This window comes from Lygodium microphyllum, unplaced genomic scaffold, assembly GCF_053477565.2.
Source record: "Lygodium microphyllum isolate KBCC unplaced genomic scaffold, Lygodium_microphyllum_v1.1.10 scaffold_194, whole genome shotgun sequence".
NCBI classification, from domain to species: Eukaryota; Viridiplantae; Streptophyta; class Polypodiopsida; order Schizaeales; family Lygodiaceae; genus Lygodium; species Lygodium microphyllum.
This window is the reverse complement of record NW_028229677.1, coordinates 87529-159617: the sequence shown is the minus strand read 5'-3', so window position 1 is coordinate 159617 and position 72089 is coordinate 87529. Positions and strand designations below refer to the sequence as shown.

General features: G+C 40.7%; 2 protein-coding genes across 2 annotated transcripts in view; both read left to right on the top strand.

The window, feature by feature from the left end:
• The window catches only part of LOC148008307 (uncharacterized), a 4111-nt gene extending 358 nt beyond the window's left edge, over positions 1 to 3753 (top strand). The window contains exons 1-4 of the mRNA XM_087674323.1: positions 1 to 758; positions 2220 to 2351; positions 2484 to 3055; positions 3338 to 3753. The exon at positions 1 to 758 is cut by the window's left edge and continues 358 nt beyond it. Of these exons, the coding sequence (XP_087530449.1) occupies positions 1 to 758; positions 2220 to 2351; positions 2484 to 3055; positions 3338 to 3630 (1755 nt within the window). The 3' untranslated portion in view covers positions 3631 to 3753. The remainder of the gene's footprint in view (positions 759 to 2219; positions 2352 to 2483; positions 3056 to 3337) is intronic.
• Positions 3754 to 46938: 43185 nt separating this feature from the next.
• Positions 46939 to 56964, top strand: LOC148008306 (uncharacterized). Its single transcript, XM_087674324.1, has 3 exons — positions 46939 to 47371; positions 56214 to 56402; positions 56487 to 56964. The coding sequence occupies exons 1-3, from the start codon at positions 47093 to 47095 to the stop codon at positions 56580 to 56582; spliced, it is 564 nt and encodes a 187-aa protein (XP_087530450.1). The 5' UTR covers positions 46939 to 47092; the 3' UTR covers positions 56583 to 56964.
• Positions 56965 to 72089: the final 15125 nt, after the last annotated feature.

The window sequence follows — 72089 nt, the reverse complement described above, 5'->3', positions numbered from 1 at the left end:
CGAAGACTGAGAGATCAGCTGGGGCAGGGCATCAGGTTCGCCAAAGAGGTAGAAAAGCAGCTTCATGAATCGACTCATGAGGAACTGCGTATTATGGAATCAGGTGCCATTAGGGCCAGCTTGACTACGGCCTCGTTAGAGGTCATTTCTCACTTCACAGAAGCGCTGAAGCTTCTAGTGTCATCGAGTACTTCCACAGCTAGGGCTGGATATGCTATCGATCGCCCGTTAACATTTATCTCGTCAGCTGATCCAGTAGCTGGGGTAGCTGCTCTCTCTGGCGCATCGGCTCATGATGCAGCTAGGAGGACGATAATCAGTACGACTCTATCGCAGAAGAGGGCGTTGGAATTAGGGAATCAGTATGATGAATCTGCGCAAAGGGCCGATGCGATGATGAATTATACAAGCAGCAAGAAGAGCACTATTATAAGTAGCAGTGCGGCGCAGGCCGACAAATTACATAGTGTTAATCAGGCAGCCGCTGCAGCTAGTAAGCAATCGAGTGCTGCTAGTCAGCTGATTAATGTAAGCCCTCCTCACGGCAGCAACATAAACAGCCCAACGTCCATCAGTGACGGCCAGATGTCGGAAGGGTCTCCGACTGCCAAATTGGCGGCCCTCGATCTTCTCGATGTTCAGCCGGCTACTACAGTTAGCACTACCGACCATACGGCCCCAGCTCCTCATGCTGCAGCCGCAACAAGCGAAGCCCCTGCGTCTGCTGCCACGACTCCACGTGAGACTCAAAGGAAAAGGTACCTGTTAATTTATCCCCGCCGCCAACCCCCACCCCCCCCCCCCCCCCCCCCCCCCCTTTCTCTCTCTTTCTCTTGAATTGTGGGAAATACGTTAAAGGTCACTTTGGATTGTTATTACCCCACAAAAACTTCTCTCTCTCTCTCTCTCTCAAACATACACATACATACATGTGTGTGTATGTATAGACTCATCGATCCTAAGTCTAGAATGTACCTTGGTAGTTTGTCACATTTCTCTTAGAGTCACACCTTGCTCAAGTCGATTCACTTGAGCATTCTACATTGTCAAGTTAACATCTTGTGGACACACGTAAGGCAAGACCATAAGGTTAGTGAAGAGAGAGAGGTGACAGTCCATCGTTAGATATGGATTACGAAGCCTTAACTATGTGACAATAACAAATAGATAGTTGCTACAATGTTGTAGACTCTCTATAGTAGATGGAGTACCTCCATTCTTAGAGGCACTCCATTGGTTGGGCTTAGTACCACTAAACACACTAACAATTGGCCGTCACGATCCTACACGTAGTCAACATCATGAACACACATGCTAAACTGGTCACTTGGCAGACTTGGTGTGACCAATAAATTTGGGCATGCCTTGGCTCTTAGGCTCACTTGTCCCAGTTTGTAGTGTAAATTTCCTTGTTGAAAATGAAACATCTTGATTACAATTGATTTGTCTTCCATGCAATTTTAGGGTCTTTATTTAAACATTTTAGTTCTAAATCCTAGCAAGTAGTTTGGATTTCTAGATAAGCATCAATTGTTTAATTTGCTCACCCTCCAACTAATAAGTTTGTTTTCTTGAGCACTGCTCACACATGGTATTAGTTGCATACATATCACATTTGGTCCCCTCCATCATAAATTTAGGAACGAGCCTTTGTTCTCTCTCTCTCTCTCTCTCTCTCTCTCTCTCTCTCTCTCTCTCTCTCTCTCTCTCAAACATATCTTGTCAATGTTGCTTAAATTCCATTGTCCACCTACGATCTCTAGATTTTGGGTTCTCCATAAGAATAAATGATCAATGAAAGTCTATATAGGTTCATTAGCTAGCAAAATTGTAATCTTGAGTCTTCCTTCTCATTTCCTCAAATTTACATAGTGTGAACTTGATGGGATTAATTTAATTTAAAGAATCGTTTTCATATGATGAGTGAATAATTTGACATTTGGAACTTTGATTTTATCTATTTGAAGTACATAGTAATCTTTTGGATTCACATCACTTTGAAATTTGGAACTTTGATTTTTCTATTTGAAGTACATGGTTATCTTTTGGCTTCAGACTACTTTGAAATTGTACATTGATGTAACGATTGAAAAACTAGTCATTCATCATTTGAAAAACTCATATCTTCCTTTCTTTTATCTCCATTGACATGACCTATAATATATAGCTTGACTTATATATAATTGATTCTAATCAATATACTACTCCAATTTGAATAGGAAACTCTTACCCAAAATTACATTAAAACTTCCAAGTAACAATCTACAACAAGGTGTAGACCTCCCCCCAGACGATGGACATGCATGGCGGAAGTATGGTCAAAAGGACATTTTAGGAACACAATATCCCAGGTAGACCTTCTTATCTTTCACATTGGAGTAATGGAATTAGATTCTCTATTTTCTAATTTTATAAGTCAATTATGAATTCAAATTTACAATATTGAATTATATTATTGATATCTTCTTCTAAATGTTTGGTAGGAACTACTATAGATGCACCCATAAAAATGATTTGGGTTGCCAAGCCATCAAGCAAGTGCAAAGATGTGATGAAGATCCCTCTATGTTCTCTGTCACTTATAAAGGACATCACACATGTCGATCTCAAGAGTTTGATAACCAAGCATGGCCTTTTGGGTTTCCTTACTCCTTTCCCTTCATAGCTAAAGTGGGAAACACATTCACCATTATGTCATCTGGCTCCCCTACAAGCTCTTCCTTGTTATCATCATCACCATCATCATCATCTCTTAATCAACCAAGCTTTCCCAACTTGCCTCCATTTTCTTCCTGCTCTGATCCTTCTCTTCATGTTGATAATCCTGGGAGCTCACATCAAGCATTATTTAATCAACTTAATATACACTTAGACCCTATCCCCAATCTTCCCCAAGTTAAAGAAGAGCCTATCTATCATCATGTCGAATTTAGCTACACCATTGATGATCCACTTCCACAAGTGCCAACAAAAATATGCAAGGACAACATTGACACCCAAAGCCTACCTTTTGGATTTGAAATTGCTACACCTCAATCACGACCTCCCACACTAGGTAAGTTGTTGATTTTGTATCTTAACCTCAATTATGAATCTCAATGTGCACATCATGTAGTTTAATTAGTGTAAACCAAATTGCATCTAAGTAACAAGTTCCCTAAGAATTAACTTAATATGTTCTGTAACTTGTAATTGTTTTTTATTGTACTTTGCACCTATGGTTTTCATAACTAGGTTAGGCATATTATGCTAAGTTCTACCCTACAAATATAATGACATTACCTAAACACCCATGTTTGGCTATATACTTAATTCTCCTAGCTTCTTGTGTGTGTAGGTACACAATTTCAACCTCAAGCTAGCATTAGAATAGATACATTGGATGATGCAAGCACCTCACGACAACATTCAAAGAAAAGTCGGCCATGTGTTTTGCCAACGACTTGGCCCCTTATTAGAGAAAGAGAGTGTAGTATGACGTCTTTATCTAGATCAGTAAATGAGGTGGATACTACATTATCCTCAAATAAACCAACAATTGAAGTAGAGTTACCCCAAAATGAAATTCCAACGTCTTCACCATTTGATCACTTGGATATCATGCATTTATTGGACAATATGGATTCTTGACCTATGCTAACAGTAAACTACACCAATTAAGACAAAGTGGAAGATAACAAATACACTCAAATCTCAAGAATCCATGCCTCACCCCCTCTCTCAAATCCATTGGTTTGCTACATCCCCCCCTCCTCTCTCTCTCTCTCTCTCTCTCTCTCTCTCTCTCTCTCTCTCTCTCTCTCTCTCTCTCTCTCTCTCTCTCTCTCTCTCTCTCTCTCTCTCTCTCTCTCTCTCTCTCTCTCTCTCTCTCTCTCTCTCTCTCTCTCTCTCTCTCTATGTGCATCCATTTAGATGCTAGCTTCCTTAGATTAGGAGATCTTAACAAGCCCTAAATGTATGCTTATATAACCATACTAATGTGATTAGTTGTTAGTAGAGAGATTGTATTGGCATGCCCAAAATGTGCAACCGAGTGCTATTGTAATGTGCAAACTAATCCCACATTATTCTTAGAATCATTCAACAGTCTAAAGCCAATTAAGGCCATAAATTTTTCTTATGATCTATCCCTTCGGAGCCCAATTTAAATACTACTTTCTCTCTTTAAAGCTCTTATAAACCTCGTTTTGGAGCTTTCACAGAAATTTATTTACAATTTGGTAATTGAAAGTTGAAAAATGGAGTTTGGCCCCAAGACTTGGGAATAATTAGGTCCTTTAAAGTGTTTCTCTAAGCCATTGTAGTAATCCTTTTATAAACATTATAAATGGAGACATAATGAAATTTTTGAGCCATTCATATGATTTTTTTGAACCATTGGAGGAATATCAATGAATTCTTTTATGTTTTTGTGTATAACACAATACTCCTAACTTAAGTAATTAGTTTTTGGGTGCTTCTTTGATGAACAATGGTCACAGAGCATCCACATCCTTTTCTAGAAAAGTTCAAAATTTGACATGTTGGTAGTCTATCAGCGCGTACAAAATTGAGCTAGTGACCTTGAGACCTTACTTGGAGCAATGAGATGCATGCCCGTTGTATAGGACACATCACACCATACTAGGGATCCCCCCTTTAAGTGACTACAACCACCCCTTAGAAGATAAGCTCGGCACCCCCCTTGGACTACCTACTATGAGCACTACACCTTTCCAATTATAGGTAGATAAGCATGCAAGCAGCTACTTTTCAAAGGACTCGAGGAGCCCCTCCACTTGAGGAAACCCTTCTCACCCGATTACCCCCATCTTAGGGCTACCCCCCACCCTTCTTTCTAGGTGGTTGCCTACACTATGTATGCACTAGTTTAAACAAACTAAGGACAAATATACTATGATTTGATCACCGTTTGTTGTATTGGGCTTCTAGTTCAAAGGAGCTCATTGGAGAGGACATCATGCCACCACTTTATAGCACCAACAGCCACTCCTTTGAAAGCACACAAAGTTGAAGAAATGGGTGCTACTTTATAATTGCTAAGCACATCCCAAACCCAAGCATTAGAAGCGGCTTGGGCTTGCCCAATTGTTAATGATTACAATAGCATTTATTTGGTTACTTTTGGTTCTTTTTTTCTTCCTTATTATTATATGGTAGGTATGAATGCGTACAAGATTATGGTCTAATTACTATGTGAGTGCACGTGTTTACATAGGATGTTACATAGTTAGAAGATAAGATTATGGTTTCTTCTTGTTACCACATGATGATGTAAGGTACCAATTGATGGGTAAAGAATGGGAAGTAGTGTTATTACTTAGGAATAGGAAAGTTGAGGGGGAATCGTAAAGAGAACCTTAAGCTATTTTGAGTAGTTGGGATTTGAGTTCATGGGTTCAACCGATGAGGTTCTTTTATGAGGCATCACTTAGTAGAGACTACAATGCTAAACAAGACTACAACACTAGGTAATTCTTGATTACCCTAGTTTTGATATTGTTGTAGTGGTAGTGAGAGATTTGGAAAGAAATAAACAAAGTTGTGCCGATGACTTAGGGAGACATGCCTAACCATGAGCCATGACTCCCTAGATATGTCCTACCCTTGATATGCCATGATTTTTCATGAAGGAATAGGAAGCGAGGCTAGGGGTTTAGGGATAGAGACAATTGATCAAGGCAACTAGGCATACCTAACTTGCAAACCCCTAATGCTACTTGTGGAGCATTCAAGTTCGAAGTCGTTGTATCATCATGTTCATTCTTAGAGAATTATTTGACTTGTTCCATCAGAGTACAGTTTGAATATGTTATGTATTATTATGTGGCCTGATTGTCCTCAATATGTCTAATGAGGTCCTTTAAAGTCCTAAGGTCTTTATTTTCCTATGTTTGGGTGTGGGATTCTTGTGTTCTTGAATGTTTTTCCCAAATATGTTTGTTTGATTGGCTCGAACTTCTTTTGAGTTTCACTTAAGCTATGGGGCTCCATTCTCAATTCTCTTGCTTCCTAGTGGGTCCTTGGGATCTCTATAACCTTGGCTTGTTTTTCCCTTGATTTTTTTTAATGATCTGTTGGATCCACATGTGACTATGTACATTTCAGTGTGGTTTCATTGTTTTCTCACTAGTGATTCACAATGTGATCCTTGTTTCTCTTGCCTGCTTTACTACTTATTGCCACACATTATTTTCTTTATTCATCTTTTCTTTCAACCTCTGTGTCAAATGGGTTCTCTTATAAGATTAGTAGTGTGTCTACTTCTCCTAGAGTTTTGTGACAAATGAGGGTGTACACAAACATACTTTTTATTTTCTTATACAATGTGTTCAATCATTATTCAAGTGCCCTAAGTGCAAATTTTTCTCATCGAGCTCTCCACTTTCCAATCAATAGTGTAGTGTGCAAAAAACGTTTTTAACACAATGTGTTTTGGTCTCATTCATCAATTCTAGGCCTCTATTTGAGTAGGGTCTCCTAAGTTCCTTTTGTCATATTAGGTTAGTCCTAAGTGCAATGAATGTAATATCTTTAATGCCTAGTGGATCTAGTAAAGATGATGGAATGTAATTAAGTATGATGCTAAAGATACAAATGTCGCCAAGGGTTTGGTGGTTGTATGTTTGGCATGTGACTAACTACAGGGATCCAAGCAAGCTTACCCAAGGAACTATGGCTCCAAAGTGAAGCTTTTTTAATAAATTCACTGAATAAATACATGATATACACAAGCTTCTCTTTGTAATTTCACATTAGGGGAGATTTGGACTCAAGTTTGGGCCTTGTAGCTTAGAGAGATAAAGCCTCTCAACCAATAGAGAGAGAACTACCATTATGGTAAAAAAGGGGTTTTTCAACTTTGAAGTCTTTTATCTTATTCTTAAATATTTTTAAAATAAAGCATGTTTAGGTATTTTTGGGACACACATTTATGGAGACACAAAGAATAAGAGTTATTTGTGTAATTTAAGACATGAAATAGAGACGTTTCTTGTTAATGCTACACAATCTTGAAGTCTCTTTGTCATTTCTCTTAAAATTCTTGAATCATATACAACCAAATGCTTTCCTACCATTGTAGATATTGTATCTTTTTCCCAATTCCTCCCTCAATTTTGCATAGGTTTTGCTATTCTCTCGTTTCATTCAAAATCTTATTTTGCTTCATATTCTATTTCAATGGAGCTTTATGTGCCTAGTATCCTTCCTCTTATATTAAAGCAATCACAATATAGACAACCAAAAGTCAATTCCTATCCCACCATCTCTATTGGTACTTAGATTATGTTACATACAAAGAAGCGTTGAAGACATGGCAATGTATTCATTGTCACTTTTAAGGCTACTTAATTATAATTTTTGCTTTTCTTGTCAATTTCAATAAGAAAAACGTGCAAAAAGTTGACATTTCTTGTTGCACACTTTACTCTTGATGTGTTTGTAGAATCTATGTGGTGTGAAATCTCTAAGAATGAGTAATTGCAATGCTAGTTCCTCAATTATTGATCCATCCATAATTTTAAGTAGGATGATTTCAAAAATGCCAAACTTTATTGGAATACGACAAAACTTCACACATGCACCTATTAGGTCGCCAAGAGTCTTTTTTTTTTGTTTAAAAAATCTGAGTAAGGCCCTAGTCTGAAGTTTAACATCTAGAGTCGATGCATATGTGGAGCTTTATCACATTCCAATAGGTTATGGATTTATAATAACATGATGAAGTATGTGTATGAATTTCATTTACCCAATTTAGGATTTAAATGGATTAAAAGTTCATTCTTCTTCACATTTTTACATATTTCTTTCATTATTTCTTCCATTCTCACATCCCCATTTTTTGTCTCTCCTCCATCCCACACTCCTAGAGCTTGCATGGCATACATCAAGCAAGTCACTTTCCATTTTCTGACAAAGTCTATGCACATGGTCTCCCTTAGAGCAGAAGGTGGAGCCTTCTCTCTAGGGTATCAAAAGGTACTCCCCCTAGAGCACAAAGAGCATCACAAAAATAGAGGAGATGGAGACCAATTACTATTTTCCTATGTGAGATAAGGTGTATTCAATGTGGCTATGATATTCTTGCCTCAAAATCATCCTTTCAAAAGGTGGTTTGGAAAATTTTACAAGACATGTGGTTGACCAAGCTAGGAAGGTACTGGGTGTGAGTAGTTGACTATCCATTACCATGCAAGTGGACTATTGTAACCATGGAGGCCTTACAAATAGCTACCGAGGGGTTTATCCTCGACTTGTTCAATGATATATAGTTGGTTGCCATCCATGCATAGCATGTCACAATCACCAAAAAGGTATGGACTTCATTATTTGACTTCGACAAGGCAAGGATGTTCCCCATAGGATTCTAACACTTATGATATAAGGTCTTACCATGTATGCTACAACATAACAAGTTGGAAAGCCAAAACATAATGGAATGTATCCCAAATGTATATTCATACGTTGTCTCATGTGATGTACTTAATTCTAATAATTTTGAGTAAGGTTGTTTGTTTTGTTTGTTGAAATGCATGGATGTTAACTTATGTTTAATGTATGCATGCATTTTAAATAATAATAGATATACATATTGTGTATGATGTGCCACACATGTATTGTACAAATATGAGCTATATTATTATATACACACAATTGCATGTGTATATACCACATGTTTATGTAGTTAAATTAAATTTATCAATATATCCAAATGCATCGTATGTTATCACAATGTAAACACACAACACATCAAAGGATGTTCACATATCACACATTATTGTTACATTTACATGAAGCATTAATTTACTTAATACATTTACATTTATCGAGACAAAGCAAAATGACTTGTATTCATTAAGAAAAATGCATGGGTTAGTTGATTTAGAAATGACTAATAAAAAGGCTAGATACAACAACATGTAAATAAGGAGTCTCATTCATTCCTTGGCTTTTTTAATGGTGGAAAATGGGCCTTTACATGCACAAAGGAGTTCCTTCTTTGCTTTAAAAATGGCACGCTCAAACTTAGTCAATGCCCAAATTTTCATGATTATCTCCTCCCCACTTGGTAATGAATATTTCTCGTGGAAGACCACAAATCAACAAGGTTGCTAATGTACTATTTTCTCCTTGCCTTCTATATACAATATATCTTGAACTGCATAGTAAAATTTGATTAGTAACTAACCCCAACTTATCAAAATGTGAGACAGGTCGAACTCTAAGCAAGCTGAGAGTATTGTCCTGCACTTGAGGACCCAAACTGTGTATGTATTATGGTGCAGATATTATGTGAATGCTCATGCATACTTAGATATTACATAGTTAGAAGACCGCGGGCTGGGTTCTCATAACGATGTGTGGATGAAGCAAAGTTGTCCATGTTAAGAAGAAGTACACGTGAAGATGTATGTGACATCCTTTGCATTGTGACTGCATGACGTAACATAATTGAACACAGGGACACTGCACTATCGATAGGTAGCTGGTAGCTATTGGACTTGTGTGATGAGGACATTGTACTTTTTATGGCCATTTGTGTAGTGCTTACCACAATTGATTGCAATGGTATTAAGCCAGAGTACAAGAGGGAATCGTGTGAATGGGTCAAGGTGACAGGTCTAACCATAGGCGAGACAAGCTCCCTAGGTATGTCCTGCCCTTGATGTGCCCTGAACTATTGTGGGTGATGCTAGGGGGCTAGGGGACTAGGGACGGAGCCAGCCAACCAAGGTCACTGGACGCACCTAATTTGAGGACCCCTAGGTGCTGTGCTGTGATCATGGGTGCTTCTTATCTTTTCGTTTTTTTTTTCTTTTTTGTTTCTTTTTCTTATGCTTTTTTCTTTCTTGCTTTTTTTTTTGACTTGCCTAAGTACAACCATTGCAATATGTTGAGGCTATCAATTTTTCAATGGGCTGGGAAATGTCAAGCTTCGAAGGCTCAGGAAATGGATATTATAGTGATGATTGTGCCCTAGCCTCATTGTTAGAGAAGCAGTCATTGAGATGGGGAGCTACACTTGAGATACTGCAAACCTCTTTGCGACATGCGATGTTGGTACAATTGAGATAACAACCGTCGTGAGCTCACTATAGAGCTTGACCCAGGAAGAGAGTGTAGCCCATGATTATGCTTTGGTTCGTGTGATGTGGACACTCGCAAGGGTGATTTTTTGCATTCGGCAGCGTGTCTTTGTCGCGATTCTTTGTGAGGTTGGTGGTCTTGCGGTGACTTGGGCATTGAACACGTTTGCACAAAGATCTGTGTCATCCTACATCCACTTATCACTTCATGAGAGTTTTGCATTCGGCAGCGTGGCTTTGTCGCGGTTCTTTGTGAGGTTGGTGGTCTTGCGGTGACTTGGGCATTGAACACGTTTGCACGAAGATCTGTGTCATCCTACATCCACTTATCACTTCATGAGAGTATATGTAAGTCGCATGTGTCAAGTACAACGAACAAATGCACTCATGTCAAGATATAAATTTTTCAAAATCCTATGATGCTGATTGCGATGCCTATTCCAGTGCTTGTTAAAGACGTGGCATATATTAGCAATAGGTAAGGGAAGTGTGTACAAGTGGGGAGCCTGCCCCTTTAACCATCAAAAGACAAAAATTTATGGCAAGATGGCTTGTTAAGTTGCATGTATATCATAGGGGCTACTCAATTTGCACGAGGCGGGGTGAGTCCGGGTGGCCAGGCGACTGAGGCTCTGTTGGTGAGGGGCTCCTGTGAAGTTGGGCAGGGAAGATGTCGGCCGAGACCTGAATGGTGTAGTCTCTGGCCGCAATCGTTTCCAAAATGCTTTTGAACAATGCATCGAATTCTTCCTTGTCTCGAGATGCCCTCTCCGCTTTCGAGCACCTGGTGCCCGAGCGTCTGTTGGGGGCCCGCACATCTGGTGTTGCCACATCTTGTGTGCTCCCTTGAGCTTCTATTCCCCTGGCCTGGGGATTTTTTGGCCTATGTTCGGGGCCGTGTCGCTTGGGACCTCGTTTCTTTGCATACCTTTTGAGGCTAGGCACGTAGCACACTGGTGAAGGAGCTTGTGCTGGATGTTCCCTTCGAGGCAGAGAGCGTCTTTGTAAGCCAACTTCCCTGGGTGCTCCATGTCTTCCACATAGGGGGACCTGCGAAATGCAAACCAAGGATTAGGCCTTGATACAGGATAAAACCATTCGCATGGAAGGGATTATAGTGTGGGTTATCAAGCACATATGACAAGGAGAGAAGAGGTGAGGCATGTAGTGGTTGTAGTAGAGGGATGGCCCCTGTGATGATGTTCGTTTGGCCTCCAGCCATTAGCAGATCTTGGCTTATGCTAAGTTGTGTGGATTGGTTGTCAGGGAGCGGGGCAGGGCTCATCCTCGGAAGGATAGACCATAAAGGGGAAAGGTGTATAGGAAGGGATGATACCCTGTCCACATCCTCAGAGATGTTGGTCAGAGCTTCCTATGGTGGTGATGAGGGTTGCATGCCCTCCATTGGGAGGCGGGAATAATCACACAACTTCTAAATGTGTGGTGAGAGGAGGACCTGAGGAGCTTAGCTTGTTGAACCCAACTCTTCTCCTTGCGCTTGACTATCATTGCTTGTGTGTGTTGACATTGTCTATACAGGGTCACAAAAGTCATTGTTTATTTATATACATATCTACGAATCCATGCCACTTTACAAGGATAAAAGCCAATTGTAGAACTCTGGATTGTACTGGAGCGTGGCACACGCATCTAGTACTCGTGGCAACTTACTCAACACCGATAGATATTTTGCAACATCGAGTAGCATGGAACCTTGTACGAGTCTACTGGCAACATGTAACTCCTCCTAAGTGAGAACCTTATCAGACATAGAGTTCTCTTGGCTAGTTTCAGCTAAGTTCATACCCCGAATGGCAGTCAGCACTTGGAAGGAAGTTGGTGCCACATAGGTTGGGTCTCTTTGAGACCGCCATTTGGCCAATCGTTCCTCTGAGACTCTATCATGATCTAGGCTCCTAGTTTGGCCATTGCAACGCAGTTTTCAAACCAATGTTGTTCAAATTGACTTCGACCCTCTGGTAGTCACTTTAGTTGCTCGATCTCTAAGAGATTTGGTTGGCAGAGCACATCATTGAACGTTACAGTTAAGCGTAGTTTGTCGGCTTCCTTGTTAGAGATGAGTCACATGTGTTCATACAGGAGCCTGTTATAGTGCTCGTCAAGATGTTCTTACTCTTTCCAAGGTAATGGAAATGGCAAGTATTCTTCAAGCTGCTCTTTAGGGAATACGCCCATGTCTGCTAGGACATAGACACGTGCAAACACTTTGAGCTTAGCATCCAACTCGGTTAAGCATTCTGTGACACTTCTATGTTCAGCAAGGGCTTGCTCGGTTGCTATCTCATGCAAGGTTCTAGGAGTTTGCACAGGCTTTAGCATAGCTGGGGGCTCAAGCCTAGATGAGCAAGTTTGGCCAACACTAGGATTTTTTATGCTCTTGGGGTTTCCATGTTTCTCCTGAGACTTCGTTATTGCATCATGGTTCTCCTTGAATGTGACTGGTATAAATTTGTCACCCTATTGTGATAGCGTTGTATCCACTCTTGATTGATCAATGCGAGTTCTATTGTCGGTGGATTGAGTCTTGCAAGTAGCCATTGATGGTAACGACTGCTTTGATTTTTCAAAGCACACGGATGTGTCTGAGGTTTCACCGCTATTAGGAGAGGCATCAATGGGGTCATTGGTGGATGGACTCGATGCTTTACTCCTGAGCTCTCCAGTGCTCTTGGTGTCAATGTTCTTGGGGTCCACAACCACCTCTAACTACTATTGTTTTCTTGTTTTCTCCTCTTTTTCTTGGTCAATGAAGGTGCATCTCTCAATGACTCAGGACCCTAGACTAGGTCAACTGTTGATGTGCTTGGTTGGGCCTCAACAGTCTCTCTCTCTGGTGTGTCCTCATGGGACATACCCGCGGCCTGTTGAATAGCCTTGGTAGCCTGTGAGGGTACAACTACCTCTCTTTTTGGAGAGTCTGGTTCTTCAGCCAATTTCCTTGTGTTTAACTCCTCTACCCTAGGCTTTAGGCACTTTGGAAGTGCTGGAGTTATCAAGGAAGTTGGTTGCGATGCCTCCTCCACAGGTAGACTACTAAGGACACGTTCCGCAAGGGGCATTGTCACGGCCAAGGGCTGTGATTGCTGTGATACCTGATTGGAAGTAGTAGCGGCTAGTCCAGTGGATTGGCTACTCTTAGTCGATTGCGGTGTGAGGTCCCTAGGGCGATCGGAAGTGGTCATGTCTTTTGTTGCCCTTTGAGCATTCATCTATGTAGATCGCACATGAGTTGATCTAGTCACATTAGGTTGCATAGGCATATCCTTGGGCCGAGAGCTACAACTAGTGTCATGTTCCACCTCTTGGACATTTGGAAGCTTAGATGGAGATAGAGATTGGGAGTAAGCAGCCACCCTTGACGACCGCTGTTGTGCTTCTTGTGTCCGTTTGGAAAAAGAGGGTGTAAAAGATCTAGGACTCTTAGATGGACGTGGCACTGGGGCTGAATGATTTGCTCGAGGCTTTTAGACGATTGTGCCATTTCCTTTGTTGAGCAATCAGCCTTCCTAGGAGCAGCGTTGTGCCTCTGGTGCTCATTATCCTCTTGGGAAGTCAAAAGCTCCCTGAGCACTAGTGGTCTTTGTGCACGCTCAATAGTTACATATGACATCTGCTTATTAAGCATGCTAGGCTGAGGCTCTTTCTTTCGAACACTCATGTTTGGTTTCTTGCCTCAAGACCTGGAGTTTCTCTTAGGTTTCCTCTTGTGCCTTGTTGCTTTTGGTGCAATCTGGCCTTCAACGATAGAGGTGGTTTAGCAGGGGGTTTTGGTACCCAAATACATCGGTTACCTGCGTAATACCCTTGAGCACGTAGCAACGCTTTGGATATCCATCGCTGCGTTGTGCTGACCCTCCATCGATGCCTTTGTCTATAAGTCTTGGGCTTCTTTTGGGGTCTTCTACGATATTTGTAAGTCCAAAGCCTGTCCTTGGCATTGTTCTTGTTTCAGGCATGGCCTCACTCACTGATTCTTGTTGTTCGACCTGTGCTTATATCAGCTTTTTCAACAAGTCCTTGCTCTCATTAGTAGGCTTGACTGTTATGTCAGCACCTTCCTTGCCTTTCCCTCGAGGTTCGATGAGGTCACCCTTGCTAAAGGTTGTGACTATCCTCACACCCTATAGTGACAGGTGTATCCTCTGTGCTACATAGTCAGCCTCACACTTGGTCACCCTTTTGAAGGGTCTTCCTAGGAGGGTTTCCTTCCCGCAGCTAGCACCATTTGGAGGAACATGAAATAGGATAGGCAAGCTTTTAGTTTCAATTGTCACAAGGATTCCGCACTTCCCTATGAGCGCTTGTGGGTGTCCCCCATAAGGGCTAAGAGTTGCACTATTCAGTGTGAGCTCTGGTTCGCCTAGTAGGGTCCATGATTCATAGGTCAAGATATTGAAATCTGCTCCTTCATCAATCAAAGCATCGATAGTATGCTCTCTTTTAGCAGTGAGTTTGACCCTAAGATAAGCAGGTGGTACTATGTCTTCATCTTTCGGGTCTTGACTTGTAAATTTAAGCCTTCTGACAAATGCCCTTGAGTCCCCATCTGCACAACCAGATGTGGATTCTCCACCAATGTCTTGGGTCGTCTGTGCAATGCTGCTCAAGGTACATCTCTCGTCAAGAGTATCATGTCTAGTCATCTTCGCATTTATAGCTTGCTGATGTTGCATTTTGCTTTGACTAGACACGGTTTGAACACAATGTCCTTGTGTTCTCGTGGTGTGGCCCTTTTGCCTTTGATGACTAGATTGGCATGTTGAGGTTCTAGGGTCTCTTTTTGTCTTTGTTTGGGTGCGGGATTCTGTTTGCTACTTTTTAAGTGAAGATATGTGCTTGTGTAGAGCCATTACTACACTAGGGCCTAATTTGGAGGACCTGTCACGATGCGCATTTTTCGGGGGGACAGCCCCCCCAGCTCGCAGGGCCGTTATGGTAAATACCATGCGCAATTTGGAGGACACTTTATAGCTAAATTTTGAACTACTTGCTCTAAGTTTCAGCCCAATGATGGATCTCTGGTGTGCCTTTAGCTCTACGTAGCCTTTGGGGTCAATTACGGGGTTTAGATATATCAAAATTTGTGTTCTAGATACATGTCCAATTTTGACAATTTTCTGTCCGATTCTCAGATGTCCGATCTTTAGGAGTCCGATTATCAAAATCGGATGTCCGATTTCGGGTTGGTCCGATCGGTCCAATGGTCCGATTTTGGTCACATTCCATTTTTGAAATCGGACGTCCGATTTTGATAGGTGTCCGATTCTGAGTGGTCCGATTCCTTGTGTCTGATTTTCAAAATCAGACGGTCGATCTGACAGACAAGGTGGTCCGATTCTGGGATTGGTCCAATTCTGGGGACTGGTCCGATTCTAGGAATCGGATCAGAAGGGTGGTCCGATTTTCGAAGTCGGATGATTTTTGGAGAGGTCCGATTCCAAAGATAGGGCAATCCTATTCTGGGACTTGGACGAACTAGTCCGATTGCGTGGCCGACGGCCCGCGAGTTGCATGCAATGCCTCTAGGCTAACGTCTACTTCAACGAATCGTGTCGTGCTACCTAATTATGTAAAGCCACAGAGGGAAACTCTAGGCGTACCAGAAAATGGTGTGGCACTCGAATCATTCAGCACGTTGACGATCTCCCCGTAGCTCTCTCTCCCTTCTCTCTCTCCATGGCTCTCAAGCACACTCTCTTCTCAGAGGGCAAGATGCCAAATGTGGTGTTTCTTGGTTCCCTGGGCCTCTTATTGCCCCATCCTAGCTTGCTGTGACCTCAGAGGTTAGTCCCTCATACTCTCCCAGTCAGAAATTTGAATTCGTGCCCCTATTTCCCTGTTTCAGCCTATTATACAGCAACAGAAAACCCTACTGTTTTCCTTCTTTTTTCCTATCCTAACCTTAACCTGATGCAACAAAAATCAAAACTAGAGATGGAGATGGATGGTCCTACTCTAATATTCAACAACAAATCAAAAACCTACTTGCTAAGGAGATCAAATACCTCTTCAAACTCCCTCGCTTTCTATCTATCTACCTCAAGCACCGGTTCGGGGAAAACCCTACTTCAATGCTCGATTTGAAGTGCGCAAGCGCTCAAGGCTTGAATCGGTTGGTCTCGACAACGGAACCAAAATGTGGGAGCTTTCGTTCAACCGCCAAGACCCTCAGACTACTTATTGCTTCAAGCATTCCAAGCCGAGCACTAATGGCTACCTCTCACATAGCCGACGCACCATCCATATCTATGGGTGTAGTGAGCTTACATCCATGCTGATCGAGTTACCTCCTCTCATGCGCACTCCGGTAGCTCCACGATCCAAGTGCAAGCTTCAAGCAAGTTCCATCCTCAAGCTCCACGCTCCAAGCTCCATTGCCTCGAGCAAGAGAAGAGAAGAGAAGAGAAGAGAAGAAGAGAGGAGAAAATGAAGAGCTTCTCCTCCCCGGTCCCTCACCCTCACACACTCACTCCCTCACACTCTCACACTCCCTCTCTCAATTACAAGCTCAAGCAAGCAAGAACAAGAAGAAGAAGAAGAAGAGGAGAGCCACGTTTGGCCACACACAAGAATGAGCTTCTCATTCACTTTTTAACTTTATATACAAAACCCTAAATCCCTTTTGGGCGGTCATCCCCTTATCCCCTTTTTTACATGGCCGGTCGTAGCCTAGGCCCTTTTTCCCATTGTCCTTTTATCTTCCTCGCTTCATTTCCATTGCCCATCTACATTTACAAATTGCACGGGTGAGAGCTCGGTGCTCCTTAAATTAAATCATGATACGCTTGTGCTCTTTTACAAAAGTAGTGACTTGCGCTTTTCCTTATGCGCCTTTCTCCCTTATTTAGGACTCTTCTCCTTGTGCGTCTTTGTCTTCCATTTCACTTTGCCTTGGCCTTTGTCTTCTGCTTTAGCTTTTCTAGATTTTCCACCTTGTTCATCTGAGGGTTAACACCTCAAATGCTCCTAGCCACCAGATGTTATATTTAGATTGAACACTAAATGATATTGAGTGATTGCAAAATGACCTGACGAAAGTGCTCTATTCATCAAGGTGATAGAGATTCTCTCCAATTTTTTACATTTCAGAATCTCACTTTCATCAAGTTTAATCACAAATCTAGCCACTCCCTGTGCCTCTCCTACTACTGACAAGTCATAAAATTTGATCATTAAGCAGTGTAGGGTGGGTAAGTCAAGGAAAATATTGTTAAATTCATTGAATGTAACCTTCTTTTTCTTGCCCTTGAAGGTAGCCTTAATATGAAAAGTCTCACCTAGAATCCCCATCACTTTGTTATTAACTCTCTATTTGATAGTCCTAACCACAAATGGCTTCGAAAGTATGCAATTGCATACCTGTCCTTACTTCATATTTGATTGTAAAAGCTGGAAAAGTTGCATATAAGCATCTCGACTGATACCAATATTATCCAGTGTCTTCTGTACTAACTCAGAATCCAAAGAATGATCCTTTACAAATGACTCCAAGCATTATTTCTTTGCCTTTTTAAATTTCTTCTTCTCCAAAATATCCTTTGAAACTAGTGAAGAAAGAAGATGATAATAAAACTGAGCTGCTTTTAAAGGATCTCTTTCACTTGCATTTGGTTGTAGAAGAGATCTAAGCAAAATTAACATCACAAATCAATACAAGTAATTTAAATAAAGCCATATTTAAGATTTTCAAAGTGAAAAAAAATATACATTGCTGCTTGGATTCTTTTACCACAGTCTCCTCCTCCTCGTTTGAGATTCTCAATATTTTTAAGAGCTCTTTGTCGATTTCAAAGGCCTAATAAAGTTTGCTTTCGTTGATAAGCTTTGATACACTTTTCCAATGAATGAATTTTTTGTTGACAATCCTCTAGCTTTTGCAACAACTCTATATTGTGTTTCATCAAAAGATGATTCTCTAGTCCAAGGATATCCTTTTCTGCAACAAGGTTAAGTGTATAACCTAAAAATCCATTGTAGCCATCACTAATAAACCTCATTAATGATGAGCTATTATAGAAAGGAGGAGTGCTATTTCTGCTAGGATCTTTGGGATATAGCTTTCCATCTAACCAAAGATCAATATTCTTCTTTCCTTCAAACCTTAGTATATGTTCATAGACTCTATAACCGTGATAGATTTTGTTCTCTTTCTTATTGGTTCATACTCACTATCCAACTCAATATGAAGATGATAGAGAGGTCTTTTATGAGAGCTACAGAGATCATTGGATGATTGAGTTACAGAGATCATTGGGTGATTGATCCATAGCTGAGTTACAGAGATCATTGGGTGATTGATCCATAGCGAAGGATATGATTAGAAGCAAGAACGAAAACAAAGAAGAGACTACTAAGGAGGAGAAAAAAAGAAGAGAGAAACTATGGAGGAAGGCAATCGAGTATCCACCAAAAATCAAATTGAATATTAGTTTTCACTTTAATGAGGAGAGGTAAGATCTTCATTATGACAACCTTTGCCAACTTTATGGCGACCTAGATTTCTAGGTTTGATGTGACCACGAGAATATCACGACAATGACTTATTAACGAATTTTGATATTTTAACTTACCAAAATATAAAAATTTTAAAAATTCTATACAATATTTTATTTCTTAAATTATTTTCTCTCTCTAGGATCTCTTACAGGGCATTTTCGAGATCTCAAAACTCCCCTAATGTATTATATGAAGATAGTCCTAGACATTACCATTCCAAGACATTCCTTCATAAAATCATGTGTTTCTTTGTGGTTTTCACTAGAAATTCCCTCGATATTGAAAGTTCACATCACATACACGTGGCAACAATCAGCTATTCCCAACTATGAGTAAGAAAATTTTTTCTAAGGTCTTAGATAAAAGGATATGCTTTGGACCCTAGCTGTATGAATGGTCTAAAGAGAGTTGAAAGTCGGACTTGCCCTCTGAAGCATAGAGATTTGACCATGGGATACTCTCAATAATTTAAGTGGTAGGATGAGAGTAAATAATGAGTTCTAGAATGAGAGTAGTGATAGGGTGAGTGGTAGAATGGTAGGATGCCAATGAGTGGAAGGATGAAAGTACTAATAGCATGAGAGTTGTGGTAGAGTAAGTGGTAGAATGATAGGATGTCAATGAGTGGAAGGATGGGAGTACTTGAGAAGTCTTCATCTACTCCTAAAAAGAAGAGAAAGAAGGCCCCCTCTTCTATCCCTATCCCAAGGAGACATGGCCAAGATTACCAGCTAGGTGAAAGATCACAGTAGGTGCAACTTTCCATAAATCAAAGTGACCCATTTTGACAAGACCTGCTTATTTCAATCGATTAACCTAGTCCCTTTCTTTGACCATTTTGTAAAAGAATTCACTACCATTTTGACCTGATCCTTTCTTCATCACCATCTATAATTACCTTGGACTCCTCATCAAGCTCCTCCAACGACTAGTAACATCTTGTGAAGATGGGCTAACACCACTTTTTTTTAATGTCCATGATAGAATCAATTGAGTGGTGATGGTTTGCCTTCACCTTGGAGCCCTATTACTATCATTGGAGGACATGGTGGACCATAAAATTACCATGTGCATGCATCCTTTCGACCTAGGGTCGTTACTATAACAATGGGAGTCCATCAAAAAGTAACTTCTCAACAATGGCTATCTTTAATACACAATCAAGCCACTCCCTAAGTGATTTGTTTCTCCTCTTCCATCACTTGTTCCTTGTTACATATTATATTAAAACAATGAAAAAAAAAAGATATAAGAAAAAAACATATATCCTTACTATGCACCTAGGGCAACATCCTAGCCCTTTCCTCCACGTCACAACCTCAATGTACGTCAAGGGTAGGGCATCTTGGGCTTACTCGAATGACCTATCACCCTGAGAATAGCACTGCAACACAATCTCATATCAATTGGGTCTTCAAGTAGGAAACAACATTTCAAGTATACTTTGAATTCAACCCATCTTCTAGTTGCACAACATGCACACCACTCACTATGCTAGATAGGTAAACACACTCCTTAGGGAGAGCACAAGGACGTGACATGTAAGCTTGACTTCTTGAAGAACCATCGACATAGGTAGCCCACGATTACAATAACTTCATCCATCAATGGAAACCATTGTCCTGCTCTTCATTACAACCCTAGTAGAGCCATAGCCATCTCCAAATCTACACTAGCACCAACTAGTATCCCTCCTTAACCATGACTCATCTACCGTCCAAGTATCTCTTGCTAGCCATACATAGCTACTTTTGGAATAAGTGCCATGGGACTAGCACTCATCTAGGAGGGGATCAAATGTTAACCACATGTGCAGACCAAGGCTCATAATTTTTATAGAAGGGGTTGTTGTAATTGAGTTCTAATCATCATATGAAATATTTTCAATAAGATCCTCCTATGCAAGTTGTATTGATATTTTGTGACACCTAAGACTAAATGTGTGGGAATCAATTTTCAATAGATGTTAGAGTCTAGATGTATGCAAAAAGGGGATACCACAAAACATAGCTAGATGTGTAAGGGGGATGGGAAAACCCTAACCCGGGATCTCTTGTATTTAAAGGATGAAAGTGAATGGAACAAGCTATTCTTGTATATACAAATTTTGTATTCTTGATTTTTGGCTCTTGTTTTTGCATCTTGAGAGAGTGTGTGAGAGAGGGTGTGTGTGTATGTGTAAGAGGGAGTGAGGAACAATGGTAAGTGAAACTCCTTTTATTTTCATATATTTTCGGCATCTATTTCGAGAAATCGAGATAGACCTCATCGAATGGTTGTCCAGGCTCCTTCTAGTACCACTTTGAACCACTACACATCGAATATGATCATGGAGAAGCTACAATAATCCAGCGTGATAACACTTTGCAAGTTCCCAAAATACTGCATCTCATCTATAATGGTGTTTGGATCCATGGCTCGCCATTGGCTCTCTTGCTTAAACTTTGCCATGACACCACAATCCTTTGTGGAGTGTATTTTGTTGATGCACTCGAGGTGAAAATGTCACCCGTGCGACTACACCACACTGTATATTTTATATCGTACATTATTGAAACGGTTAGATTAGTTTTCAAATATAAAATCTAGATATGACAACTTATAAAACATGTGGTCACCTTTGGACTACATCCCCTCAAGAATTCCGACTCCTCAGTAGAGACCTCCACCCTTCACAAGACATTGCGATCAAAGCTCCATGTAACTATTGCATAGACATAAACTACAGTATCTCCTCCATGCCCTCGGGATATCGAATTGGTCGATGGTGAATACTGTGTGGAATTTTCAATCGCACTTCTTCTCGATCTTTCCTAGCTTGTTCGTACCTAGCAAGCCACATCTCCATGAATGCATGGTGCAACATACAAAAACGATTCACTTTCTCCTCCATTGTAGCATCCATCCTTTTTTCTACCCCATTTCCAACTACCACATATTTGGTCAGCAGTCTATCATCATCCTTTAGTGACCATAGCATACTGTTGTTTAAATCCACTGTTGGTAGCCACTGTGAAATATGCACTAATGCCTTAGACACCAACCAACCTTCAATCATGCTACCTTTTGGCTGAGCTTGTTGTCACACAAAGCCTTTCAGGGTTTTTATGAAGTTCTCCAAGAAGAACATCTATCGTGTATGGACAGGTCCCGCAATCTCCACTTCATCTACAAGATGCACCAAGAGGTGGGTTTGTATCGTGAGCATGCTGGTGGATAGGTACTTCTCAAAGAGACAAACCGTCTCCATTGCTCCCTACCTTGCAAATTCAATAGAGGATGTCTTGATCTCCTTCTGTGAGATCCATTGCACTAAATTTGACAACATGTAAATCGCCCTACGTACTTCTCGAGTAAGGCATCCTGCGATCGCAATCGGTAGTATAAACTGCCACAAATGAAGAAGCATTACGAACACTGACTAGACTCCAAATAGCAAAATTTGCAAGCCACTTACAATCCATTCGTAGTACAAACCTGACATATCTTATGCCAATCATGGGATTTTAACCCTGATAGTTTGTCGTCTTTAGAAAAAGCAGATCTGAGAGAACACATCATACCCTACCATCAGAGTGTAGATAGACCTGATAATTTGCTACACAATGCGCTCTTCTTTAGTGGATAAAATCCCAAGGAGAGTGAGGTAGTTGCAAGCAACCATTAGCACACTGTGGCCAAAACGCCTCCATCTGCCTACCTCCTTCAAATCCATTCATGCCCCTATAGTGTCTCTCTTTCCTGTGATGTGGTTCCATAGTAACCTGCCCACATTCTTGAAAATATACATGGGATCCAACAAGTGGTTGATCTGTAAGTGGGTCCATACGACAACTCATAGAAGGCCGAGAACCGTCACATTCCATTTGGATGCAACTCCATGTGTAACATTTTCAACTCATACCAGCTTTGGGCATTCATTCGTGCTAGAGGTCGTCCAAGAAAACCTTCCCTTAGTTCATGACCCTCCAGCAAGATAGAGATGTGTCCTTGATATAACATCTTCTTCATGGTTCGTGACCTTTGGGAGTCTAACTATGGTGCCCACACAATGGACATGCATGATAACCCGAGGTAACCAGACTTGTCCCAATACCTCTATTTAGTAAACACAAACTTGAACAAGCTATGATAGATATGACCAATGAGAACAGAAGCCTACTTACCTGAGTACTCCCAAAATCCCAAAAAGTCATGCATGGTCCATATGAGAATGGCTTATATACTGGTGGACCATTGACCATCGCGCTTGCTCATATCTTCCATGGTGACCCCCTCCTCCCACAAAATCTTAAGCTCATCAACTAATGGACGGAGATAGACGTCCATATTCTTGACTTTGTAGCGGCTAGGACGAGCAAGCTAAGGATTAGGTGTCCTTTCTTCGTAGAAAGCCATGGCGAGATGTTGTAGTTAACAAGGACTATAGGCCACACACTATAAGAAGTTGAGCAGAGACTAAATGGGTTCACGCCATCCATAGCAAGACCGAGTCGAAGATACCTTGGCTCTCATGCAAAGCTTGGAAAGGCAAAGTCAATGTGGCTCCATGCGAATGAATCCGCTGATATTCGTTGGACTCCATCTGTGGATGTATTCTATGCATCCCACGTTGTCAAGCTTGCCATGCATGATGTAGAAACATGTGACGTATACGGGGGATAAGTGAAAAGTGTCTAAAAACTTTCTGAGGGATGGTTTGCCCTTGCAAGTCCTGTCAATATTTGTGAGCACCACACTTTGGACATGTCTCTATAGTCTCGTACTCTCCTTGAAACATCACACAATCGTTGACACATGCATGGATGCTATTGTACTCTATGCCAAGCTTTCGTAAAACATGTCACGCATCATCACAAGACTCGAGAAAGTGGTGGATTGGCTCAGGCACTCCATTCATCACATGCCCATGAACTCTTCTAATTGGTTGCAATAGGTACACTCCTCCTTGGGATGAGATGTCACCTCCTTGTATAAATATTACGATTACTACTTGCAAGAGGTGCCAAGTCTGGCGGCCTTTATCCCTTACTTGTATCTAGAGCTACATTGGATAATATTTTGTCTGTGGGTTCTATTCCCTATGTATCCCTTTGGCATGCTCATTTGGGACATACGTCTCTTAAATGAATGAAAATGCTCCGTACTTTGTAGTATATTGCGCCTTTTGACTCTTCGCATTTTGATTCTTGTGATCATTGTTTGTATGGCAGGCAGACTAGAAATACACATAAAAAGTTTGGTAAGAAATGCATAGGTGAGCCCTTGGCTCTTATGCACTCAAATGTATGTGGACCCATGCCCTATCAATCACTTGGTGGGGCAAAGTACTTTGTTACTTTCATAGATGATTACTCACGTAAGGATTGGGCTTATCCCATAAAGACAAAATCCGATGTCTTAGAAACATTTCAGTGTTGGCTTGCATTGGTAGAGAACCAGTCTCGGAAAAGGCTCAAATGCCCAAGGTCAGATAATGGGGGTGAGTATGTATCACGTGCTTTTGAGCAGTTTTGTGATGAGCGAGGTATTAAGTGTCAATTGACCGCCCCTTACACCCCACCCTAGAATGGTATGGCTGAATGCATGAATAGGACCATTCAAGAAAGGGTCCGAAGCATGCTTAGCCAGGGTTTCTTACCGTAACACTTTTGGGCTGAGGCAGTTACTACTGCAGTGCATCTCATTAACACGTCGCCTAATAGTGGCATTGACTTTCGAGTTGCAAAGGAGGTATGGGCAGGCAAGTCCCCCTCTTATGATCATTTGCGTGTCTTTGGATGTGAGGCATTCTACTATGTGCCCAAGGACAAATGCAATAAGATGGATCCTAAAAGTGTCAAATGCATTTTCATTGGCTATGGAGATGCATGAGAGATGGGTTACCATCTATGGGATCCGCAGGCACAGAAAGTGATCCGCAGCCATGATGTCATCTTTCATGAGGACAAAATGCATATGCAACCTGAGAAAGTGGTTGAGATACGCAAAGTTATCTTTCAGGAGGAGCCACCTGCTCCTGGTTAGCCCACTCCACGGCCAACTAGACAACGCGTAGCATCACCTAATGCTCATGGCCCAGATGCTAGACATGCCGATCTTAGACAGGATGTCGGTCAGGCAGCAAAGCCTAGATTGAGGTATTCTACTAGAGATAGATGACCTCCTGACCATTTTGCACCCTCTATGGATTATGTGCTGGTTATAGATGCATGAGAGCCTCTCACTTATGATGAGGCTATGCGCAAGGGTGATTGTCACTCTTGGGAGAGGGCTATGCAGTCTGAGCTTGACTCATTGCATAAGAATCAGACTTGGGATTTGGTTTCCTTGCCTCAGGGTAAGAAGGCTTTGCCATGCAAGTGGGTGTACAAGTTGAAAAGTACCCCTGGACACCCCAAGCTGGCATACAAGGCTCGATTGGTTGCTAAGGGTTTTAAGTAGGAGCATGGTGTTGATTTTGATGAAGTCTTTTCTCCTATGGTCAAGATGACCACCCTATGCTTAGTCTTGGCCTTGGTTGCACAACTTGACTTGGACTTGTACCAGATGGATCTCAAGACGGCTTTTCTACATTGGGACTTACATGATGAGATTTACATGGAGCAGCCTAAGGGCATTGCAGACCCTGGTAGGGAACACCTAGTGTGCAAGCTAAAGAAGAGTCTATATGGGTTGAAGCAGGCATCTAGTGAATGGTACCATAAGTTTTATGCATTCATGCAGTCATATGGCTATAGCCACAGTGCTATGGATCTGTGCTTGTACATAAAGAAAGCCCGTGATGGTTCTTTACTGATTTTGATACTCCATGTGGATGACATGCTTTTAGTAGGGACAACACATGAGGAGCTAGATGCTCTTAAGGCTCAGCTCAAGAAGAGCTTGAGATGAAAGATTTGGGACATGCCTCTCATATACTTAGTATGCGCATTACGCACGATCGATCTCACGGACTACTCTATCTGTCCCAGAGGGAGTACATTCATAAAGTCCTTGAGCACCTCCGCATGCAGGATGTTAAGCCTATTGGCTGTCCATTACCTTCTCATGTGAAGGTTTCACAGGCCGATTGTCCGCAGACAGATGAGTAGAGGGCCGAGATGGCCAAGATAATGCATCAGTCGTGGGTAGTCTTATGTATGCCATGATAGCCACCTGTCCAAATATAGCTTTTGCAGTTGGGGTTGTGGCACATTATATGGCTACACTTAGCAAGAAACATTGGGATGTTGTAAAGGGTATCATGAGGTACCTAAAGGGCACAACAAATATGTGCCTTTTCTATGGCAGCCACAATACAGGAGTCGTGGGGTACACTAACTCTGATTATGCAGGACATGCAGATAGTAGGAAGTCCACTTCTGGCTATGTGTTCACTTATGTGGGAGGGGCTATCTCTTGGATGTCCAAGGTGCAGAAGTGTACGCTCTTTCTACTACAAAGGCCGAGTATATTGCAGCCATAAAGGCTTGCAAGGAGGCTATCTGGTTAAGCCGTTTGATTGCAGACCTTGGTATGACAGATGCTATGCCTACACTGCATTCGGATTCTATGAGTGCCATTAAGTTGGCCAAGAATCCGGTCTTCCATGCGAAGACAAAACATATTGAGGTGAGGTATCACTTCATTCACGAGGTTGTTGTGAGGATAGGTCTGTTGATCTTGTCAAGATTCCAACTGAGCTGAATCCTGCAGACTTACTCACAAAAAGCCTCACTACCAAGCGCTTTGCCTTCCTCAGGAGATTTGATGGGCATTGGATGAGATGACGTCTTTTTCCTCATCCTGTTGTACATGTGTACATGTTGTACCATCTTTTCTTTTTCTCTCTCACTAGAGCAGATTCGCCTTTAAGTGGGAGGTTGTTGGGGGTAAAGGCACCTTCGCATAGCTGCCAATGTATTACTACACTGATAGTACCCGCCACTGCACATTGTAGGTGGCGGGCAGTCGTCACAGTCACTTATTCTTTATTCTTTTAGTGACAGCTTGAATAAAGGAAGGCCCAGCCACACATTGTGGTTGTTGGAGTTCTCACTTTTGAGTCTCTCTCTCTCTTGGCTCTTGCTCTCCATCTGCCACAGTTCTCACCACCAAGCTTCTTGCTCCTGGGTTCCACTTCCCTTTCACTATCCAAAACAACCTCTGCAATTAAACAACAATAACAGTAAGAAACGACATCAAACCCTATTGAAAAAATAGCAAACAAAACAAAATGCAAAGAGAGATGGGCACCTGTGTTTTGCCCAAAATTTGGAGCTGCGTGGAGAAGAAAGTGGAGAGGTAAGCAAAATGCTCAAAACCCTAATTACTCTCAGCAGGGAGCTTCAATGGAGATGAAAATTCACGAGTATAGAGAAGAGAGGGAAAGTGGTCTGTTGCTCAACTTTTGGGTCAAACTGATTTCGTGAGAGGGAAAAAAATCAAAATTGAAAATTCTCCAAAAAAAAGAGAAAATACGAGGTGAGAGAAACTCAATATTTGTGTACTATTCATTCTCCATTTTTTTAATCCCCCACTACCCCTTTTTTTAATAGAAAACCCAAGATTTGGAGAGAGAAGATTCACCCTCTATGGATGTCAACATCTAGCCTTCCTATTGGACAATCCAAAAGGTCCACATCTTAAACTATATTATTTTTAATGGCCCATTTGTAAGTTTTTTTTCTAATGAAAATACAATTTTTACACATTTTTTACATATAGAAGGGTCCCATATAAAGGGGATACTTACATATTTAATAGAAAAGGGTTATGTTTTATTGAGAAAAAACTCACAAATAAGGATATTTATAAATAGGCCTTGAACACATAATATAGAGGGTATACAATTAGTGAATTACTCGCGATAGATAGTAAGCATACTCAAATGCTATGTTAGCAAGAATGCAATTTACCTTAAGCAATCTGTGTATAGCATTTGAATCATTAGGATGCATAGGAATATGTGAAGTAGCTTACAACTTATACTTTTGGTTTTTTCTATTTTTCTTAAACAAGAGCACACTACCGTGTGCAAGAGCATTGCCCTTTTTTTCACACAAAGAGAGAGAAAGAGAGAGAGAGAGAGAGAGAGAGAGAAAGAGAGAGAGAGAGAGAGAGAGAGAGAGAGAGAGAGAGAGAGAGAGAGAGAGAGAGAGAGAGAGAGAGAGAGAGAGAGAGCCCTTTCTCTTTGCTTTTCTAAAAATAAACTCTTCATTCTCGAAAAGCAGGATATAGACACATTTCAAAGATGAATGGACCACTTAACTGAAGTTAACAGTGGGCAATTTATTTGGGACCTACACCACCTTGTCACCACACCATTGTATAAGCATATGACCTAACGAGCAATGCTAACAAAAGGAAAACTCAAGATAAATTATTATTTTTCTATAACTTACTCTTTTCTTCTATGATATTCCTATTCCATCAAGTTGGCCAAGCTAGTTTTGTCTTCCTAATCTAGAATGGTTATGCCTTCCCAAAGGAACAACAACAGATAACTATATCCCCTTCAAGTTATGATAACCTCCTATTCCTATACAATGGTTAGAATATGAATACTAAGAGGGTAGATCCCATCCCTTTTCTAGGATCAAAACCAAAGTTTAAGCCTCTACAAGATCTCAACAAAAGGTAGAACAATTCTTTGAAATGATCTAATAAATATAATCCCAATAGATATATTGCAATAGGAGGAGAGGACATGCATGCCACCTCTACTTGTTTGTGTGTGCATGTGCGTGTGCACGCGCATGCATATGTGTATTTTGATTTTGCATTTTCATAGATAGGTATGTGATCTATTTAATCAAGGAAAAGAGAAATTACATTAAACTCACCATGGAGAGAGAGTAAGTATCTGTAGCTATGTCAAAGGGATTAATTGCCTTCTATTTTTAACATCCTAATGGATCTTGTGTAAAAATTGCACTTGAGTACAACCAGCATGCTTAGAGTTTGGTCATACTAGGGGACTAATAGGGGGAGGGAAACCCCACTCCCCCTATTAGCTCATAGTTGCACCCTGTGGTAGTGGGGTTTAGTTGGCCTGAACTTCACCCTACTAAAATCGAGAAAACTTCAAGCTCTAACACAACGCTTACAGTTTTATTCAATCATTTTGCTTCCTTTTGAAATGTCAGAATCCTTAGACCAATCATCATTTTTTGATTTTTGAAAATCCTTCACTTCACCTCGCATTCTCTTCCCTCACCCCAGAGCATGACTTGAATTGGGGGGGGGGAGCCTTTCTCCTAACTCCATGAGCTTCGGCGTGATTGAGCTCTTAGTGTCTTTACACTCAAGTGACACAAAATTAGCAACAACCAAAACTCAACTCTACCTTACATGCTTATGCTGGAGTGAGGGAAAAGTTGTGCTAAGAAGAGCAGCATTAGGAAAAAAATGAACTCACAAATGGGCCTTTTAGCCTGTCCCTCTCTCCTCCTTAAAATAAGGAAAAGAGGAGAGAAAAATAGTAAAATAATCCTCCTCTCTCTTCACTTTTGCAACCTCGTTTTGCCTTTTTTATATTATCTACAAAGATATACTCAGATTCTTTCTCTCTCCTCATTCAAGAAGTCTTTTTCAACCAAATTTTATATATAAAAAGGAGTTAGTTCGGGAGTGTGGTGCTTCGTTTTCAATGCAAAATGATTAGTAGATATGAGGTAATTGATTTTTTAATCAAGAACAAGGAAAATAAAATTTTGGAAGTTCCTTTTAAGATATTTTGGGGATTTTTTATATTCTAGCTTTTCGTCACAACTGGTCAACTTTCGTGTTTTTTGGAGATGTTTTTGGAGGTAAAATAGAAATATCTTAAATATGAAAAGTCTTGGACATCCCTATCCTCTGAGCTATTTTCCCCCATATCTATACTCTCTTATGGCTCTATTGTGACCTCTTCTCTGTGTTTATGCAACCTTCATTAACAAAGTGAATTACTTACACCCTCCTTTCCCTTGGTACCTTTGTGTGCCTCTCTGTGCATCTCCACTCTACCTCTTGTGACAATCAAGTAGACTCCCCATTTCTATTAATAGTAAAATGAATACATGAAAGAAGGAGCTACATATTGAGGTAGAGATTGAATATGCCCCATTATTCAAAAGAACCCAACATACCAGTGTCAACCCTCAGGTTTTGCAGAGTTACATGCAAATGGGATTGAAACATGTGGATTTGTGGGTTGATGGGGAATCTACCCAATTGACCCCTTAAACAATAGACCTCCAAATTTCTCAGGAATCACAAATTTGCTGAAGTATGTGTGCAAGGGTGAAAATGGGTTACTCGATTATACTAGGTGGCTCAATGATCAAGCGTTCAAAGTATTTACAACTTGCCAAGCAACCATTAAAAATAGCCATGATGTGATCACTCCGGATCAACTCCATATACAACAGCTCATAGGACAAGTGGTACAATTGAATGACACTATAATTCAACAAAACAATCAAATTATTTCAATGTAGGACGCTATCCATGACATTGGTATCTCATATGAGGAGGCAAAGGCACAATTGGAAGACTTGAGAAAGATCAACAGCAAGCTAACACAGGAGTGCAAATGAAAGAAAAAGCCAATCAATGAGTTAATTGTGGATAGCGGCCAGTGGAAGCGACATATCAAAGCATGTAAGGTAGCTCAGAAAGAGAACCTAGGTGAGGGTAAGGTTGGATCGTGTATTAGTAGATTGCTGAAGGCAAGTACATTGGAAAACACTTTGAGCAATTCTAAGATTTGAACAAGGTGTAGTCGGCAATGGTAATGTACTACAATATGTTTATTGAGGAATGTAATGGTAAATTGCAGTTTGTTATAAAATTAGATGAAAGTGAGGTCGTCAAAGGAGTAAATCTTGAAAGAGTTAGTGTAACTATTATGAATAGAGCTTTACAATTTAACAAGAACAACCCAGGGAACTTTAGTGTTCAATCTGAGCGCCATGTGTGGTGGCTCGCTGCATTTGAAGTTCCTAAGGAAACATTTGAGGTGTTGTAGTTGTTCTTTATGCACACAAGCATTCCAAGCATCATCGATCATCAGGAACATAGTGAGATGCTCTCGGTTGAAGGGTATGGTCAATACTTGGTTAAATGGCATCTTGTAGGAGACTTGAAAACTTTAAAATGCATGTGTGGAATCTCCAATGGTGAAAATACAAAGAATCCATGCCTATATTTCTTGACAGAGAGGATGGAAGGAAAGGACGGAAAGAAGAACTGGCAAAGGGTGACAAGTGCTGCACCGACGCGCAATAGAGAAGATCCCACTTGGAAGCCCATCTTCAACATTCCCTTGGATCCTATTCACATTTGCTCATTGCATGCTTTTGTCAGAATCATGGAGAAACTTGTATATGAATACATTTTCTTTGCTTATAGGATGTAACCAAAAAAAGAAGCCATTGCAACGTGTAGGAATGTGGAGTGAGTGCTATCAGAAATTGGGCCACACAAGCATCAAGTGACAATTGAAAAAGATGAGAAGAGATCAGGAAAATATGGTAACTTGCCAAAAAAGCCTTGCTTTGGAGGAGCAAAGGCTAGGAAGTTTCGCTCAGCACCCATCAATGAGGAAGGGAATGCCATGGTTCGTAGGCCGTAGGACTACGATGGGTGGAAAAATGTACATTTTGTAGTTCCTAATGGAAGTAATTGAGGAAAAACAAAATTGGCCAAAGCTAAGGTTTGGATAAGTCTTAACAAATTGGCTCCCTTACTTCGCAAGATGGTGTTTAACAATGAAGATAAACAAGAATTTATCAATATTGTGCATAGCTTCTACGAAAACATGGTGGAAGCATGGGGCAAAAGCTCTATCACACATTACATGGTGCGTACTAACTTAATATTTTAAAATTGTATGGATTGTATAAACTATTGAGCATAGTTTTACTCATGTGTGATATGTGTCTTTGTAGGATATCCTTGAGGCACATGGGCCATACTTTGCAGCAAAGGGAAGCATTGAAATTCGATCCACACAAGGGATGGAAAATTCACATTGGATAGCGCGTGGTGCATATCAAAGAAAAAGTGATCATGGTGGAGGGGTGAATGGTAGCAATCCAATGATCCAATTGCTATCTTGGTGGTATAGGATTATAGTAGTGGATGAAGCTAAACTCTCGCAAAAGAGAGCAAATGAAAGTGCTGATGAATCAGCTACAAACATGATGGAATCACGTCGTGTCACTAAAAGTGTGCGTTATGAAGCCTTAAGTTCCAAAGAAAACCATGCCAAGTTGCTAGAAACAAGGCTTCGACAAGGCAGCAAATGGGTCTAAGATAGTAAGATGAACAATGTGTTCAGTGTGAATGCAATTCATAGTTTAAGAGAGAAAGAGAGAATGTGCATCTATGTGAATGAGCCTCACAGTTTAGGGTTATATAAAAGAGGATTTCACTTTCTATCCTATTCATTGAGTTCTCACATCTCTTGTGCAGGAAAGATGGCTAGGTCTAAGGTAGTTGCAAATAAGCTTCCACTCAGAGCCCCATATTGTGTTCAACCCCTTGGAGCATCTATTAACTCAGATACACCCCCTTCTCAACCTAATCCACATTCCTCAAGCCGCCCTCATAAGGGTCCTCCTCAGCATCCCCACAAGAAACACAAGTGGAAGCCAGGTACAGTGGCCTTGAGAGAAATTAGGAGGTATCGATGCTCTTTTGATCTCATCATTCCGAAGGCAAGCTTCTCGAAACTTGTTCACGAGATTGTGCAAGACCTCTACCGCACAGAAAGTAGGAGGTGGTTTTTGACACAAGGTCAGGATAGACCTGATCGCTTCACAAAAGAATGTCTTCATGCTCTACAGTGTGTTGCAAAGGCCTTTTTAGTTGACTTGATGATTGATGCTCAACGTTGTGCAATATATGCGAAGCGCATCATTGTAACTCCCAAGGACTTCCAACTTGTAAGAAATCTTCAAGCAGTGAAGGATGCATTCATTCCAATGGAATGAACACAGTTTGTAATGCTATCTTTTTTGGCATAGTATTATCCTCATGCATTGGACATATGTGTTGGGGTAAAGGCGCCTCCGCCGTGCTGCCCCTGTATTACTACACTGACAGTACTTGTCACTACACACTGCAAGTGGCGGGTGCCCATCACGTCACTTTATTCTTTACAGTCATTTTAGTGACTAGTAAATAAAGGAAGGCCCGGTCACACATTGTGGCTGTTGGAGTTCCCATTTCTTGTCTCTCTCTTTCTTGCTCTTGCTCTCCCGCCATAGCTTGCACGCAAGCTTCGATCCTTCTCACTTTTCAATTGGTATCAGAGCTTGGCTTCCTCTTGCTCGAGCTCGACTCGGTGCTTCTCTACCTTCGCATTGACTCCCTTCACGCATTGGGTCTCCATCCCGGTAGCCATAGCCGATCTCCCGAGCTTCCAACACTCCCCGGCTTCTCGAGCTCCCTCCCGGTATTGTTAGGCTTCTTCAGGGCCTTGCCCTTAAGGTATTGCATCAGATTTTGAAGGGTTTTACTTCAGTTCTCAGTTTTAAACAGTGCTGGAAACAGGGCAGCCACACTTGGCATTGGCATTTGATGCTTATACTCTACTCCGGTTGCCTTGTTTGATGCCCGTATGCAGCCTACATGATGCCTAGTGCCTTGGGAATGTATGCACATGATTATGCCATGATTTTGGCCTGAAATATTGGCTGATTTGGGACTGTCATTTACTGTTATACAGTGCTGGAAATAGGGCAGCCACACTTGGCATTGGCATTTGATGCTTATACTCTACTCTGGTTACCTTGTTTGATGCCCTATGCGGCCTACATGATGCCTAGTGCCTTGGGAATGTATGCACATGATTATGCCATGATTTTGGCTTGAAATATTGGCTGAAATTTCTCAGTTTTGACAGTCAAACTTAGCTGTAATAACAGTGGGCTGAAGGTACTTTGGATGCTTTATCACTTAGCTATTGGTACCGGATGTATGCTTTGGGATTTGCCATCATGTATCTGACATTTGGGGACGACTTTGAGCTCATGTTTGAATCTATGGAATGTATTTGAGCTACGCATAAGCTCCGTCTTGGTTAGTATTCACTAGCATTTGGACTGACTTGGCATGCTCTTGGACCGCTTATGCCTCATGTCTATGCTTGATAGTTAGGCTTCATACATCATATGCTTTGGTTCATGATATATGCCGCTTGGTTCATCTATGCTTTACCGACATTGGGAGCTTTGCCTTGGATGTATTTGAGCATTTCCGACTCATTTTGATCATTTACTTGGTTGCTATCGGATGTCATTGAGTTGACAGAGATCTTATTTTGGGATTATGTATTGCTCATGGGTTGCTTCCATCAGTTGCTTCATATATGTCATGCTCTTGGGATGCGTATGACGTATTGACTTGGTCACTTATCACTGGTACTTTTTCTTGGGTTGCTTGAGCCCTTGAGATCGTTTATACGCCTTTTGTGCCAGTGGGAGCATCTTGCATGCTTACTTGACCTTGAGCAGGGATTACGTGCTATTGGAGCAGTTACATGTATTGGAGCAGCCTATGTCATTGAGCAGTTACAGATGTATTGAGACTTTGGGATTATGCTCCGACAATTGGATGTTACATTGAGTATATGTCTTGGTTCACAGGATGCTTATGAGCTGAGTCTCAGTTTCGGATCCGCTTTCTTTTGAGCAGACACCTATTTGTGTCAGGTTTTGGCAGTTGCAAGTACATTTTGCCTAGATTGTCTGGGGGTGTGCCTCTTACTGGCAGATGCTATTTGACATCTCTCTGTGTTATGCTCATGTATTTTCACTGTCATTTAGCTTTGCTTTGTCCTCTTTATGCCGGCTTTGGACCTAGCATTGTTTAGTTGACATTAGATCTAGTTTTGGGACAGTTTGCTCTCATTATTGCAGTTCTGAAATTTATTACAACAAGCATTTATTGGTGGACTGAGCAATATTTTTTATGCTGAAATATCTTGATTTGGTGTACCTCACCTAGTACTAAGTGGACAGCATCTTTTGGCACACTTTTCTCGCCATTTGGAGCTCATTTCAGTGGATTTTGGGCATTTTCTGCAGTAAAACAGCCAGCAATTTTACATTGTCTGTGCATTTCCAGCTTGCATTATGGCGTCCTCTTCGACTGATAATGCCATATTTAACATCACAAAGTTGGATGGTACCAACTACTCTTATTGGAAGAGTCAAATTTGGCAGGTCTTGGTATAGAAATCTTAGATTAAGCCACTTCGGTTGAGCGGGGAGCAGCCTGAAACTATGGACAATGACGACTGGCTTGAACTTGATGAGCTATGCAAGTCCACGATTGTATTGTCTCTCACTAAACATGTACATTATAATGTATTTGAGGAAGCACAGAGTGCATGGGATCTATGGAATAAGATCAAGAATCTTTATGATAAGAAAAGTCCGGTGAGTCAGATGTATTGGTTGAAGCAGCTTATGGATCTGCGCATGAAGGATAATGCGACTATGTCTGCTCACTTGAGCCAGTTCCATGCTATACTGAAGAACCTGACTTCGTAGGATATCACCTTTGGAGAGAAAGTAACTCCTCTTTTCTTGCTTGGGACTCTGAATGAGTCATGGGATGTATTCCGCACTACCCTATGTGCCTCTAGTGCTACTCTAAAACTGAATGATGTTGAGAGTGCTCTTCTACAGGAAGAGGTTAATCGCAAAAACTTGGATGCCTCTCGTGTTTCACATGCTTTGATAGTTAGAGGCAGGAATGACAGGAATGAACGTGGGAATGGCCGTGGCCGTGACTCTCAGAAGGGTCGGTCTAAATCTTGTGGAAAGTCGCATAGTAAGTCGCGTGGGCGCAACGCTGATGTCACTTGCCATCAATGTGGGAAAAAGGGCCATATCAGACCACAGTGTCGTGAGTTGCGCAATGAGAAGCGCAAGAATAAGGGGAAAGAGAAAGTGCAGGAGAAGTCCTCTAATCGCAGCATAGTACCTGTGAAGTCCAGCGTCAAGATTGAAGAAATTAATGTCACGCAGACCGAGGATTTCGATGGTAGTGATGAGTTCATACTTGCAGCTAGTTCTTCTGATGCCTCACACTTGACTGAGACACCTAGTATGTATGCACAGTGCTGGTTATTGGATTCAGGTGCGTCCTTCCATGTGATGCCTTACCGTGAGTGGTTTCACTCTTACCATACTGTATCTAGATCAGTCAGACTTGGAGATGACAGGTCTCTTGATATTGTGGGCTGTGGAGATATTCAGTTGCAGTTTTCCACTGGTAGTTCCTTTTTGCTCAGGGATGTACATCATGTACATGCGCTTACGCGCAGTCTTATGTCTGCAGGACAGTTGGATGATGCACGGTTTCATATCTGTTTTGGGGATTCTGCCTGGAAGATTACCAGAGGTAGACTTGTGCTTGCTAGAGGCGCCAAGGCTGGCAGCCTCTATCCTCTTCTTGTATCTAGGTCTTCTGTAGACCATGTTTTGGCAGTGGGTTCTATCCCACATGTATCACTTTGGCATGCCCATTTGGGGCATATGTCTTTGAAGGGAATGAGAATGTTATCTGGTTTGCAGTATCTTCCGCCTTTGGACTATGCATGTTTTGACTCGTGTGATCATTGTCTTTATGGTAAGCAGAATAGGTCTATGCATAAGAAATCGAGTAGGCCATGCATGAGTGAGCCCTTGGCTTTGGTGCATTCAGATGTTTGTGGGCCCATGCCGTGTATGTCTATGGGTGGCGGGAAGTACTTTGTTACCTTCATTGATGATTTTTCTAGGAAAGTGTGGGCTTATCCCATAAAGCAAAAGTTCGATGTCTTGGCAGTCTTTCAGCGTTGGCTTGTTCTTGTTGAGAACCAGAATGGGTATAGGCTGAAATGCCTTAGGACTGACAATGGGGGAGAATATGTCTCACGTGCTTTTGAGCAGTTTTGTGATGACAGGGGTATTAAGCGTCAGTTGACCGCCCCTTACACCCCCGCCCAGAATGGTTTGGCTGAGCGCATGAATTGGACTATTCAGGAGCATGTCTGCTCTATGCTTAGCCATGCAGGCCTGCCACAGAGCTTTTGGGCTGAGGTAGTTAGTACGGCAGTGCATGTCATAAACCAATCGCCTTCTAGTAGATTGGATTTCCAGGTTGCAGAGGAAGTTTGGGCTGGTAAGCCACCCTCTTATGCGCATCTCCGTGTCTTTGGATGTGAGGCATTTTGCCATGTGCCCAAGGACAAGAGGAGTAAGTTGGATCCAAAGAGCATTAAATGCATCTTTCTTGGTTATGGTGATTCAGGAGAGATGGGCTATTGCCTATGGGATCCGCAGGCGCGAAAAATAGTACGCAGCCATGATGTAGTCTTCCATGAAGACAAGATGCACAGGCAGCCTGAGAAGGTGGTTGAGATCCGTAGAGTGATCTTTCAGGAGGAGCCTAGAGCTCCTGCACAGCCAGTTGGACAACCTACAACTGCAGATGCTCATGGTCAGGGTGTTGGACAAGCAACTGGGCAGGCAGTAGAGCCTGCAATGAGACGGTCTGCTAGAGACAGACGTCCACCTGATAGATTTCAGCCCTCTATGCATTATGTTTTGGTTACACATGCAGGAGAGCCTTTCACTTATGATGAGGCTATGCGGAGGGGTGACAATCACTCCTGGGAGAGGGCTATGCAGTCTAAGATCAACTCCTTGCATAAAAATGAGACTTGGGATTTGGTTGCCTTGCCTAAGGGCAAGAAGGCTTTGCCATGCAAGTGGGTGTACAAGCTGAAAAGTACCCCTGGACACCCCAAGCCGGCATACAAGGGTAGATTGGTACAAGGGTAGATTGGTAGCAAAGGGTTTTAAGCAGGAGCATGGTGTAAACTTTGATGAGGTCTTTTTTCATGTGGTTAAGATGACCACCTTGCGCTTGGTCTTGGCTTTGGTTGCTCAACTTGACTTAGACCTATATTAGATGGATGTCAAGACGGCTTTCTTACATGGGGACTTGCATGATGAGATCTATATGGAGCAGCCTAAGGGCTTTGCAGAACCTGGAAAGGAGCACCTAGTGTGCAAGTTGAAGAAAAGTCTTTATGGCTTGAAGCAGGCACCTAGGGAATGGTATCATAAGTTTGATGCCTTTATGCAGTCACAGGGCTATAGCAGGAGTGCTATGGATCTGTGTCTTTACAGGAAGAAAGCCCGTGATGGTTCATTGCTTATTTTGGTACTCTATGTGGATGATATGCTGATAGCAGGGAAAGCTCATGATGAGCTAGATGCTCTTAAATCTCAGCTAAAGAAGAGCTTTGAGATGAAGGATTTGGGACAGGCCTCTCACATACTTGGTATGCGCATTAGACGCGACATGCATTAGGGACTCCTCTACTTGTCACAGAGGGAGTATATTCATAAAGTTCTTGAGCGCTTCCGCATGCAGGACGTAAAGCCTATTGGCTGTCCATTGCCTTCTTATGTGAAGGTATCACAAGCCGATTGTTCGCAGACAGATGAGTAGAGGGCCGAGATGGCCCAGATCCCTTATGCTTCAGCCGTGGGCAGTTTGATATATGCCATGATAGCCAGTCGTCCAGATATTGCCTTTGCAGTTGGTGTTATAGCATCTATATGGCTACACCTGGCAGGAAACATTGGGATGTCCTGAAGGGTATCATGAGGTACCTGAAGGGCACAACAGATATGTGTATTTGCTATGGCAGCCAGGATACAGGGGTCGTGGGGTACACTGACTCCGATTATGCAGGACATGCAGATAGTAGGAAGTCCACTTCTGGCTATGTATTCACCTATGCTAGAGGTGCTGTCTCTTGGATGTCCAGGGTTCAAAAGTGTACGGCTTTGTCTACCACTGAGGCCGAGTATGTTGCAGCCACTGAGGCTTGCAAGGAGGCCATATGGCTAGGCCGTCTAGTTGCTGACCTTGGGATTGATGCTATACCTACACTGCATTCGGATTCTATGAGTGCCAAACAGTTGGCTAAGAATCCAGTCTTCCATGCGAAGACGAAACACATTGAGGTGAGGTATCACTTCATACGTGGTGTCGTGGAGGACAAGTCTGTTGACCTTGTCAAGTTCTCCACCGACGAGAATCCTGCAGATCTGCTCATGAAAAGCCTCACTACTGAGCGCTTTGCCTTCCTCAGGAGATTGATGGGCATTGGATGAGATGTTGCCTTTCCTCATCCCTTGTACCTATGTACAGTTGTACTGTCTTTTTCTTTTCTTTTCTCTCTCACTGGGACAGATTCGCCTTTAAGTGGGAGGCTGTTGGGGTAAAGGCGCCTCCGCCGTGCTGCCCCGTGTATTACTACACTGACAGTACCCGCCACTGCACACTGCAGGTGGCGGGCGCCCTCATGTCACTTTATTCTTTACATTCATTTTAGTGACTAGTAAATAAAGGAAGGCCCGGTCACACATTGTGACTGTTGGAGTTCCCATTTCTTGTCTCTCTCTTTCTTGTCTTGCTCTCTCGCCATAGCTCGCGTGCAAGCTACTTGTCCTTCGCTCTCAACTTTGACTATGCATCTTTGCTGTATTTTCAATTTTTACTTACAGTTTTTATTAGCACTGTCAATTTCAATAGGCATAACATGCATAAATTTGCCATTTCTTATTGCAGACTTTACTCCTGATGCCTCTGTATAGCCTATGTGGTGCGAAGTTTCTAAGGGCCAATAGTCGCGATGTTGATTTCTCAATTATCAATCATCTTGTATCTTCATTTCCTCATGTGTCAGGGAGGCACCTCTTTGGGCAGAGGAATCTACAAACTCCTTGGTAGGAAGTTGGGGCCTTGATCCAAACAAATCATGCTGTAGTGCTTCAAATTCAGCATCTAGCACAAGGTAATCTTCTTCAATCAAGGTAATATGCTCCTGTGCTGTTATGATGGCACTCATAGTATCTAAGCTTGTGCCATCATATCTTCCAATCTCTGCCACTATCGGATGCACATCCATGTACTCATAATCGATCAGGTCTTCCATTGAATCCCTGACTAGGATAGAAAACAACTCTTCTTTCTTCATTTCCAAGTATTGTAGTACATCTAATAGAAGCAAGTATTGTACACCATCTACTTCAATGGGTGTCAATGAGGCAAGGTTGGGTTTTTCTACTTGTGGCTGTCCTGAAGAAGATGGCACCATGAGAGCCAACCCTTGCTCTACCACCACTCGATGTTAGTGTGAAATGAAACAATGAAACAAGAACTAAACTAGTTCTACCTTAAAACCCTTAAGTTTTAAACCATTAAGGGTTGTTCACATATGATATTTAGTTATGGCCTTACTTACGTATTTGTAAAGTTTACATGCATATGTAAATGTGTTGATGTGAAAAGTGTATAACAAGTGTATGATTTTGCATAAATACCATAATTTTTAAATATTGCAAGTTTGTAAGCGACAACATTCTATTGGCCAAAAAAATCCAAAAATTTATAGGTGTTGGATATTACAACTTGTGATGTTGGGATTTTTAGGAAGACTCTACAATTTCTAAAATATGTGGAGCCACACACTTTCTGCTGGTAACAGTATCCTCAGCTCAGCTTCAAAATTTCCTACCATCTAGTTTAAAATAGAAGCTAATAGGTGGATTCTGCATTAACATTGTAATTTCTTGGCGCATTATACTCGAGGGCCAATCATCCTCCATTTGCAACACTTGGGGCTCGCGGCCCTCACAAATGACAGTAACATCCACAGTTGCACTTTCACACATGTCTTGATTACGGCACAACCATTTATCCTTGTGCATCCTCCATCTACGATACTTGAACACTAGGCATAAAGTCTGTCGTGCGACAAAGTACCTGTAATTGGAAAGAAAAGTTAGCCGATTCATCCCAAAGTAAGATAATAGTCAACTAAGAGAGAAAAATTTTACCTGAAAGCCATGTCCCTTGTTGTGACTCAACACTCCACTATGTCAGGACTGTGAGTTATTTTTTATGTCCAAGTTTTGCCTAGAATCCTTGTTACATAATCCTTTGATGTGTTTTTTATGACGTACGTGCTTTTGGTACGTCTCAAACCCCTTACATTCCTTGAATATGTGTGCAAAAATTGCAATCAGTATGAACCAGCTTAGATGTACATTCTTTGAGCCGGTGCTTGGCTTCATATAATTCAATATGTTTGCTAAAATTTTTGCGCTACACATGTGCAAAGTGTCGCTACTACACAATGGCCATTCTATGCTATTGAGATTCGATATGTGCATAGACTCAAGGATTCCATATTCTCGACTCCCTTGGGCAATATGTACTTGGAGTTATAGAAAAAAACAAGGTCCTCTGCAAGCTGCTTAGCTGTACACCTCTCAAAGGGTAATCTACCAAATTCGAGGTGGTAACACTTAAAAGAACCAGTGAAACTCTCAACATTTTGCCACTCACAGCAATCCGAAGGGTATACTTTTGTAAATACGAGACATAGGTATCATGAAATTTCTCATTCTCAATGAGTTGCAAATACTTACTATTTGCAATGTTTCGTTGAAAGGGCACAATGGGCGCAATATGTCTTTGTTTTTGCATGAATACATGTTGTACAAAATACCTCTGTTACAAGGTGAGAATCAATATTCTTTTGTCTTAGAGCTAAAATTTTACCATTCCAGTGCTTTGATACATCTGCAATTGCAGATGCTTTTACCCTGAAAGCTCCCTTCATACTTAGATGCATATGTACTCAAGACGAGCAATGATACGTATCAGTGATCCAATTCCCTTCTTCATCTTTTCTGTTACATACTTCTATCGAGAGAATGCTTGTTCTTCTCTCAGGCATTATAACCTATACATTAGATGTAAAGAAGTATGTATTAACCCCTAAATAATAAGCATTTTAAGTCTATCCAGCAATCACCAATATGCCATATAAATCAACATGGCATTAAGAGATGTTTACACTTTTGTAAATATACATAAACATCGATATCGAAATACATGTGGATATACACATCAACACAAAGTATAGATTTAATTTCAAGGCATCACTTTAATCATACCATTTACATGAAATATAATGAAAAGAATAGCACAAGAATACCCATAGAATTTTGCCAAAATAAATTTTATTATAATGAAGAGGAGTCTAATTTGACTCAATACATTGTATGAAATGTGGGTATTATAGAGTAGTTGTTACAAAGATAGCACCCACATGGCATGCAAATCTTAATAGGCACATTGGATTAACACCTGAGATATTCTAAGACTCAACACATTGTGTGTTATATGGATGATATGATACAAGAGTTTCATGGATCATTGCCAATTAGCATGGAGATCCAAATGGACACATAGGACCAATAAAGCAGAGGATTTTTGAACCATCGATTTCCAGCAGATCCATATCATCCAACACAAATGAATCACTCACCGCATCAAAATAGTCGATTGAGAATTATATGCTTCACCTAAACCTTATACAATACCTGCATGTGCAAAAAAACACCTCTATGAATCCCTTTTAACAAAAATACTTGCATGAATCCCTTTTAGCAAGAAATATCTAGATTGAATAGAAGCAATACAAAACAGGGCCAATTTACCTATAAGCTGATTTGCTGAAGATAAGATTGAATCATTACTAATCAAAACCCATTGCAAATGATGGACATAAGAAAACATCAATCCCATTAAACATAAAAGTCACTAATTAAATAAATAAATTTTGGCACCACAAAATATGGCAAATTTACCTGTAAATTGAGCTACAGAATCTCTGCTCTACCTTGTGTTAAGTGCTGCAACAACAATTGATCCTTAAGTTAGAACTAGCATCAAACCCTATTGTAAAGATAGTAGAAAAGGGATAATGCATAGAGGAAGAAAGAGAGAGTGTGTGAGTACGCGGGAGAGAGAAAGAAATGAGCACCTATCCAATCTTGTCCAAATTGATCTCTACAAAAGACAATAGCAAGAGTTATTATTTACATGAAGGTATACTGAAAAAACAGTAGAAAAGAGGAAACATAGAGAGAGAAAGAGAGAGGGAGAGAGAGATGAGCACTTATGCAAAGTCACCCAAAATGATCTGTGCAATAAAATAACAACAAGGGTTAGAACTAACATTATGTTGTATTGAAAAGATATTAGCAAAAAAAAAACAAACAGAGAGAGAGATTAACACATTTGCCTCTTGCTCCAAATAAACTTTACAAGAAAACCACAATTAGAACCAACATCAAATTCTATTGAAAACACAACATAAAAGAGAAACAACACATAGAGAGAGGGGAGAAAGAAAGGAGAGAGAGATGAGCACCTCTATCTCTTGCCCTAAATAACTTTTGCAATAAAACAACAATAAGAGTAAGAAACGACATCAAATCCTATTGAAAAAATAGCAAACAAGAGAAAATGCAAAGAGAGATGGGCACCTGTGTTTTGCCCAAAATCTGGAGCTACATGGAGAAGAAAGTGCAGAGGTAAGTAGAACGCTCAAAACCTTAATTACTCTCAGTAGGGAGCTTCAATGGAGATGAAAATTCATGAGTATAGAGAAGAGAGGGAAAGTGGTCTGTTGCTCAACTTTTGGGTCAAACTAATTTCGTGAGAGAAAAAAACCGAACTAAAAAAATGGGGGAAAATATGAGGTCAGAGAAACTCAAATTTTGTGTACCATTCATTCTCCCTTTTTTAAATCCCCCACTACCCCTTTTTTTAATAGAAACCCCAAGATTTGGAGAGAGAAGATTCACCCTTCATAGATGTCAACATCTAGCCTTCCTATTGGACAATCCAAAAGGCCCACATCTTAAACTATATTATTTTTAAGGGCCCATTTGTGAGTTCATTTTTTCCTAATGCTAGCTAAGTGCAAAAGCTAGAGAGAAAGAGAGAGGGTAAGGCTTATTGAGCAAGTAGTTGTGGGGCAAGCAACTGCACGTGAGAAGGGGAGAGAGAAGCTCATACAAAGAGAGGCTTGAACTTGCACATGAGAAGGTGACCGAGCAGTCAATGTGAGAGGAGAAGCTGAACCATATGTGCCACCGTTGCAACCATAGTCCATGCACCATCATGCTGATTATACCACCTTGGTTGATTTGTCCGACAGTGCATGATTCAGATCGAATGGAAGATATGAATTAGAGCTTGTGGCTTTCATTTGTATTCTATTGCAAGCGTCATGGACGCCGACATTGGAATTTTTGGCGAGTTAGGGTCGAGACTTTTGATTCCAAAGCTTATGTTTTGTGTTGTGTGGCGCACTTCTATTGGACACTCGACTACACAAACCAAAATAAGCACTCGATGCCACCTCCCAACTAGGACCCCTCCTTCACTCGCACCATCCCAGCATGCCACCTCACTTGGTTGCTTGTAACTCGGCCAACAACTGGAGTAGTGCTCCATCGGCTACCAATTGACCGATCCACACACACATTGAGTTGTCAAACACCACCCACCAACTCAACACTCTTGGTTGCACACATCCAACACTCAGTCCACACACACTGCTCGGCTCCACAACCACACGAGCACTCATGTGCATGTGCACTCTAGCACTCACCAATCGGTAAAACACACATACCCAATCGAGCACAACTCACTTGGTTCACACAACCACTTGAGAGCACTTAAGCACATCCTCACAAGGGATACATACCACATAGGATAGATCAAGTCGGCAAGGGCCAAGATAATGTGAGCACATGCACTTGCAAGACAAATAGCTCTTCTAATTGAGAGAGTAATCTAACTCATGGGAGGACTAGAAAGGCAAGGACATCCAAGTCTAAGCGTGCACAAATCCTTGGGTAGTTTTTGTGCTACAATAGAAAAGGACCCTATTGAACTAACCAAGCTAGACTTAGCATGAAAAAGGACCCTATCCAACTAACTGAGTTGGACTTAGGAAATTGTACCAAACACTAGTAGACCAAAGCAAGGATGCACTTGGCAAACTTATGGATCTGGCCATATTTGCTCAAAAGGAGAGAGAGAATATGTAGCATGAGATAGATGACATAAGAAGAATACTACTTAACACGTGTCTAACAGGATTATCAAAGGACTCAATAATCAATCTCTTTCAAAGGAAATCACTTGGCAAGTCTAATGTTGTATATGTTGGAACTCATGTAGCTAGCATATTGCTCACTAGAATGGGCATCATACTTGGAACTAAGTAGATAGCCAAACAACTAGACAAGTATAGAGAAGGGGATGATGACCTCTACAACTTTGTAGAGTAGTTTGAGTAGGTGTGTGAGACTAACAACCTCACTGCTGACTCAAGGAAGGCACAAACTTTGAGCTATGTCTTGGTGAGAAAGGACACACACAGTTTACAATGTTAGATATGAACAAGAAATCACAAATTTCTACTTTGAAAGACCTCTTTATAATGCAATTCGCCAAAATCGAGAATGAGGTTAACCTCATCATACATGAGATATGTGCATCAAAGCTAGTATTCTGAAGATTATAAGTTAGGCCATCAATAAGAGGCCAACCCTTATTCTTATTTAATTGGTAGAACAAACACCTCCATTTTAAATAAGAATGTTAGGGGTAAATCCTAGGATGGTAGAATGCTAACAAGTGTTCAAGAAATGGCCACCTTGAATAGGGAGTTTTGAGAAAGGGTAAGCCAACATACATACATAACACTACAATGTTAGCCTATCATGTATGCTTTTTAGTTAAAACAACTAAATAATTATTGTGGTACCAAAGAAAGAGCCAAATGGTATACCAAAAAAGACTTTTTTGGGACCTATCCAAGATAAGTGTCATTATCCAAAAATATAACAACCCCATAATGCAACCCTGGATAGTAATTATAACAACCCCATAATGCTACCCTTGATAGTAAATATATTGGAAATCCCATCCGATAGTCATGGTCATTTTTCTCAAAGTAGTACTTTAACCAATGCAAATGTATTATATTGAGATTGGAACAACAAGTTTGCACCATCCCCCCCTTTTTTAATTATAAGTTTTTACCGATTTCTTTTTTTCCTCTTTGTGTGGAGTTAAGAAGGCTAGGGATCCATTCTAAAAAATGAACTTCAAATTGGAATTGTAGTTCAAAGACTAGAGTACTATGCTTTCATATACTTGATTACTTGATAAAACATTAGGCATATTTTTAAAGCTAGTGTATTAAAACAATGACATTAAGTAAAAATAACCATTCCACCTACCTCTTGCATTTTTATAAAAAAGAGCATTTTTTTCCAAGTTCTTTTTTGAATACGACTGAGTGTTCATCTTAAAACTAGGATAAAATGATGTCATAGACCATCATAAAGCCATCGGGCATTAAAGAGTTAAGTCCAAGCAAAATTTTGTAGAAAGAGATATTTCCAATGACATCATAGCAATCACCATTGCATAATTCAATGTAATGAGTTGAAATTGACGGACTTAAAGTTATCAATAAGTACACATGATTATGGGCTGTAGTGAGTATGTGTAATTAAGCTAAAGAATAGGTAAGTTTAGCTGTAATCCTATTGCTTAAATCTACTACATAGTTCTTAAACTAAAAATGTTAAAATCAAACCATGATTAGAAATGTACAAGATTTAAGTGCCACTAAGCCAAAGAATAGGCAAGTTTAACCATGAATCCTGCTTAAATTGAGCACATGGTTCTTAAACTAGAAATGTTAAAATCAAACCATGATTAGAAACATAAAATATTTATGTTTAAACGTTTGCTAGCGTAAACAAACAAGCTAGACATGGAAGCTTCCTAGATTAGCGTTAAGAAATGTAGATCTGCATACAACCACCATTCACACGTGTGTCATGCACCCATCTAACTTGTTGAGTGAATCTCTAAACTGAAATACTAACCATATAATAATACGATTTCTAAAATAAAATCCTAACCATGCTTCGCAATACATTTCGATCCTAGCTATTTTCGATATTCTTTTAGCTTCACTAAGCCATTGAAAATAGCATCTACGCTTATGTCGACAGGCGCATGTGATTATATTACTTTGAATTCACATGCGTTTAAAACTTGGAATTGTAGGATACGACTTAATTCATCTTCAAGTTGATCCTAACATATAAAGATTTGATCCTTCGTCTCCTTGTTTTCACTTGGAAAAGGAAGCTTAGCAATACTATCAAAATTAGCAGAGAAAAAGAAAAACCAGCACAATTTGGGGCAGACTGCCCAGGCTATATATTATTATTATATATATATATTATATTATATTTATATTTATATGGTATATATGGTATACTATACTAATCACAATATTCAGTTCGTCATGACGTGTCAATGCACAGAGCGCACACGTGGACATACCACATGTCGTCGACAGGGGACGTCTTCTTCTTCTCCCTCTCCCCTTCTCTCAAATTCTACAGGCACTCTTACAGACGGGGGAAAAAAAACAAAACAGTCCCGCCCTAGCCATCGTCCAAGCATTCTAGTTTCCTTCTTTCTCCATCATCTCCCGTTCGTTGCGCCGGCAGAGAGAGCCGTTTCTGTGCACCACCGACCACCCCATGGCTGCTGTTGCGGGTGTTGCTGCAGCCCTGGCCTGCGGTGCTGCAGGCATGGCTCTTGTCAAGTGCCGTCCCCGGGATCCTATCTTTGAAGTTCAGTCTATCAAGCTCCAGGGGTTCAAGGTCCGGTTCTCCAAGCCGTTGCCTGTGCCTATGGCAGTTATCGATGTAGAACTTGTCCTCTACATCAAGGTTATCAATCCCAACGTTGCCCCAATCGAGTACACAAGCACTGCCATGGATATCTACTATCACGGGGATTTGCTAGGCCAAGCAAAGGTATGTGTCTCATGTGGCAGGGTGTTTTGTTTTGTTCTTCTCTCTCTAGGGGATTTTAGTACACACACATCTTGAGAGAGAGAGAGAGAGAGAGAGAGAGAGAGAGAGAGAGATTGAATTCATGGTGATCGGAAGGTCTTGAGTTCAGTTCTTGTATCTGGACAATCATCTAGGGGTAGTGAAAATCTAGAGAGAATTCAACTTGGGAGTTTATGGTTTGAGACCCCAATGATCCTTCCACTAAGACAACATGAAAATCAATAACGGAAAAATGTGATCATGGGGACTAATATAAGGAGAGGTCCTTAAAGTGAAAGGTTAGTCAGTGATGAGAGATGGCCAAGGGAAGCAAACATTGGTAGGCGAGAGTGATGAGGGTCAATTGAACTTGGGAATAGCCTACACTTCAGAAACAATTGTCCTACTCATACGGTACAACCTTAATGAGATAAGTGAACCCAAGAGAGGAAGTCATTTCTATAGCAAGTAATTATAATGTATACAAGGAAAAAGGCTGATCAACAGCATGCCTACAGTACATCTGAGTTTGTATGCAATCTCTTGTGCTAGATACATGTAGTATGCATGCTTTCCACTCTAGGACGAATCCAGAATCGTCGACCATGATGCCTCAATCCATGAACCAAAAAACTGGGACTGTCTGGCATTGCAAGGACCCATTTAGAAGAAAACTCCAAAGGTTCAGGTTCTTGTTTAACTATATGTAATGGTTGGAAAAGGGGGTTAGTAGACCCTTGTTGACTGTCCAAGCAGTGAGCTTGCTGACCAAACGACCTATTTACCTACCGTGTGTCCAACTTGTCTATTGCATCAATCACTTGCTTGGCTACCATGTGTGCAACTTGTCTATTCTATTGCATCAATCACTTGCTTGGTTACTTTTCATTAGAAGCTAGTGCTCACCTACTTGTGAATTTGAGCTTAAACTACCTTGGACAGTGCCTAATTTATTACAAGCCATCGTCCATGAGAAGGCAAGTGCATGGTGAGATTCTATATTTGAAGATGGTAGATACTATAAATGGCCTACCAATTGGAAACAAGGTTTTGGGTGGTTGATTGTTTGATGGAATAAATTGATGATATCAAAAAGCCATCTGCTTGAAATGGAGTTTTGTAAATATAGGAAGTTGAACTATGTGAAGAAATACCCTGACACAGAAACACAAATAACACCGTACAACAAAGCATAGACTGATAGAAAAACATAGTTAGGGTTAGAGTAACTCAAAGACAATGAACACGGAAAAAGAATGAAGTGATATGACTACTAAATATACAATGCTCATGCAGCAAACACACTATGCAGTGAACAAGTACTGAACCTCGAACTCCTGTATCTCAAGGATCAGGGTAGGGGTAATGAGATGGAGAGTGTGCCGTACTCTAAGTGGATCCTGAATCGTAGCAAGGTAGCCTTTGAGTATCGAACAACAATAAATGCAGCTTGTGTGGGATTGGATGTGATGCAAATAGCAGTTTAGAGAGAGAGCGTGTTGTAAATGCAATTTGAGGAGAGAGAAATGTTAGGGGTAAAGGCGCCTCTGCTTAGCTACTCGTGTATTACTACACTGACAGTATCCACCACTACATACTGCAGGTGGTGGGCGTCCGCCACCGTTACTTTATTCTTTATTCTTTTAGTGACAATTTGAATAAAGGAAGACTCGGTCACACATTGTGACTGTTGGAGTTTCTATTTGGTCTCTCTCTTTCTTGCTCTTGCTCTCCCGCCATAGTTTTTCCAAGTAAGCTTTGATACCAGTTGAAAGGTGAGAAGTTTGATGCCTTTATGCAGTCACAGCGCTACAACAAGAGTGCTATGGATCCGTGTCTTTATATGAAGACAACCCATGATGGCTCATTGCTTATTTTGGTACTTCATGTGGATGATATACTAATAGTAGACAAAGCTCATGATGAGTTGGATGCTCTTAAATCTCAACTGAAGAAGAGCTTTGAGATGAAGGATTTGGGACAGGCCTCTCACATTCTTGGTATGCGTATTAAGCGCGACAGGCATCAGGGACTACTCTACCTCTCACAAAGATAGTACATTCATAAAGTCCTTGAGCGTATCCGTATGCAGGACGTGAAGCCTATTGGCTCTCCATTACCTTCTTATGTGAAGGTTTTACAGGCCGATTGTCCATAGATAGATGAGCAGAGAGCCGAGATGGCCAAGGTCCCTTATGCATCACGCGTGGGCAGTTTGATGTATGCCATGATAGCCACTCGTCTAGATATTACCTTTTTCGTTGGTGTTGTGGCACGCTATATGGCTACACTTGGCAAGAAACATTGGGATGCCGTGAAGGGTATCATGAGATACTTGAAGGACATAACAGATATATGTATTTGCTATGGCAGCCAGGATACAAGAGTTGTGAGATACACATACTTCGATTATGTAGGACATGCATATAGTAGGAGGTCCACTTCTGGCTATGTATTCATCTATGTTGGAGATGCTCTCTCTTGGATGTCCAGGGTTCAGATTTGTATGGCTTTCTCTACCATTGAGGTCGAGTATGTTGCAACTTGTAATGTGTCCGCTTATCCACTTGTGGGACACGTCTTAGCAGCCCATCGGGAGGGGAGTCTAGAAAGCGCTACTTGGCACTCGCAAGGAATGTTATAGGGTTTGCGATCCAGGTCTTCCCGAGTCTGCCCCGAAGTAGAAGTATCCGGCCGTTCCCACTTAGGACCGACTTGAAGTCGGGGTTTCTTTCTTATCAGCCAAGTCTCTAGGAAGTAGCTAGCGTCAAGCTCCAGATGAACCACTTTGCATAGGAACAACAGAGTTGAAGCGGATTTATGCTGCACTTGGTTCATGGAGAATGGGAAACGAGAGGGATGCGAAGCTCAACCTCTCTGCCCATAAGGCATAGTCCCATTCCGCTCCCCTAAAACAGCATAAATCAGGATTCTAACTCTACTGACTCTAGGGCTTCACAGTTTCGTTATTACGTCTTTTGAGAAAAGTTCCCAGCTAACCGGGACCACCCTTCCGTAGGACGGACCCAAGTCACGTCCACCGTACTTTCCTCGATAGATTTAGTTGTCTAATTAGGTCCTACCACATTTGTGTGCGACATTTAAAATCAGCTTCATTAATTAAGCTTTTTAGGACACAGAGTTCGTTCACCTAATTTACAACACATACAAAAAAACAAAACAAGCAGTCCTTTTATCAAACAAGTTCCTTAACTTATCTTAAGTTAATCTTTGTCTCCTATCCATACAGGAGAATTATGTATCCCTTCTGTCCAATAGAAATACCCGGTCCAAATCTCATGGCACCGAAATTTCCATCCTTTATCTAGAATAGGATCTTCCAACGTCCCAGACGTTGGGCTCACGGGGATCTCCAACTCCATTCTGGACAGGCAAGGGGTGTCCAGAGCTCCACCTGACCCACAAGCGGTCTAGGAGTGAGATGCCATTTCCGTGGTTGGCCTTTTCACCACTCGACCATCGGCCTGTGAATCGAGCAGTGCCCTCTCGGGATAATCCGGGATGTGATCTTGGAGATGATTCATGCGTGCAAAATATCATTCCTTAATTAATCTAATTAAAATTCAAGCACAATCAAAGCAATCAGCCCTAATATCATATTCTAAAAAAACATTCATTTATTCCCATGGCAACTTGTCATTACAGATCCCTGCCATGCATTTACCATCAATACAAGCCTTGGAATATTTATCCAAATCACAATGCAACAATCCCTTGATTGAAAGAAAAACATTTAGGGTGTTGTTCAATCAACCAACCAAACTAATTGTATTTTTCCCAAACAATACAATAATAGGCGCGACAATAATTCCATCGCATATTTACTCTCCCCCTTGGAGCCAAAGAGTAGAATTTACTTAATATTCTCTCATTTAGCCTAAGGCATATGCTAAAGGTTCCAATACTATACATGACGTAAGTCCTATCATTCCAATGCAAATTAATCAATCTAGTAAGAGCATTTATGCCTCTTCTCTAAGTGACAATTATCTTTTAGCATTTTCCTACTATGCAACATTTTTTTTTCCTTGGCTTTATCTTCCTTTCTCCTAAGGCAAGGAGTTGCATGTCATCGATGTAAAGTTTACATAATCTCTCCCATGCATATACCGTGTATATGCATTTGCGGACTTTAAACAATATTATCCTCGGTAAAGATTAATCAAAGACTTATCGATGCTCAATACTTTAGTGTCCCATATGTTGCTTATGCTATGTATGGATTCATCACATAGCAACTAGGTGCAATTTAACTCCCTTTGATACAAGCACTTCACAAACTTTATCTTTGAATATTTGAGATGCGATTTATCCTTTTCAATGACCTATTCTAGCACCACAAGGTACGGAGCCTAATGCATCTCTTGCGAGCATTAAAACAAGCATCTATCAATTTGAAAATACATTACTTATGATCGGTACCGCAATTGGATTGATAGTGATGCCTTCGCCCGAAGCTCTGTTGTTGGTTCTAGGATTGTCATCCGCACGCGACATTCCTTGCTTGGAGGCCATCGTCTGCAAGTAGACTCAAGAGATTAAGAAGGTGGAATAGATTCGAGATGGGAGAGCGAAAGAGAAGATGGTTAAATCGAGGATCGAGATAGAGGGAAATTGTGTTGCCTCTCGAGGTAACTCTTCTCTCAAGCTCTCTCTCGCAATCTCTTGGAGGGGTATACTATCTCTCCCTTTCTCTTGCAGCCCCTCGGGGTCTCCTTATACTCTCTTGTGTCTCCCCATGCCTCATACTTATAGTGAATTAGAGAGGAGGAGATAAATTTGAGAACAAGAGTCGAGGGGCTCTTAGAAGACTCAGTGATCTGATGCTCAGATCATAAATCTGATGGTTGCATTGGCTCCAAAAGGGGGGTAAAATCCCAAGACACTTGATTAGAAAGCTCTTAGTTCACTCCTTTTTCTTTTCTCTGTTCGAAGTGCTGTCTACTGCTTGTAGACTGTGATCGCGGCGCGTACGATTTCGCAAATCACTTTTCTTTATTTTTCTTTTTATAAATTCTTCAAAACTAACTAAAACATCACTTGTCTTTTCTTTTAGATGACTTTTAGTTTTATCTTTTTAGGATAATATCTAAAATATAATAGTTTTTTTCTCCCCAAGAATCTAATATTTTTGGACCATTCAAACTATACACATTAATACTAGTAATTAATATGGCTCATAGTCCCGTTCACATTGTATTTGTCGTGAAGGGTGGCTACAGTCCTTATCAATCTGAGAAAAATGTCTGATTTATGACTCGATTTTTTAAATATATTTTTAATTGAATAAAAATTATTAGCTATTGATGCTAGTCAATTTTTACCTTAGTTAGTCTTTAGTTAGTAATCTTACTAACTTATTAATTGACTAACTAACTTTCGAACTAACCAACTAACTTTTATTGCGTGGAAATATTACATCCTCCCCCCCCTCCTTAGAGAAATCGATAAAAAAGAGCATAAGTAACACTTGATAATAGTGTTTTAGGAACTCCGCAAATACAAACTTTATGTGAATGTAAAAAAGAGAAAATTTTCTCTAGAAGAGATTCATTACTTGGGCCATATTGTATCCAAAGATGGGATTTGGATAGATTTAGAAAAAGTAAAAGGCTATTGTAGAATGGCTAGAATTGACGAGTGTTCATGAAGTTCGAAGCTTTAGGAGTATACTTTTATTATAGGGATTCATTAAATGGTTTGTAGTGATTGTTGGACCATTGCATAATTCAACTAAAAAAGAAGTGGCATTCCGATGGACCAAACTAGAAAAAGAAGCTTTTGAAGCTTTAAAGTTCTATATTAACAAAGAACTTTGTTTTGATTATACCTAATTTGTCGAAACCTTTCTTTATGGAATGTGATGCTTTACGAGAGTGCATTGGTGCATTCTTAAACCAAGAAGGCATTCAGTTGCTTATGCAAGCAAAAAGTTGTAAAATGTAGAAATGAATGTTATTACCTATGAAAAGGAGTTAATGGCCATCATTCAATTTTTAAAAGATTGGAGACACTATCTTTTAGGTGGAGAATTTCTCATCAAGACGGGTTTATAATGGAGAATTAAGTTATGTATTACTAAAGATTTCAGGCCTAAAGTAATGGAATAATATCATGCAGGACCTTTTACATGGCTCATTGTAGTATTCTAGTCACAATGAAGACACTCGAAATGTATTTCTTTTGGCCAAGTCTTGAATGAAACATTGAGCAATTTATCAAAGAATGTCTTGTGTGCCAAAAGATTAAATTTGATTACAAAAAGCTTGTAGGGCTTTTGTAATCATTACCAATTCCAAGCCAACCTTGAGAAAGCATTGCTATGGATTTTATTTTTGGCTTGCTAAAATCAGCAAACGGCAATGATGACATATGGACTATTATTGATAGGTTTAGCAGACAGACACATTTCATTCCAATTAAGAAGACTTTCAAGTCTCAACATATGGTTAGAATATTTATTCAACAAATCTTTATAAGTATTATGGGTTGTGGGTGATAGAGATCCACAAACTACTAGTCTCTTTTGTCGAGCTCTTTTTGAAAATTTGGGTATGAAGCTTACATTTTTTTCTTCTTATCTATCCTCAAAGAGATGGTTAAAGTGAAATAGCCAATCTCACAATATTGGATATGTTGAAATGCTATTGCCATGAAGCTAATCAACAATAGGAAAAGTATTTGCCTTTGGTAGAATATGCTTATAACAACACAGTTCATATTTCTACAAGTAAAGCACCATTTGAGATCATATATGGAAAACCACTCTTATTACCTATTATAAAAACCAAGGAGGAGATATTTCATACTGATGAGTTCATGCGTGATATGGATACACAGCTTTCGCCCAAGTTAGACAAGCTATTCAAAGATCTCAAGAAAAACAAAAGAAAGTTATAGCTAAGCATCAAAGGCAATTGATTTTACAAGAAGGAGATTTAGTGTAGCTAAAATTTGACAAAGTTCATCTAAGAAACTCTAATAAGTCTTCATCCCAAGTCATTAAGCTCATAACAAGAAATTATTGGCCATTTGAAGTTACTGAAAAGATTAATGATGTTTATTATACGTTACAACTTCCAGAGCATTGGATAATTCACAATGCTTTTCATATCCATGTTCCGAAGCCTTATGAAGGGCCTTCACCATTGGAACCTACAATAGAGAATATAGCTAAAGTAGATGAACAAGAGGAGATGCTTTAACCAAAGCAAATAGTTTTTCATATGATCAAGAAACAAGAAATAAACATTTCTTAAAATTCTCTCTCATTTAGGTTCTAAATGGATACCAGAAGAGTATCTTAAAGACTATCCAGAAATACTTGCAATATGAAGAAGCTGTAAGATCAGAAATTCTTCAAGAAACGTCTTAAGAATAAGACGAATTTCAAGAGGAAGGGATGTAACAAACCTTTTGTATATCAATTGTTACCAAGATATATTGGCTCAATGATTTCAAATTAATTTGATGCGTACGTACTTTAAAAGGTAATTTGTACTATTTGAGTGTTTTAAAATATTAGTAAATGTATATCTTTCTATTTAAGGATGGCCAATGGCTAGAACATTCTATAATTATACTTAGGTCGTCATTGATGAGATACTCGAGAGATTAAAATTTTCGTTGGACGGTCAAATTGACTAGAAGGCTCAGATGACTAAGACTTTTACACTCAAATAGTCACATTGACTAAAAGCCTATATAATGAGTGGTTTAGAAAGCGAAACTAGATACTCATGATTGAAGAAACAAACCATAAACCGGTGAACCAAAGCTCTCCAAAAGCTAAATTTGGCAACTCCTAAAATTTATGATATTACTATCTTTGAAAGTTGCTCAAATGGCAATTTTATTAATGTCAAAGGCTCTGGAATTTTACAAAAAATAATTTTGCCATCAACAACTATATCCAATTCTTAACCATTCGAGAGATTTTTAGAGTAGAAGGTTTGGAAGCTTTTTTCTTTAGAAAAGTCTGAAGAGGACGTGTCATATTGAAGAGACAAGTGTTCCTACAGTCATTTTCAGCAAATACTTGTCATTTTGTAGGCTATACTTTCCACTTTTAAGCACCCAAGCCTCGCACCTATATATTGGAGGTCTCTCTCTTCATTTGAAACAAGCTCTCATACTGAGATTCCAGCTGCATGCTTTGTACTCTCCTCTCTCTCTCTCTCATCCAAGAAACACTTTCTACTTAGCTTGATCTAATCCAAGCATTAAAGAAGAAAATCAACTTGCTGCCCGGAGTTTGCAGAAATTAGGGTTTCAAAACCTTGATTTTCAAAATAGCAGCAAATCAGCCCTTTTGTATATTGTTCAAGCACTTTGTGCCCATGGTTTTGTTTCAAAAAATTCCTAAAAAAGGGGAGGGGCTGGTTCCCCTCTCAACATGGTGCCGACTCTTTTTTCTTTTTGTCTCTTATCTTCTAATTTTCATGGTGATAATTGATCAAGTTGGTCAAGATCAAAGTATTGTCATTCTCAGGTTCTTCCTCGCACTTACATGTACTTCTACCTAGCTCCCCACATGTAGACCAGCCTCTTGGAGAGGGTAACTTTCTTAAGTGGTGTTGAGTCATCTACTAAAACCTCTGCTGCTAAGACTAATAAATATCATCATTCACATCCTTGCCTCTTCAAGAGAATGAGAACCCAACTGCCACCTTTTGAGAGTCTGCATCACTGAAACCGTGATGGACTTTCAGGCTGGCAGTTTTTGCATCGATGGATGTGTTATTTTGAAGATGCTGCACACTATCAGTTGGCATTGCTAATGGGTTTTTGTGATAATCTCCAGGTTGAAGCTGGAAGCCAAGAAGCCAAGAGTGAAAAAGTCATAGAAGTTCCTGCAAAGCTCGATGGGCTTGAGATGACCAAGAATCTGAAAGATCTAATTTCAGATGTTAGACACAGAGAAATGTCTATGACAGCTGTAGTAACCATCGAAGGGCATGCAAGGATTTGGAAGTGGACTCATGATTTTGAGGTCTACCACTTTTGCATATGAATGTAAGTATGGTTTTAAAAGTAGAAGCTTCTCCTTTTCAGTTTGGTGTTTTTATTATTGCAGGTGCATGTTACTAGCAACATCAAAGTGGATCCCATCTACCTGGATGTAATTGAGCAAGAAAACAAGGTGCAGTTGGAGGTTGCACCCATTGTTTGACTGTACGCATGATGGCCAATCCAAATTTGGCATGGCAGGGATTCCCTGTAAAGCAAGCAGTTCTTTGTCTTACTATCGTTTTTGACTGAAAGATGTCTCTATCTGACACTTCTCCCCCTGAAACATCCATGTATTTTACCACTTTTGAATGAGGCAACCATTCTACAAAAAGAAGTATAGTTTGTAAAGACAGGACTCGTCAATCTTAATATGAAGTGGTGGGATAAAACATCATACGCTGTACAGGTGATTTTTGTCACATACTTTTTAAAGACCATCAACTTAAACGGACAACATCACTTTTCTTGTCAAAAGGAAGCTTTCTTTGTAGAAGAACTAGTAGTATGCAGTGCTTCATGCATAATTAAGCACTCAGATCGAACATTCTGCCAAGGTCACATTGTTAAACATATGTTGGCATCTGTCTAGTTACACACAGATGGCAATTCATTTAACATGAATCTGTTGCCTGATCAATGAATGAGAGGCATGCATAGAAAGATTTAAATTTGTAATTAATGAGCTTCTATGAATTACGTAGCTAGGTCACCACTTCAAATTGAGTAATAGTACTCACTTTGGACTCCTTTAACATTAGTTGGTTTCGAGAATTATCAAGAATGCGCTACTATAAATACTTAGATGGCTCATCACTTTTTAAGATTTTCTAAGCAAGTTTTTGGAAATCTAAACTTATCTAGTTGTTTTGATTACTATTAGCAGGTTGGGCATTACTTACAATTTCCTGTATACATTGGCAGCTAGTCTGAACTTTCTAGTACGTATGGTACCCACCTTGCGACTTTTGCAATTAGTGAGGTAGCAGAATCATGAGCAGGTGGTTTGCATCATTGGATATGAGTCTCTGATCTGTTGAGCAGTGTAACATTTTCTAACACCTGCTGCTTGGCAATGTCCTCTAGCACCCTTGAAAAGAGGGGAGAAGATATTGCAATGAAGAACTATTGTTATCATGATTACTTGCTTCTACATTAATGCAGTTGTGTGCTATTCCACATTTTATTGTGGGGTGATTAATTTCATCGTAATGAGATTGATTGTTATATATAGAAGATAGGTTTTTCCATCTGTGTCCACGTTAAATGCATGATTTCAGTAGTCTGATTATAGTTAACTTGTTGAATATGGGTTTCACAGCTGATGTGTTTACCAGTCAATGTTTTGATACAAGCTGCAGGTTTCATAGCAACAGATGGCCCATATCTGATGTCCTTGCTGCACACTGCAATATGCTATAGATGAGAGGAAGAGAGAACACTGTTGATGTTCATGCAGAGTGTATATAAGCTACAGCAGAGGTTCTTTCTTCTGCCATGTGTTGACTAAATAGGGTTTCTCAGTATTTTACTTTTTACCTATGTTTCCAATTCAACACCATTTCTACATCATTGATCAAAACCTGTGATCTTTTTACAGTCAGCATGTGGCATCCCAAGCAATCTGCCATGTATTCTTTCACAAAGCCTTGCAGTTTTGTAGAGCTACATGATTCACGATAATGGACATATATTGTTGACATGGAATTGACTTCTATCTGTATTTATCTACACATATCAAAGTAGGAGAACGCCCTGTTGTGTGTGTTTGTGTGTGTGTGTGTGTGTGTGTATAAGCATGTATGTATGTATACGGATGTATATGTACTTGTATGTATGTATGTACAATTGGATTTGGATTTGGACCCAACAAGGCAACATGAAAATAGAGATCTGAATATCACATTAACATGCGCTTGAGACTTTGCTCTCTCTTTTCTCTAAGGTGCATCGATAAGCTTTTGTTGCATGGTACACATGAGCTCTTATGTTGGGTTGTGTTTAGATGAGGTGACTCTTGCAAACAAAAATGGATGAGTCAATTTTAGATGAGGGTACAGCTCAAGTGTATTGATATTTGGATCAAATCTCACGCATGATCCAGTCACTCATCAAGCAATTACCAATCGATTGGATTGTAAACAATGTTGTTACATCCTTGGACATCTAGATGGACACTAGTAGCATTGGTCATTACGACGAACCACCACAAGGTCCATTGGGGGGGTAGGCTACACCCACCCCATGGAACCCACCTCATGGGGTAACACCCACCTATTGGTGTTCCCACAAGTCTGCGACAGCGTAACACAACACGACACGGAACGCGGAAGTGTAACACGTCCTGGAAGGTGACAGGACATAATATCAAGGTAACATGGCGTGACACAGAAAACGCCCAATGAAACGGGGCGAAAAACGACGGGACCTTCTTGAGGCCTGATTATGTATTCCAAGATGCAACTAAGGCACAAGTATAGTTACAATAAAGCCGGTAGGCTTGCGGAGCTTGATTTCACGGGTGGAGCATGGAGCTATCAACGCGCATCACTCTCTCAAACCACGTGGGGTGAGGGAGCTCAAAGGAGGACTACCCTCATACACCTTCCCTTGAAAGAACTCAACATCCTCATCGAGCGAACAAAAACCATACTCCAAGCCCAAGGTGCAGTGATATGAGGACTCAAACTTCGGGAGCTAAACACGCCTAACTGTCAAGACGGTTAGTGTCTGCCCGCTAGACTCTTTTTATTTCAATAACTTCGGGGACCTTTGCCAACTCACTATCAAGTTGACTAGGGTCTACCTACTAGGTGCCATGCCCATGGACTTAATTACAAATGTGGAACATGGTCTTCTTAGACTCGAGAAAGTATCACCCAATTGACTCAATTTATATGTGTGGAGTGATTTGGACAAGCTAACTAGGAAGACATATAATATTGGACACCAGTTCCTGATTTACAATCACAGAATGGAGAATAACCAAGTTAAAAACAAGTCGTGCTCACTTGCAATAACAAATGGTTCTAACAGTACGAGTGTGCAGAAATTGCCAGTGGACTAGGAGACGAGGGGAGTAGCTCAAGAGGGAGCATGCCACGCCATGGATGCAAGGGCCCAAGAAGTGGCGCCCTGTGGAAGATGGCCCCAATTGGCTTGATCTGTCAATCCACGAACCAAGTAGAATAGATGGCCCCAATTGACCCGATCTATCAATCCGTGAATATAGTAGGAGAGAGCATTGAACCATGATGGAATGGCCGCATCTCTTTGTTTGCATGAGGCAGCATTTGACCACCACAAGGTGACCGCATACCTCAACTTGTGCGAGGTGCGCTTTGAAGACGCACCTCCCCTTGAAAAAAGTTGGGCCTGATATGCCTAAATCTTTTGAGTATACCGTCGACCTGCGAAGGTGGCACTTCTCCTTGCGCGTAAAGCGCAATTTGAAAGGGGAATGGCGGTTCCTTCATACTCGTGGCCACACGAGTTTCTCGTTGCGCGACTCTGATGTCTAGCAGCTTGAACCATGGCCTTTCATTTAGACTCGTGGCACAAGGAGTTCTTCATCCTTTGGATCTTCATTCGTTTGATCTTTGATGGGGGCACAGGATAAGTGGCCTTTCGTTTATCCTCCTGGCACAAGGAGCTTGCTAAATATCCATCATATGCATAAAAATTGCCCGTTTGTTTATTCTCCCACTGCAAGGAGTCTTCTACAGTATCTATAAAATATTGGCCATTTCTTTATCTTCTTGGCACAAGGAGTCTTCGAAGGTCTCATCATGGAAAATGGCTGTTCATTTATCCTCCTGGCTCAAGGAGTTTTCAAAGATATCATTGTGATGGGTAGCTGTTCGTTTATCCTCCTAGCTAAAGGATTCTTCAAAAGAATCATCGTGAAAATGAGCCATTCGTTTATCCTCATGGCTCCAGGAGTCTTCATAAATAACATCGTGATGAATAGTCATTTGTTTATCCTCCCGGTTGCAGGAGTCTTCACAAGTCTCACCCTGATTGTTGTCCGTTCGTTTATCCTCCCGGCACAAGGAGTCTTGATAGGTCGTTTATTTATCCTCCTAGCACAAGGAGTCTTGATAGGCCGTTTGTTTATCCTCCTGGCTCTAGGAGTCTTCATCATGGTATGTGGCCGTTCGTTTATCCTCCTGGCTCTAGGAGTCTTCAACATGGTAGGTGGCCGTTCGTTTATTCTCCTGGCTCCAGGAGTCTTCACCTGTAAAATGGCCATGCGAGTTCGAACTCGACTCCATGCCATAGGGGGGGTCAACTGCATGGGACTAGGCCTCAACTGCTGCGTCCACCATTTTGCACTCCACTAGAATCATGCCTTCTAGTAATAGCTCCGACACACAGGTCGTCTTTTCTTCAGCACACTCTTCTATGAGCACTCCATAGCACACTCTTCTATGAGCACTCCATCAGACATGTAACTGGGCCCGTAGGCCACTTCTAAACACATTGGAGACTCTACGACCACAGTTTTCTTTATACGCACCCGTGCCGTTACGAGTTCTTCAAAACTGCTCATGTGTATCTGAATCTGACCCGGAGGTCGTTTGTTCTTCCGCATACTCTTCAACGAGCACTCCATCCACCATGTAATTGGGCCCATTGGCCACTTGTATGGATATTGAAGGCTCCACGGCCATGACTTCGTTTATACTCGTATGTGCCGTCACGCGTTCTTCATACCGTTCTTTTGCATATGGCCCATCAGCCCATTCTAGTTCTTCTTCGCATGGCTCATGGTCATACTCTGCATAGTATGGCTAATAAGCCTCCTCAGTTTGTCCTTGCCACTCGCCGCCGTCAACTTCATATCTAGATTCACAGTACTGATTATAATAATCCTCATACTGCTCAGCATCTTGGATCTTTGGCATAATGCCCTTCTTGTTGAAACTGGTCATCTCCTTCTTGCCATCTCGGCTCTTTTTCATACTGACCTTCTGCATTCCAGTGACTAACCTTGCATTTCTTCTTCTGCATAGACATCACCAAACTGGGCTGTATAACATTTTTGCATGTCGCTCACCTCTTCAGTCTAGCTGTCTTCTCTCGAGTACCTCTCCTCGTACGTTCCTTCCTCTTCATCCACATCACCAAATTGGGCTGTATAACATTTGTGCATGTCGCTCACCTCTCCAATCTGGTCGTCTTCTCTTCAGTACCTCTCCTCGTACTCTCGCATATCTGCTTCCTCTTCTCTCTGATCCTTTGACTAGGGATCATCCACAACTGAATATGGATCTTCGGTTTCTGATTCCTCATCTTCCGACTCGCCCATGGCCTCCGGTAGCTGAACCATAACTTGGCCACACGAGTTCGAACCCGACTTCGTGCCATACTGAGGGTCACCAACCTGCGAGCTCGCACCTGGCTCCGTTCGGTCCCTTTTCTCCTCTCTTTGGGCCTCTGCCCATCTCAGCATAACCGTTGCCATGGCGGTCTTCTTCGAGACGGAACAGATCAAAATCCTATCTTCATCATCTTCATTCTCATCTTCATCTTCTTCTTCATCCAACTCCTCAGAGTCTTCTTCATCATCACTTGACTCCTTAGAGTCGTCTTCATCATCACTTGACTCCTCAGAGTCGTCATTGTAATCGCTGGAAAAATTGTTGCTCAAGCTCAAACTCGGCTCCTGGTGACATGGCTTGTCTTCATTCTGCTTCGTGTGGGTAGTCGGGGTCAACCTGGTTACCTGTGTCTGAGTTGAACATGGGAGGTTTATCTTTTGAAGCGTTGAAATTGGCATGCCGCCTATCGCAACATCCACACCATAGTCCCTAGCAATCCCTCTCGTCAAGGTGCTTTCATGATCGAGGGTATCCCAATCGCTCGTTTTTACAAAATAATCACACCATTTAACAATTTGGGCATTCAAAATTTTCAATGTTTCTTGGTTCATGTCCAGGTCATTGTAGACCTCATTGATGCGCCGTTCCAGATCCTCCGACAGCACCGTGCCAAGGGGCTTTTTACTCTTGTTGAGTTGATCCACCTTGGACTTACATAACTTGACTCTCAAAGACTCCATCTTCATGTAATCTACTAGGAGTTGCGTCTTCTCACCATGCATCCGTTTGATTTTTTCTTTTCTCATAGCAACCAATGATTTTCTCAGACTAGGCTCACTCACTCAAGGGTCAGCATGCACCTGCCGAGGAGTTCGCTCTGATACCAAGTGCAACGAACCACCACAAGGTCCATTGGGGGGTAGGCAACACCCACTCTGTGGAACCCGCCTCATGGGGTAACACCTACCTATCAGGGTTCCCACAAGTCTGCGGAAGCATAACATGACACAACACTGAACGTGAAAGTGTAACACGTCACGGAAGGTAACATGACATGATATCAAGGTAACACGGCACGACACAGAAAACACCAAGTGAAACGGGGTGAAAAATGGCATGCCCTTCTTGAGGCTTGATTATGTATTCCAAGGTACAACTAAGGCACGAGCATATTTACAATAAAGCCGGAAGGCTCGCGGGGCTTGATTTCACGGGTGGAACATGGAGCTATCAATGCGCATCACACACTCAAACCACGTGGAGTGAGGGAGCTCAAAGGAGGACTACCCTCATAGTCATAATGGTCATAAAGTGACCTAGTGCAAATGCACTAGGGGCACTTAAAGGTTGAGGGCAATCAATTGCTACTTACAGGACTGAAGGCTCTATTGTATACATTATTGTGTGATCACAATTATTGGACTTTGGCCAATAGGCCCACACATCTGCACATTGGGACCGTGTGGACTTGTGGTATGGAACAACTCTTGGGACATAACTCAATTGCTACTAGCCCCTATGCTTGGGGTGAGCTTTTTTGGCTCTATGGCTTAGAAGTTAAAAAGTTTCATGTCCATTCTTTTTATATTATTTTTCATGGATACAGCACGTATTCTATTTCATGTGCATATGGGACCCTAGGGGAATATTTCATTGGTATCAGAGCATTGGCCTACTATCTGGTACATGATATGATAGCGTATACAAAATCACTATTTACCCATGGAACCATGATGGTCCATGCTTGTCCGATATGCTTCTTATCTCATATAGGGTAATATGAGATGTTGCTATTGGTGAGACGTGCATTGGGGGGCATGTGTTGCAGGTGATGGGTTCAAGGTAGATATCTTGTCCAATACTTGTGTTCAAAATAGTGTTGGGTGGTGCTTTGCACAAATTTTTTTTGATGGTGCTAATGAAAGGGTTGCAACTCCAAGGCCATTGCAAATAACTGTTAGCAGAGCTATGAAGATCTTGTTGCATGAATAGGCATTCAAAATTTATTCTTGGTATTAGCATTGATATTGACATTTACTGTAATAATAAATGTTACTATTAATATTAATGTGTGATGTTTAACATTAACATCAATATTTATGTTTATATATATATATATATATATATATATATATATTACTTAGAGCTTTGCCTCGGGAAACTTGTACCAACTAAAAGGTTCCCAAGCCTATGTAGCACAAGAATGAGAAGTTTGGTATTTAAGAAATAAAGAGGTTTTTTCTTGAAAGAGGAGGGGGGTTATATTTATATTTTCTCTCTTTCTATCTCTCCTCTCTTTAATTGAACATAGGATATGAGCATGAAAAAAGGAAAGGTGAATCTTTGAAAGTTTCTCTCGGAGATCTTTTTTTAAAAAATTAGACATATAAAATGATCATATACTATAGAAGAGGTTGATTTTTATTAAAAAATCAATATATGGGATGAAATATAATTTTAATTGCTGAACATGTTCATACAATGTATACATACTAAAATTACAGACACATGCACACAAATAGGAAAAATACATGAACGTATCCATGTGTAGACATGCATATATATGTGGAAACACACATATATGCATATATATACACACAACATAGGATACGATCATAGAAACGGGAAAGGTGAGTCTTTGATATATATAATACACACTATAAAAAAAGTAGTTGAATTTTTTTAATAGTGTGGGGGTTGTGTGTGTATGTGTGTGTGGAGAGAGAGAGAGAGAGAGAGAGAGAGAGAGAGAGAGAGAGAGAGAGAGAGAGAGCCCTCAAATCAATAAGAGAGACAACTAGTAAGAGATGGTGAAGATATAGGAAAGTAGATAAGGTACGAGGGGCTTCAATATATGCCACTTGGTAGTCATAGAAGCATCCTCAAGGGGTTTACTATATGAAAACCTTCTATATTACACGCATTCAAGGCTTACTATATGAAAACCCTCTATATTGATTTGAGGGCTCTCTCTCTCTCTCTCTCTCTCTCTCTCTCTCCCCCCAACATTTAAAAAAATTAGATGTATGAAATGATGTTTCTTGATAACTTTTATAGTGTGAAATCATGGCATTTGAATGATTAAACATGTGTATGTAATGTATACATACTCTATTAACATCCATAAATGTATATGCATTGTTAAAAATGAGCTGATTTTTTTTAAATTGAGCATATGGATGAAGTAATAATTTTAATGGTTGAACATGTTTGTGCAGTGTATATATACTTGAAATCCACACACAAGCGCACAAAGAAGACTATAAAAAACACAAACAATACATCCACACTTACACATGTATGCATGCACACCTATGGAAACACATATGTACATGTATTTATACATACATCAACATAGGATATGATCATGAAAAGCGAAAAGATAAATATGTGTGTGTGTGTGTGAATTATATGAGTTTGTATGTGGAGGAAAAGAAGAAAAAGACATGGAAAGTGAAGGCCAATCGAGCCCTAAATCTATATAGGAGTCCTACAAATCAATGGTGTATGAGAGAGAGAGAGAGAGAGAGAGAGAGAGAGAGAGAGAGAGAGAGAGAGAGAGAGAGAGAGAGAGAGAGAGAGAGAGAGAGAGAGAGAAGTTTATTATCGTCCACCGAAGGCCAAATTATGACCCATGGGACCTTTCCGGATATACAATGATTCTCCTCCCCCATGGTAGGAAAGGGTAGCTATGGTGAAAGAACGATCTATGCAGTGTGGTTCTCCCAAAAACGTAACATGCAGGTGATGAGAGCCCCTAACTTCAATATAGGAGTAGTGGTCAAAAACTGGTGAAGTGGCCCATGTAAAAGGATATCAAAGTCAGCTCGTATGTGTGCATATGTTGAGAGAGAGAGAGAGAGAGAGAGAGAGAGAGAACTAGTAAGAGATGGTGAAGATATACGAAAGTAGATAAGGTATGAGGGGCTTCAATATATGCCACTTGGTAGTCATAGAAGCATCCTCAAGGGGTTTACTATATGAAAACCCTCTATATTACACACGTTCAAGGCTTACTATATGAAAACCCTCTATATTGATTTGAGGGCTCTCTCTCTCTCTCTCTCTCTCTCTCCCCAAAATTTTTAAAAAATAGATGTATGAAATGATGTTTCTTGATAACTTCTGTAGTGTGAAATCATGACATTTGAATGATTAAACATGTGTATGTAATGTATACATACTCTATTAACATCCATAAATGTATATACATTGTTAAAAATGAGCTGATTTTTTTAAAAAATTGAATATATGGATGAAGTAATAATTTTAATGGTTGAACATGTTTGTGCAGTGTATATATACTCGAAATCCACACACAAGCGCACATAGAAGACTATAAAAAATACATGAACAATACATCTACACCTATGGAAACACATATGTACATGTATTTATATATACATACATCAACATAGGATATGATCATGAAAAGGGAAAATATAAATATGTGTGTGTGTGTGTGTGTGTGTGAATTATATGAGTTTGTATGTGGAGGAAAAGAAGAAAAAGACATGGAAAGTGAAGGCCAATCTAGCCCTAAATGTATATAGGAGTCCTACAAATCAATGGTGTATGAGAGAGAGAGAGAGAGAGAGAGAGAGAGAGAGAGAGAGAGAGAGAGAGAGAGGTCTATTATCATCCACACAGAAGGCCAAATTATGACCCATGGGACCTTTCTAGATATACAATGATTCTCCTCCCCCATGGTAGGAAAGGGTAGCTACGGTGAAAGAACGATCTATGCAGCGTGGTTCTCCCAAAAACGTAACATGCGGGTGATGAGAGCCCCTAACTCCGATACACGAGTAGTAGTCAAAAATTGGTGAAGTGGCCCGTGTAAAAGGATATCAAAGTCAGCCCGTATGTGTGCATATGATGAGAGAGAGAGAGAGAGAGAGAGAGAGAGAGAGAGAGAGAGAGAGAGAGAGAGAGAGAGAGAGAGAGAGAGAGAGAGAGAGAGAGAGAGCCCTCAAATCAATAAGAGAGACAACTAGTAAGAGATGGTGAAGATATAGGAAAGTAGATAAGGTACGAGGGGCTTCAATATATATCACTTGGTAGTCATAGAAGCATCCTCAAGGGGTTTACTATATGAAAACCCACTATATTATACGCGTTCAAGGCTTACTATATGAAAACCCTCTATATTGATTTGAGGTCTCTCTCTCTCTCTCTCTCTCTCTCTCTCTCTCTCTCTCTCCCAAAAAAAAAAAAAAAGATGTATGAAATGATGTTTCTTGATAACTTCTGTAGTGTGAAATCATGGCATTTGAATGATTAAACATGTGTACGTAATGTATACATACTCTATTAACATCCGTAAATGTATATACATTGTTAAAAATGAGCTGATTTTTTAAAAATTGAACATATAGATGAAGTAATAATTTTAATGGTTGAACATGTTTGTGCAGTGTATATATACTCGAAATCCACACACAAGCGCACATGGAAGACTATAAAAAACACATGAACAATACATCCACACATACACATGTATGCATGCACACCTATGGAAACACATATGTACATGTATTTATATATACATACATCAACATAGGATATGATCATGAAAAGGGAAAAGATAAATGTGTGTGTGTGTGAATTATATGAGTTTGTTTGTGGAGGAAAAGAAGAAAAAGACGTGGAAAGTGAAGGCCAATCGAGCCCTAAATGTATACAGGAGTCCTACAAATCAATGGTGTATGAGAGAGAGAGAGAGAGAGAGAGAGAGAGAGAGAGAGAGAGAGAGAGAGAGAACCCTCAAATCAATAAGAGAGACAACTAGTAAGAGATGGTGAAGATATAGGAAAGTAGATAAGGTACGAGGGGCTTCAATATATGCCACTTAGTAGACATAGAAGCATCCTCAAGGGGTTTACTATATGAAAACCCTCTATATTACACGCGTTCAAGGCTTACTATATGAAAACCCTCTATATTGATTTAAGGGCTCTCTCTCTCTCTCTCTCTCTCTCCCCCCAAAATTTTTTAAAAATAGATATATGAAATGATGTTTCTTGATAACTTCTGTAGTGTGAAATCATGGCATTTGAATAATTAAACATGTGTATGTAATGTATACATACTCTATTAACATCCATAAATGTATATACATTGTTAAAAATGAGCTGATTTTTTTTAAATTGAACATATGGATGAAGTAATAATTTTATTGGTTGAACATGTTTGTGTAGTGTATATATACTCGAAATCCACACACAAGCGCATATAGAAGACTATAAAAAACACATGAAAAATACATCCACACATACACATGTATGCATGCACACCTATGGAAACACATATGTACATGTATTTATATATACATACATCAACATAGGATATGATCATGAAAAGGTAAAAGATAAATATGTGTTTGTATGTGTGTGTGTGAGTGAATTATATGAGTTTGTATGTGGAGGAAAAGAAGAAAAAGACGTGGAAAGTGAAGGCCAATCGAGCCCTAAATGTATATAGGAGTCCTACAAATCAATGGTGTATGAGAGAGAGAGAGAGAGAGATGAGTGAGAGAGTGGAATTTTGATGCCAAGAAGTGCTTAAAAATAGCTAAAAATTACGAATATCAAGGGAAAAATATTCAACGTCGAAGGCGGTGGCTTGATCTAGGACGATTTTAAGCGTCAAAGTGCTTTAAAGGAGCCTGAGCGACACTTGTTGATTTTTCATAATTTTTCAGACTATCATGCGGGTTGACAAGAGTTACTGGCCAATGTGGGATGCTGAGCCACACGCCCAGGATTTTTCAGAGCTCAATTCGGAGTCCGGACGGGGAAGGAGCCAAGAAACCAGTCAAGATTTGAAGAGGTGGACATTAGAGTGGTCAAATGGGCAAGTGACCTTTGGGAGCCCCAAATGTTAAATGTCACATGAAATGCAACATGCAAAATCGTGGAGAAGATGAAGAGATATGGCGACAGCACGCTGGCGCAAATTGCACCCTCTCTCCTCTCTCTCTCTCCTCCTAGCTATGAACAACCATACATAATGGCTATGGGGCTTCATTCTCCTCTGGATGCTGGTCATATCGCCGTGCTTTGCTCGCGCGATGGTGGTCTCTATGAAGATCTCTGATTTCAGTATTTCTCTCTCCCCCTCTCTCTCCTCTAAGGGTAGATTCATGCGGTGAAGAAGAAGAAGAAGAATGGATGATAGATGCTTGTCCAATGAAGACCGGATTGCTCCGTGGTTCAAGAGGAATGAAGATTACTGATTCCGGATTGTCATGGACATTAATGGCAGCTAGAAATCAGTCCCGAGACATGGCAAATAAAAACCCGCAACCCACAAAGAACGGTAATTTCATTTTAACAAAGGAAATTGATGTTTTATGCAATTTGCTTCATGAATACTTGCTCCCATGGGATGATTATGCATTATGTTGTTGTTTGCTATGAGTTTGATCAGTTTATGCTTAAAAAATCAGAAAATCATAAGTGTTGTGACTGAAAGTAATGGTGTAAAACCCATAAAACACGCGAAATAGAGAAAAATTAGGTGTTTTTGATATATAAATGGAAAATATAATAAGACACACCAACTAAATTTGTGGTTTTGCTGCAAATGAACCTAAGGGCCACAGTCCACAATTTATTTTGCATTTTTAGTTATTTAATATTGTAAAAAATACAATAAAAATAGAAAAAATGGGTAAAAATAAGGAAAAAATAGGTTTTGAGTGTGCGAAAAATACTAAAAAATAAGATTCATGTTTGTGTATGTATGGGGGGTCTGAAGTATGAGGTTTAGCCTCAGTTCAGTCCTACCTTTATGTTTTAGTGAGTTTTTATTGCTTTTCATACAATAAAACATGGAAAAATATTACCCTAAACCTATGCATCGTGCACAATCTAAACGGTGAGGGGGTAAAAAGAATGAGAGTGGTGTTTAAGTGTTGAGAGAAAGAAAAGGATGATTGTTTTCATCTATGCATATCATATAGATCGGTCGTTAATTTGAAATAAGGATCTAGTTGCACGAGGTCTCCTCGGTGCTAGGTTCATGCAACGCCGCATACGAGCGATAGTCAAAATCATTGAAAGAAATGTTTTCCACATGTGCACAAAGGCTGATTTTCTTTTGTTTGAGCACATGGACATTCACAATTTGCATGAAGCATAAAATGATAAAAGGTATCAGACAATACCTCTTGGATGCATAGCACCTGTATTCTCTAGATCGTGACCAACGTTGAGTGAGTAAGGTTGTCCTAAGCTGTAGGCTAGGCGTTGGGTCCTAGGGGAAAGAAAGTGAGAAAAATGGTACATTCCTGGAACGAAATAATTGGTACATTGAGTGGAAATATGTGCAATATTGTGTTTTATGTTTAGCGACGCATCGAGGGGCCAATCCCCAAGATGTAGGAGAGTCGTAGTGAGGTAGCGGTAGTCAGCCGTGGGAGGACCTCCTATGTTTGTACTTCGTGCTATTTGGCAATGTGTTGGGACTCCCTCTGAGGAGTGTTAATTGGGTTAGAGTTGGACTACGGGATGTGATACAAACGCAAGATGTTTAGGAATCTAGGAAGGCAATGTATGATGTATGTGTCATCAACGCTCCTGGCCGCGAGGCCGTGGGGTTGTTGAGCGCATGATAGAGGTCCGGCTAGTGCATGAGCCAGTGCTGGCTTGTTTTAGGTCCCATCAGTGTTGCGTCTGCCGGGAGCCACTTATAAGTGGTGGTTTTCGGATCTAGGGTTTCTAGGGACCAGAAGGAAGTTGGTTTATGTCCTCTCATAAGGACCGTCAAGCCGAAACCCAAAAAGTTGAACGCGCTGAGAGGGCTAGACGGCAGTTAGAGATCGTAAGCTATTATTCTCCTCAAAGGAGTAGTCCAGTACGTATACGAAGCAGTGGTCTTAGTCACGTAACTGCTCCACCTATTTCATTAGGGGCAGGATGAAGCATAAGTTCTTCCTCTTCTCCACCAAGTCTATCCACTTTAAGTGGGGGTGTGAATCCATCATTTCAAGCTCCTATTGCTAATTCGATTGTCACCATGGCACAGCCTATTGCGATTCCTGCAGGGACGCCGGATTTACCAGCCTTAGGGGTTCCCTTACCCATTTTTAATGGGTTAGCGGAAGAGGATGCAGAATTTCACATTTGTGAATTTCAGAGATTGATGTTCAATTATCGCATCCAAGACGAGGGACATCTCATGATGTTCTTCAATATGACGTTAAAATGAAGGGTTGCGGTATGGTATCACAGCATAGAGTCTGGAACCATAACCACCATTGATAAATTCTATGCATCTTTCCAAGCGGAATATGCCCCTGAAAGAGGTGGCCAATATTGGTTGCGGGTCTTGAATATGACACGTCAAGATCTTCACGAGAATGTGAAAGCATATGCTAAGAAGTTGAAGGAAGTATTTCGTAAGTTGCAAACTTACATTCCCATTCCGTCGGCTGCCCAATTGCAATACTTTTTGCATGGGTTGGACTTTAATATCCAAGTACAATTGAGCAGTGTGGCCTTAGCAGATATAGACACCGCTATTATGCGGGCAGAGGGAGTAGAAGCACTATTACAAACGGCCTACTCCTCTCGAATGAATGTTAATGGGGGTTTAGTACCTAGTGGCAATCCATCATTGACGAATGGAAGTCAAGGGATGCCTATGACTAACCCTATTGGGAGAGGGAGTATGGTTTCTAGTGTACCTTTATTACCGGCTCCTCCCAGTGTGACTATGCCCATGGCAAGTCAGTTGGCTCCATCAAATGTTGGAGGCCAAGTTTCGAGTTCTAATGTTGCTCCTGTGGGTCAGCAGCCAATGTCAAATTAGATTGTTAGGCCAATGGAACGACAGGTTGATGATCGAGGCTATGAGTCGAGTGCATCTAATGTCCTTGGTGAAGTCAAGGAAATGATGAAGCATTATACCGATATGATCTCTGAGCAATACTGAAAAATAGCCGTCGACGTTAATTTCTTGAAGAAGCAACAAAATTTGATAGGGAGTCGACGCCCTGAAGAGGGTGGACCCTCTAGATTTAGTTGTAAATGGTGTGGTGGACAGCACTTCCCCAGGAATTGTCCAAATGTAAAATGTGACGTTTGTGGGAAGTCGGGCCATTTAGCTGCTACCTGTTGGAGTAAGATTAGTTCTCTCCAACAAGGGAGTAAACAGTCGGGCCCAGTGAATCATAGAGCGCAAGGAAATAACTTGCAGCAGAATGATGCACCTAGGCAAATATTGCAGAGGGGAAAAACAAATATAGAAGAGTTGCCACAAGGCAACGAAGTCAGCCTTATTGAGGATGTACGAGTCAATGATGCTGAAACCTCTAACTTAAGAGATGTGGCAAGAGGCCA

What these genes read in the sequence shown, in the direction of transcription:
- LOC148008306 (XM_087674324.1), top strand. Translation starts at nt 47,093, where the DNA reads ATGGCTGCTGTTGCGGGTGTTGCTGCAGCCCTGGCCTGCGGTGCTGCA. An exon ending in ATTTGCTAGGCCAAGCAAAG is followed by an intron (nt 47,372 to 56,213) that starts GTATGTGTCTCA and finishes GATAATCTCCAG; the next exon opens with GTTGAAGCTGGAAGCCAAGA. An exon ending in AGTGGACTCATGATTTTGAG is followed by an intron (nt 56,403 to 56,486) that starts GTCTACCACTTT and finishes TTATTATTGCAG; the next exon opens with GTGCATGTTACTAGCAACAT.